The sequence below is a fragment of the Chelonoidis abingdonii genome, chromosome 5, assembly GCF_003597395.2.
Source record: "Chelonoidis abingdonii isolate Lonesome George chromosome 5, CheloAbing_2.0, whole genome shotgun sequence".
Taxonomy (NCBI): Eukaryota; Metazoa; Chordata; order Testudines; family Testudinidae; genus Chelonoidis; species Chelonoidis abingdonii.
In genome coordinates this window covers 117,065,935-117,138,023 of record NC_133773.1, presented here as the reverse complement: position 1 = coordinate 117,138,023, position 72,089 = coordinate 117,065,935, and the positions used below count along the sequence as shown (strand labels likewise).

At 42.1% G+C, this 72,089-nt stretch overlaps 2 protein-coding genes across 8 annotated transcripts in view; both read right to left on the bottom strand.

Annotated features, from left to right (window-relative positions):
• The window catches only part of RAB28 (RAB28, member RAS oncogene family), a 98,822-nt gene extending 82,643 nt beyond the window's left edge, over positions 1–16,179 (bottom strand). For 2 of the 7 annotated variants that reach the window (XM_075066590.1, XM_075066591.1), the window contains exons 1-2: positions 15,782–16,175; positions 4,706–4,802 (exon numbers count right to left, since the gene is read on the bottom strand). In XM_075066590.1, the coding sequence (XP_074922691.1) occupies positions 4,706–4,802; positions 15,782–15,856 (172 nt within the window). In that variant the 5' untranslated portion in view covers positions 15,857–16,175. Of the gene's footprint in view, positions 1–4,705; positions 4,803–15,781 lie in introns of all 7 variants that reach the window. The other 5 variants (XM_075066587.1, XM_075066592.1, XM_075066588.1 and 2 more) reach the window with 4 other exon arrangements.
• A 36,877-nt stretch (positions 16,180–53,056) lies between these two features.
• NKX3-2 (NK3 homeobox 2) lies at positions 53,057–56,025 on the bottom strand. Its single transcript, XM_032776202.1, has 2 exons — positions 55,575–56,025; positions 53,057–53,532 (listed from the first exon to the last, which is right to left on the bottom strand). Exons 1-2 carry the CDS (start codon positions 56,023–56,025, stop codon positions 53,057–53,059), a joined length of 927 nt encoding a protein of 308 aa, XP_032632093.1.
• Positions 56,026–72,089: the final 16,064 nt, after the last annotated feature.

The following is a 72,089-nucleotide window of genomic DNA, read 5'->3' as shown; positions in this document are numbered from 1 at the left end:
CATTGCATCTAAAGAACTCAATTATCCAGAGCCATTTTTAGATGTAACAAAACAGATGTATTCTATGAGCAAACAATCCAAATTAGCACACAAAATATATACACACATAGATCTATGCCAAACTGTAACACACACACACGCGCATAACTTGACTGTCATCTTTTATGATCAGATAACTTCTACAGTACAAAACTGATTGTCAGGAAGCATCAGACTCTAGTACAGTAAAGTTCAATACAAATTTTCACCGATCTAACTACAATGCATGCATTAATAATACTTTGTATGTATACAAAACTATAACTTCAATTAATTTTTATTTCTAGACAAAAATGCAATAAAGTGACAAATTTCACATAAGTCATAAAATTTAAGTCTGACATTTCTTAACTCATACCAATAGTGTGGTAGGTAATGGGGGAGGAAAGAGCAAAATATTACTGGTTACAGAGAGTTTTACCCTTAAATTGGATATTTATTATTATTTTACAAACTTTATGTTCTTGAGCAAAATGTTATCTATTCACCCATAAAGAAAGAGAGCATTTACATGTAGAACTTTTATTCGCATTAAATGAGTTACACAAGTGAAAACCCCTCTTCTTGATGAAAATTTATTCTACCGCTTTGTGACAGTACATAGTAAATTACAAACATATACATGGAGATACTGTGCTTGGGCTACGAAGTGTAACAATTACATTTTTATAACACATTTTGTTCTCTTTTGGTTAAGTGTTCTGACTTTTTAGCCAAATCTTTTTAAATTGATATGTATGTCTCAGATGTACACGAATATTTCATGTACTTACTAAAAGATTCAATCTATGCAGAATATTAAAAACAAGCCTTACTTATTAATCTGTTTTTAAATTTATGAAATCTCTTTCTTAAAAACAAAGAATATTTATGGAAACAGTGCATTTCTGTTCAATACTCAAAAATAACTTTTCACCTGTAATAAGAAACATATCTGTTTTCATAAGGCATTGACTAATTCTTAAGTGTTGCTTTTAAAACTTAGAGCATAAATCTATAGTGACTACAGATAACACAAGAATAAGTCTTTCATAAACATATATGTGGCATGAACAAACTGGTGAATCAGTACTAGGAAGCAACTATGCTTCTTCAGTGGCTAACCAAATTAAACATACCCAAAAGCCCACCAAACAATGCATTCTGCAGTGTCCTATATCTAACTTCACTGTATTTGTTCTATTGCTAATTTACCATTTCATTCATGCTAGGTATATGGAAAAATATATTAGAAATAGTATAACTTTTTAAAACAAGGAAATTTTAGAATCGTAAGTGTGTGTGTTAAAATGTTTCCAAATTGATTACTATCCAATGTTGGAGACAAACAGAAGTTATTGGGCTCATTGTAGGGGTAACTGGGTGACCTTCTCTGGCCTGTGTCACACAGGTCAGACTAGATGATCTAGGTCTCTTATAGTCTTAAAAAAATACTAATAATCTTCTATGAAGATTATAGAAAATAAAATCTTGTTTGTCTAAATAAAGCTTGATTGTTTCATTCATGTTAAGGGGACTCCTATCTTAAATTAAACTAGAGCAGTTTCTGAAATTCATACTGATTATCTAGAGTGATAAATTAGTATTAACCCTATACTGCTTCATATGTTTTTTGCAAGATTATTCCATGTTGTGTAGTATCTATTTTGTGGTCAACGTTTTAGGATAGCTATGACAGTAGAAAAAAATCTGAACAATATGACTATTTAAAATTCAAATATTAGATATGGTAACATTAAATTTTACTTTTGGCATAAAATGTATTCTATCTACTGACCAATTTAAGGGAAGTGTATATTAACTCTGAATGTCAATAGCAAAAAAGTTAACTACACATGAAGAAAAATGTCAACAGTTCACTTTTTACAGCTATAGTATCCTTTCTCTCAGCACTAAAATTAATGAACCAGTAAACAATTACAGTTGAAGAATTCCATAGAAATTGCAGTCAGTCCATTGATGACAAACAAGAAAATCTGAATAGAGTTTTTCTGTTTGTTTATTCATTTGGTTTACATACACTTAGTAGAAAATGGCATGCAATGGGATGCAAAAAATGAGTAAATGAGAACTTAGTACATAGGTTGCTTTTGGTCTGAACTGAAGCCACTAAGAGGATTCAACAGTGACGTTTATAAAAGTACGCTTGGTGCATTGGTTAATCTTACTTAAAGTGCTGCACAGTCAAGATAAAACTAAAAACACAAGTCTGCCCACTTCTTGTACTGAAGACTTAAAAAATCATTTTCACAGTAGAACCCTGTTCAGTGAACTGTACCCAACCTCCCTGAAAGTATTTTGACTATGGCTCTTAAGAGGCTCTATCAGCAGAACCTCTGGCTAGCAGATACACCATTTTAAGCCATAAAATCTGCAGAGTGATTGCATCGACTTTACAGCATATTGGATCATTAAATATACTGAAATGGATCGATATTTGGAAAATAATTACCTGGAAAAAATTTCATGGAGAGAATTTGAGTAGCTGAATACTAAAAATCATATTGTTCACAATTAAACTAGTCAAAAATACTAGCAATGTGTATCAAATTGCTATTTTATTGGAGTAATCAACTGGTAAAATGATATTCCACTTCTTACTGTAAAACTATACCAGTTACTAAAAAACTGAAAAGTATAAGACTATACTGGATATACAAACATTCCAAAACAACATTTCATTTTTATCTACTAATATTAAGTTACTATTTGTTTTATAAATAAATCCTAATATATTTTATGGGGATAGAAAAATACATATTTCTGTTTGGTTTTTAAACTATCATTTCAATTTTGAAAAATCTGCTTACATTTAAACTCAAAACATAAGTTAGCGCTATTCCAAAGTCAGTTATCTACCACTTGTTCTACTAAAGAATGCAAACTAGTGCATGATTTTCTACTGATATTTGCATACTTTTGTCTAGTTATATGAATTCACATTTAGAGAAATATTAGTAACTTTGAATAAGCAAAACTAATATTTGTAATCAATAAATTAAAAGAATACATTTACTGAGGAAGTGCATTCCATAGTTACTTTTTGAACTTTAAAACTTTCCCCCCCAAAAAATCTGACTTTTCCATACAAATTTATCCCTCTAGAGACAAAGGGACACAGTGAGAAACCCAGGGGGAAATGCATCTTTCTTGACAAAAAATTTATTTATATTTTACAAACACAGAAATAAGAAAATATACATAGGCAGTCACTATTCTATATGTTTGGGTGTGATTTACACCTACACTCTTATACTGAAATATAATTATGGAACATAACAATTATGAATGGGGACAAAAGTATGACACTTCTCGAAGTTTTCCACCCAAAAAGAATATTTAGAAACCCAATAATGTGCTAATAGCTTCTGTATGTTTAACAGCTGGAAAAAAACTTGCAAAAGTACAAGTTCTGAGCATACATGCTGCAGGATTTGTGTACACATTCCATTGACAAGTGCTGCTGTAAGTATTCTGCATACTTGTATTTCTAGAAGAGCAGGCAGGACAATAAAAAAATACTCTATCCATTTTATGCAAAAATAAGCACATGGACTTGGAATATGTGTCAAGTCATACACATAAGAGTACAGTGGACTAACTAAAAATAATCTTAAAGAACATAATCCTTTTATGTATTCCTGCATTCTATACAACTTGGGAGAAAAATAACATAATAATTAGAAATAATTGGCAATATAGTTTTAACAAAATAACACTCAGAACACTGCATGTTTTCATGAAAGATTGCAGATTTCATTTCTAGTTTGCTACTAGTATGTTACCAAAATAAAGATAGAACTTGCATCAACTTTATCATACCTGATTGCAACTTAATACTTAAAAGCACTTTTTCCAGCTTTCATTTATTAAGCTCACCATGGTAAATTGCTTTTAATGGAATACTTTCATGATTACAAATTGAACAGCCACAATGAATGAATGGTTCTTTTTATACCCCCAATTGTTCAGAAACAAACTTTAAGCACTAACCATTCTTTTTGATTATTTTTTGCATTTTCCATGCAGTGTGTGCAACTGGCATCTAAATAGTTTCTTTGCCGTCGTGAACTGAAACATCTTGAATGCTCAAACTGTATTTTTATGAGTGCCGAGGGACCTTAAATTTTAGTGGTCTATTAAATGCCAGCAATTTCATGCTGCCTTGCATAAAACAGCATTCACATATTAGAGCACAGTGATTCCATAGGTACATTATACTTCTCCCCCACAACCCAAAAATACAAGTTCAGTGTATTTTAGCTAAAAAATTAGATTTATTTCAAAATGCAAAGATATTTTCAGTTAATACATAATTATATTTTGTTTATGTTATGTATTGTACTACTATCCACTTGAGTAGGTTAATCTTAATAGGTATACCAAAAAGTAATATTTTTTTAAAATGTGGCTAATAATGGTTCTAGGAAAATAACAATGTTTTATCTTTAAAGAAATAAACAAAAAATACACAATCCTTTTTCACTTGGTGTCTACATAATAAAAAATCTGAGAGAAACTACCCTCATAGCCAAATTAATGGTTCTATTTAAAAACATCTGCATGAAAAGCACTAGCTTACCTTATGTATTTCATTCTCAAGACCTTGTCTCTGCAAGTTTTACTATTGCCACCACTTTCAATCCAAGACTCTTTATTCTCTTACCTGGTAATGTTATTCTTTTCAAAAAGAAGTCCAGTCCTACAGTCTGTTTGTACTGTTTCCCAAAAGCTTCTTGGGCAAAACGTGTGGCTAAAGATGTCTAAAAACAGAACCACATCAAATTATTGGTATTTTAAAGGCTGCACACCCAATTTAAACCAGTCCTAAATCTAATAAAACAAAGGTAAGCAATTTTTTAATCAATGCCAGCTAACAATATTCTCTGATGGCAGACAAGCTTTCTGGTCAGCTTAAAATATAATAGAAGTAGATGATAATGGCAAGTTATGTCGGCAAAAAACAAAGAGTAAAACATTCAGCATTCTTCCTCTATATTTTAAAAAATATTCTGATATTAAAAATGCAGAATTGTATTACATTTTTAATTGAGTGCCAATACCGTACTCCGCTCCATACAAACATAAGGTGATATGGTCCTTACCCCATAGGGCTTACAATTATTAAAAAGAAAGTCCTGATTTCTACAACATGGGAACATGTATACATCACTAATCACAAACCTTCAACAGTGGACGACTACTCTCACACAGATCCACACTGCAACTCTGTATGGTTGCAGGGATCCAATTCCAGCACAAGAACTGCAGGATAAGGGCCTACCTGGGGACTAAAATAGTGCCTGATCCTGCATTTATATGCCTATTGAGGCTACACACATGAAGTTTTGCATGCATTGTGTCAAATAGTATGTTGGAAATTGTTTTTCCAGTGTTAAATTTCACAAAGTTATGTCATCATGAATGTACACTGATACATTGGGCTGCCTTTTGAAATAACAGAGATCTCTCACTTTTTACTAGGAACCTCAAAAAGGGCATGCTTCTAATGACTTTAATATGCAGAAAGTAACAAAGTATGTATTTTCTGTTTCTTCATGACCAGTTGTAATTTATTTATCAAAGACAATAAAAATACATGATATAATGTAAAAAGGATACAAAAGAACAGAAAACACCAGCTATATGAATTCCTAGAACTGTTGAAAAAAATAATATGATGCCTTAAAAATTAGCGTGATGTTGCTAAAAGAATGTATCCTATATCAAATCATTGCCAAGCATTTATCAGTCTCTTGTTAACATGACATCTACAAACTGCAGAAATTAGCCATATTTCTGCCTCTATCAGTAAGGAAAAAAAATATTAGGTAACAGCTTCACAAAGCCCCTACACTGCCAGAGACTGACATCCAAAGTGAGCAAATAGGAATCTAACCAATCTTTAAATAAAACACTGAATGACATCAAGTGTTATTAAAAATGAGTAGTAGAGGATATCCAGTTAACATACAATACGTTACAATAATACAAATAGTCCTGTTACTGTAAACAGATATGTTACACTACTAATGTGAGGGGGGGGGCACTGTAATGCTTGCTCTTTTTCTACAACAGCTTGTACCCCTTTTCATGAGAAGTTATTTATACACTACCACCACCAAAGGACTCCACAATTAAAAATCAAGCATGAATAGGGAAATACTGATCCAGAAAGTTATTTGTGAAGGAAATAATACAAGACTTAACACTTGCTTGATTGTACCATTCATATTCCCATCACTATCAGGGATTAATAGGTGTCTTGACCTCAGAAGATATTTTTAAACCAGATCCAAAACCCAATTAAATTAATGAGAATTGTTTAATTTACTCTAGTGGACTCAGGCCCATACAGAATTAAGAAAATAAATGAAAACAAGCAAACTATAATTAAATAAGCATATTCATGCCGTTTGTACCACATTTGGCAGTGAAAAGGTTGAGGATCACAGAGGATGAGAATCCGCCACCACAAAGCTATCTGACAATTATTTTTAAGTACATGTTCAAAATAAATATTAGTAAAAATTTTGATTGGCGTACCACTAACTCATTCACATTATTTTTGTAATCTAACACTAAGGATTTGATCATTTTTAAAAAAATCTATCACCACCTCAGATATAGGCAAGTATAAACAAAGTGCAGAAGTGCACCGTATAGGTAGGCCTCTATTCCTGTAAACTGAATGTAGAATTACAAAATAGGAACTTTTCCCTTGTAATTTCCCCTTTCATTAGTGAAAAATAACTAACACCTGGGATGCAGAACAAACTATAAACCCTATAATATGGTCAGATTTGGAAAATATAAAATCCTAATTTAGATCCATGATAAATAAGCAAACTCTCCCATTTTAAGGATACAGTAAATACTAACTTTATCACTCTGTGACACTTGATATTCCCAAAAGGTTTCTAGGGGTGTTAATAAAAATAAACAACACATTCAATTAACAGCCAACCAATAAGAGCAACAAGTAATCAACAGCATGGCAAAGTTCTCTTAAATAGCTTTCCTCCACTCTCCTGAATGCAAAGGAATTTATTGCAGAAAATCATTGACTAACTCCCTTTTTTTAATTTTTTTTTAATGAACGTTAGCGCTCACGAAAGGTGTAAGATTGCCAGCCCTGAAGACTGGAGTTCTCTATTCATTCACAGAACAAGTATTTATCCACAAGAACACTGACAGCAGCAGTTCAAGTCCTCTACACATGGAAAAGTTGTCTCCATGCCCATTCAGGTCCATCCACAATGCAAAAGCTCCATACGATCCTAAAATTGCTCTCTAGAAGGGTTCTTGAGAAAAGTTTTAGGTAACAATTTTGGCATCAGCCATAGCCTGTGTGGTCAAGGTAAATTATTTTCCATTCCAATGGTTGATGAAAGCTATTCTAGCTCAAAAAAACATTTTCTGTGACAGTTTTAAACAAGATTTTCCCCATCCAAAAAGTTTCATGAATCTGGAGAACAATTTTGTAACATAGACTGGGTCTCATTACATGACCTCTCTACTATGACTGCCAACCATTGTGTTGATAGACTCTGTCTCTATTTAGGCCCCAATTCAGCAAAGCATTTAAGCACTTGCCTAAATATAAGCATATGCATAAGTGCTTTGCTGAATACGGATGGCTGACTGAATCTGGGTCTTAATGCATATGCCTGATAATATTTATTTAGCAGCCCAGTCCCTCCCCTTTCAGCTAAAGTTCTTGGGGTGCTGAATTAGCAATTAATCTAATGAAATCATAGAAGTATAAGAACCACAAAGAACTTAGGAGCAGTTTTAAGAATGAGTGATTTGGGGGGAGTTCCCTACAAACCAGGATACAGTTTCATGTAAGCGGTGAAGCAGAGGAGAAGACTGCTTGCTTATAATTTTAGATCAATCACCAACTAGTTGTATCAGCTGTGCTGGAAATTGTCCATAAATTGTCCTGAAAAAGAGCTCTCCAGTTCAAAAGCTTGTCTCTTTCAAAAGAACTTGGTCTAATAAAAGATATTACTTTGTCTCTCTCCTATCCTGGGACAAACAAGGCTACACCACCACTGCAAACATTCATTTACAGACTGACAAACAAAAAATCAGACTATGTCTGAAAAAAAAGTTTCCATCTGTCAAATGTTAGATGGCAAGTCATGATATATGCAAAGACATCCAGACAATGTCAGTCAAGCTTTCTTACTAGCCATTTTGTGGGTATTTGTAGAGCAGGAGTGGGAACTTCCCAAAGGCTGCCCTACTTGCCTACTTTCCTCCCTAGGAGGTAAATTTTTCAGAAGTGTCAATGGGATTTTGGCTGTTACCTCTGGATCCAACAATAAGGTCTTCCATCAAAGGTTTCCACTTTACTAAACCCATTGAGAATTCACTATAACCACCCAAAAATTAATCTGTATCCCCTCTCACCCCACCCCTTCCAATTTATCATGTCAACTCTCTATTTATAGTAACAAGCCACAGTGGACTACAATCTGCACTAGCACCCAATTGTAAGAATCTTAGGTGTACAAAATGACAAGAAACTGTAGGGCAGAAAATGCTTTAATTTTTATACTGGTTATGGAGTAACTCAAATATGGATAAATTTTCAAAGAAGAGAGTCTAGTTTATAAAAACACACTGATCTAAAATTTTGCTTATTCCTAGTTTACAAAGCAAATAATTTTATAATTTTGATTTTTTGGCCTTCCCACTCCACTGCAAACCAACAATGAAAAACTGTCCTTTAAAAGGAAAAGTGGCTGATAAATGTTTACAGACAACCTATTTATTTTTGACTATCTAGGTTTGCAAGCCTGAATATGGATCTCTGAATAGTTTCACCATCTGCAAAATGGAGACTACGATAGTAATCTACATGATAGTGGTGAAGTGAAATTTAATTAATGTTTATAAAGCACTTTGAGATCTTCAAATGAAAGGTGCTACAGAAGTACAAAGTATTAGGTGAGCAGCGAGGCTATAAATGCTAAATACTTTTTAGCCGGAGAAGGAAATTCCAGTTCATTAATGGCTGAAAATAGTTATGTGATGAGCAAGCCAATATTTACTTCCTCAGAGATCAACAACAATGAAGTCTGAAATTAGGTTGATCATTGAGGTTGTAGAATTTGAAAATAGCATCTCACTACCCACAGATCAATCCAAAATTTTAAAAAAAAAGGGAGGGGAGGGCAAAGATCCAGGAGCAATGCACATTTGAGAAGCCCATCTCAAAGCTGATGTAGGGGAAGAGGGTTTTAGGATTCCGACCGGGGGTAGGACACAGTTAAGTTCCATCTTTTGTATCAACCGCGAGAGTACATGTCCGATAAATTCAAGTCCCACACCCAACTGGAAGGGAGAGAAGGAATGTGCACTGCCCCTTATCTCCAGCTCTGAAGCCTCCTAACTTTTGGGGTGAATCCAGCTATTCTATTCTTCCTCCAACATCCCAGCAGGTAAGGGGATGGTACATTTCTGCTGCTCTACCCACCCCCATGACCTTTATTTTTCCAAGACCTCCTTGCCCATGAATAGCTCCAGAACCTAGTTCCACAGAGAGACAGCTTTCCCGAGCAGCAGCAGAGCAAAACTAGTGTGGTTTTTGTTAGTTTCACTACTGCCAAGTTTCTCAACATGCAAACCAATGAGTGTGTGGAAAGATGTAGAAGCAGCATCCAGAGACTGACACCATTTTTTCAATCTATATTAAAGTCACTAATTTAAAAAAAGTTTGGTTTAGTTTCTGGAGGGGAGGGATTTGACAAAAACTCTGGTTCCTGAAGTTTGTTCCCTTCTCTCTTTCCCTCCTCTTCCTTCCTATAAAAGAAAGTATTTTCTTTTATACTTCTGTTTATTTTCGCTTAACTCAATCCTCCTTTTCTGTTTCAGATTTCTTTTGATCACCTGGTTTAATCTGTCTTCTTTGTTTTTGTCTAACTCATTCCAACCCTTTTTTAATCATCATTTTTTTCCTCAGGTTGTGCACTGTTTTTCCTATTTTTTTTCCTTTTTAATATTTTCTTAGCATTTTTTTTAAATTTTAACCTTTTCTTTATTTTCTCCATTTTAGTATACTGTTTTTCTTCTGGTCTGTGTCTTTGTATTTCTATCAGTCGCTCCTCCCTTTCTATCATGCTGTTACCCTTACTCCTTTCCTCCAGGAGCAGCACTTCCACTCAGGTCAACCTGATTTAGACTCCACAGCTACCCTGAATCATTCCCATTTCTCTTGCCACTCTGCCACGTCACCAGTCAGGTTTAGCCCATCCATCCCTCCATCTCCATCTATGGAGGGGTTGATGGGCCTAACCTGAGTAGCACTGTGACACCATCTTACAGGTCTCAATGCCACTGCTGTGCACTGAGTGCTAGATGGGCTCACTCTCCAACCCTCCCCTCCAGGTCTCATCTTTCAGCACCCCCCACTCTACTCTTGTGGATGTTTATGTAGCAAAAAAGACTCTTAGTGACCTTTCCATGACTTCCATGAGTTTTTTCCCACACCTCTGTCATGAAATTTTCTAAAAAAGTGATTGGGAGTGAAGCACTGCTCCCTGCATCATGAATGGGGCCACTACTTAGGAAGAGAAATGGAAACACTGTCCTGGACTGGAAGTGCCATGAAGCTGTCTGAGCAGTTTTGTTTTTAAACTACTGAAAGCAGTTCCATGGAGTTTAAATCATTCCCCCTCTCTCCTAGGCATGACACCAGAAGACATGCAAGTTTGCTGCCTTCTTGTAAGCTGGCTGAACCATTGTTCCTCAAGAGGCAGGAGACCAGTGTTGCCATTGTTGGCCTGGAGGAAGAAAAGGAAAATATGAAACTCTGGATCTCAGAAGGGAATGAGAGAATATATCTTCTGCCACTATTCCTATTCCTCTCCATTGACTGAAGATAGAGCATAACTCCTGTAGAGAGAGGAATGTGTACAGTGAATGGGGGCTGAGTAAGTGCACAAAGGAAGCTGGATGAGAAGCATACACAAGAGGGAGGCTGGGCGGGGGAAAAGAAAAGTATGCTTATACACACACTGTTTTAAGAACTAGGGGGAACAGGTGACAACACAGGAGAGGGAACTCAAATGGTTTGATCTTAAGAGGTCTCCAAATGCACCTGAACTGGCCCCAAGGCTGTATCCTCCCCATCCATTCAGGTTGTCAGACCTCTTTTACTTTTGCAAGATTTTCCTGCAAGGCTCAAAGGTGCAACTGGGCCTTCTAGGCATCAACGTGGCTGGAAGAAGCCTCTCTAATAGCACTATCTAGGCTAGGAGGGAGGGCAGGGATTTAAAGCGATCAAATTTTTGATTTGCTCCACTCCAGCTCCAGGCAAAAACCTACTACTCTGCGCTCCAGCTCCGCTCCAAAGCCCTGAGTGTGAGGAAAGCAAAGCAGCCCCCAATCAATGTAACCTGCACTGAGGATTCAGAGATGCAACCAGGAAAAAACATCAAAATGCACCAATGCTTGTAATTCCAGATATGGTAAGAGGTCTTGCCATAAGGTACTTAACAGCAGTAGTGAAAAGGACTTCTTAGTTTGATTTGTATACTGGGAAAGCTAAGAGCAAAAGACTAGAGCTTTCTTGAGCATTTATAATACACTCCTTAGATTGTCACTTGGAATCATTTGTCCATTGATTAAAATATAACACCACTTTCATGGCATAAAAGGTTTTCTTTACAACTATTAGAGCTAGATCTCTTTAATTTAAAGAAAAGAGTTAAGTCTATATTTAGCCACATGCCTTTGTCAGCACAGAGAATCTTCCTACTTATCAATGGAAAGCAGATTTTCCAACACCTGCAAACTATATGAAGTCTTGGTTTTTCCCCTGAATCATATGTAAACCAGTTATTCTGTGACCAAATTTTTAAATTTCCTACTAAAAAGTAAGTAACAAAGGAGAAATTGTACTTTTGAGATTCACATTCATGATGGAGATTATCAGGTATGTCTCATTAACACATTCAAGATATGTGTAATAATACATACACTGAGGAGTCCTTGTGGCACCTTAGAGACTAACAGATGTATTTGGGCATAAGCTTTCGTGGGATATAATCCACTTCATCAGATGTATGGAGTGGAAAATACAGTAAGCAGGTATAAATATATTTAAATATACAGCACAAGATGGGAGTTGCCTTACCAAGTGTGGGAGGGGGTCAGTGCTAACAAGGCCAATTCAATTGGGGTGGGAGTGGCCCATTCTCAGCAGCTGACAAGAAGGAGTATCAACAGAGGGAAAAAAAAAATTTGTAGTGACTCAGCCACTCCCAGTCTTTATTAAGGCCTAATTTGATGGTGTCAAGTTTGCAAATTAATTACAGTTCTGCAGTTTTTCATTGAAGTCTGTTTCTGAAGTTTTTTTGTTAAAGAATGTTGTTATTGAGTATCTATGGAGACTGAACTGCTCTCCTACTGGTTTTTGAATGTTACAATTCTTGATGTCTGATTTGTGTCCATTTATTCTTTTGAGTAGAGACTGTCCAGTTTGGCCAACGTATACAGCAGAGGAGCACTGCTGGCACATGATGGCATACATCACATTGGTAGATGTGTAGGTGAACGAGCCCTTGATGGTGTGGCTGATGTGGTTGGGTCCTATGATGGTGTCCCTTGAATAGATATGCAGACAGAGATGAAACAGGGTTTGTTGCAGGGGTTGGTTCCTGGGTTAGTGTTTCTGTTCTGTAGTGTGTAGTTGCTGGTATTTGCTTCAGGTTGGGAGGCTGTCTATAAGCGAGGACTGGCCTGTCTCCCAAGGTCTGTGAGAGTGAGGGATCGTCCTTCAGGATAGACTGTAGAGCCTTGATGATGTGCTGGAGACGTTTTAGTTGGGGGCTGAAGGTGATGGCTAGTGGCGTTCTTTTACTTTCTTTGTTGGGCCTGTCCTGTAGTCTGGGTACCCTTCTGGCTCTGTCAATCAGTTTCTTCACTTCACTAGGTGGGTACTGTAGTTCTAAGAATGCTTGATAGAGATCCTATAGGTGTTTGTCCCTCTCTAGGGATTGGAACAAATGTGGTTATATCTGAGAGCTTGGCTGTAAACAATGGATCATGTGATGTGGTCTGGATGAAAGCTGGAGGCATGTAGGTAAGTATAGTGGTCAGTAGGTTTTTGGTATAGGGTGGTGTTTATATGACCATTGCTTATTTGTACTGTAGTGTTCAGAAGTGGATCTCTTGTGCGGACTGGTCCAGGCTGAGGTTGATGGTGGGGTGGAAATTGTTGAAATCCAGGTGGGATTCCTCAACAGCCTCCTCCCCATGGGTCAGACTTCCACGAGAAACTGCAGAACTGGAATTAATTAGCAAACTTGACACCATAAAATTAGGCCTTGTCATAAACAGATAGTTAAGGGTTAATGTCTCTTTCACCTGGAAAGGGGTAATGAACAACACCTGACCAGAGGACCAATCAGAAAACAAGATACTTTCAAATCTCAAGGCAGGGAAGTTTGGGTGTGGGTCCTTTGTTCTGTGTGCTCTCTAGGCTCTGAGGGTGATCACACTATCTCCAGGCTCTCTAATCTTCTGTTTCCAATTTGTAAGTACAAGTAGGAAGACAATATAGGCTTTTACATTGTTTTCTGTATTTGCACATGTGTAGTGTGCTGCAAATGTTTAAATTGTATTTTTTTTCTGAATAAGGCTGTTTATTCATTTTTTATAAGCAAATAACCATGTAATATTTCATCTTGATTACAGAGACCATTTTTATGTCTTTTCTTTCTTTTCTTTTTTTTTTTTTATTAAAAGCTTTTTCTTTTTAAGACCTGTTAGATTTTTCCCTAGGTAAGGCTCAAGGGGACTGAGCCTGTACTGCCTCTGGGGAAGAGGGAAGGGGGAGGAAAAAAACCTGCTCAGTGTGTTTCATGGAGTTTGAAGCACCCTGATCTCCTAGGGGAACCCAGGGAGGGGAAGCCTAGGAGTGGCATTAGTGAGGGAAAGAGTTTACTTTCCCTGTGTTAAGATCCAGGGGATCTGGGTCTTGGGGGTCCCCAGGGAAGGTTTTGGGGAGACCAGAGTTTTTCAAACACTCAGAGTTTGATTGGTGGCAGCCTATTAGATCTAAACTGGTAATTAAGCTTAGAGGTTTCATGCAGGTACCCAAATTTTGGACGCTAAGGTTCAGATTTGGGAAATATACCTTATGACAGGCCTGAGTAAAGACTGGGAGTGGCTGGGTCACTACAAAAGATAGTTTTCCCTCTGTTGATACTCACACCTTCTTGTCAACCGCTGGGAATGGGCCACTTCCACCCTAATTTAATTTGCCTCTTTAGCACTGACCCCTCCACTTGGTAAGGCAACTCCCATCTTTACATGTACTGTATATTTATACCTGCCTACTGTATTTTCCACTCTATGCATCTGATGAAGTGGGTTATATCCCATGAAAGCTTATGCCCAAATACATCTGTTAGTCTCTAAGGTGCCACAAGGACTACTCGTTATTTTTACTAATACAGACTAACATGGCTACTCCTTTTTGAAACCTGAATACGTACACTATAATTACTTTTTGTTGTCTTCTTTGGTACATAGTGACCGTTGCTTTGCCTTATTTAGCATTATGCTAGTCATGGACTTCATGTAGTTCACAATTCTATAATCAGGGTGTTTGTTAATTACATTCCTAACCTTCACAGAAAGAAAACCTTGAAAATGTGAACCAAAATTAAACCACCACACTGGTGACTTCCCATACCCTGAAATAATAGTTCTGACAGATATAAAGTTGCCTCATTCCTGTCAGTAGTCTAGTAGTTTTTGAAATCTTAAGAACACAAGTTGAATAGCAACATACGTCACTTTTGATTATATCGGCAGCAACATCCAGCTAGTATGTTTGTCCCTGAACTCTGCCTTACCAGAACCCCAAATCCCTTCCCAATGCCAGTCCAGATGCCAAAACCTGCCGCTTCCCCCTACAACTTCTATGCTGTTACTATGCCTTGCCAACACAAAGTGTGCAAAACACTGAAAATATGGGAACAACATAGGATAAATTGGCTTTAATGTCAAAATAAACACCACAAAGGCCTGTAGTGATTGTATTATTAGCTTTTAACTTTATTAAGGACTTTTATACTTGATGTTAAGCCAGTTCAGAATTCCTAGTTTGCTGCACCAGAGGGTGGCAGGACGCAAGGACCTTGCCAGAGTTTGGGTGCCAGTCCGGGCGGGCGGGAAGGAGGGTCTAGGAGGCTGCCCAGGGCCACTGCACCTTGCGCCCCACAAGACAGATGGGGTTGGCCACAGCAGCCTCCCCTCACTGTCCGTCGTGGGATGCTGCGCTGTCTGACAGCGGGGAACCATCATCTCTGCCGTTCGCTGCCCCCAGAGGTCTCTGGAGACCCGACGGAGAGGCGGCTCATGGTGCGATTGTTCCACTCCCGAGCACCACCGCGCTGTGGGCCTCGAGTCCGAGGTCGCTGGTCTCCCAGGGACGTGGCTAGGGACAACTGCCGGTCCGGCAGCCACCGAGAATCGCCTGTCAGTCACTGGCCAGATGTGGCGACAACGACAGGCGCGACAGCCACTAGTGACGGGGGAAGGGGCTTGGCTGTTTGAGCTGCATGCGCCGCTAGTCGGGGCTGGGGGCCACCTGGCGGGCGAAGCAGGCGGGCCCGGTGCGGGGACGTTCCGCAGCGGGAGGGGACAGAGAACATCCCGGGGAGGGTTGAGGTGCAGCCCCGGCAGCGAGGAGCGGAGGCAGACGGGCCCCGGCACTGACCTTGCCGGAGGTGCCGTCCCCCAACACCACTAGCTTGAGCTGCCGGTCCGGACTCTCCTCCTCCGAGTCCGACATGGTGCCTGCGCCCGGCGAGGCGGGGAGCGAGTGCCGCTCTCACGACGCCTAGACCGGCACAGAGGCCGGAGCCGCCATCTTCCCTTGATGCGGCCGCTGTCGCTAAGGCCGAGTCTGGGCAAGACCACCGCGAGGCCGAACCGGAGGAGGGCGAGAGAGACGGGGCTGCGGACCCAGCGACCGCTCCCCGTCGGGACCGTCAGCTCGCTGGGCCCTCCGCGTCCCTGCACCCTCACAGCCTCTCTCCCCCTTCCCGCGTGATAGTGGCCTGGCCCGGAATTCTGAGAGCTTCAATGGTTTAATCCCTTAGTGACGCCCGGCGTGGTAACTAAGGACCGTGGGGTGAAAGGTCACAGGGCGGGGAGCGCCACAACTAGCTCCTCCTTCTCCCATTCCCGGGGGGCGGGCTTCAGGGGATTTCCCGCCCTCTGCTCTGCTTGCCCAGCGGAGCGCGCTGATTCTTTGCCCTGTTCTGGAGGTGGGACGGCGGCGCATGCGAATTCTTCGCCCCCCCCACCGCTCAGGGGCGTGGTGGCATCTACTCCCTTGTGCGAGCCGAGCGCTGGGCAAAGAGAGGGAGCAGGGGGTCCTTTGCCCAGACCGTGCAGAGGCCCCTAGGAAGCGGTGGGAGGAACCGTGCCCCCAGGCTACTGCCGTTGGTGGAGTCCAAACGAGAGTGGGGCTGGAGCCGCCCCGGGGGAAATCAAGCAGCACCACCCTCTCCCCTTTCTTTGCTGCTGCCCAGGCTGAAAAGCGGGGGCTGTAAGATCACTTGTCCCCTTTGTCTCAGTGATTCAGAGGCGCGGCCCCCTGCGCTGAAGCTCTGCCAGGGGGGCAGGCAGCGTCCTCCCCCCCCCCCCCCCCCCCCAAGGAAGAAGCCCTTCCAGGGCCTGCTCTCAGGCCCTATGTTTCTGGCTCCAGCCATCAAGGGCTAACCTGCTTGTGAGGCACCGCTCCCCTATAACGCAGTTGAGAGCCTGGGAGGGCCCTTACTGCGACTTGTGCACAGGAAGGGTTAAGGGCTCCACCTGGGGGAAGCCATTAAACGGCCAAATTCGAATGGCATGGTGACCCTGTGTGCCATTTCCCAATGCCTCTCTCTTGGGTTTGGCCCAGCCACCCCCCTCTGTGATGCCAGCAGGGAATAGGCTTTGCAAGTACTCAACCAGCTCTGGTCAGAGGCCACTATACTCTTGCAGAGTAGGTTCTCAGATGTGGGAGGCATGGCATGGCTGGCTCTGTTTTAAAAAAGGGAGCGATGCCAAAGGTCCTTTGCTCGCACACAGTGCCCCCCCCCCATTTCCAGCAGATATGTGCATTGCTCATTGAGTTCAGACTGGACAATCTTTGATGATGATGTGAGGGGTTGGATCACAGAAACCCCCTTGGGAACTGCCAACTGATGTGTCAAGACTACTTCTGCCCCTGCTTTCCCTGCCAGCTTGGGACTCCAGGACCCTGTCTCGTTGAGCCAGACACATCAGTCTGCTCCAACCCAGACCCAGGGTCTGAACTAAGTGCCCCAAAGCTGCAGACTTAACTGAAAGCAACTTTAAGAAGTGTTCCTGTCTTTAACACTCAGATACCCAACTCCCAATGGGGTCCAAACTCAATAAATCCGTTTTACCCTGTATAAAGTTTATACAGGGTAAAGTCATAAATTGTTCGCCCTCTATAACACTGAAAGAGTTATGCATAGCTGTCCCCCCCATTAATAGACACTCTGAGTTAATTAATTAATAAAAAGTGATTTTATTAAATACAGAAAGGATTTAAGTGGTTCCAAGTAGTAACAGACAGAACAAAGTGAATTACCAAGCAAAATAAAATAAAATATGCAAATCTAAGTCTAGTACAGCAATAAAACTGAATACAGATAAAATCTCACCCTCAATAAGTTTCTTTCACAGACTGGACGGCCTCCTAGTCTGGACACAATCCTTTCCCCTGATACAACCCTTGTTCTAGCTCAGGTGGTAGCTAGGGGATTTCTCATGATGGCTGCCTAATTTGTTCTGTTCCACCCACTTATATATCTTTTGCATAAGGTGGGAATCCTTTGTCCCCCCGGGTTCCCACTCTTCCTTCTCAACGGAAATGCGTCAGGTTAAAGATGGATTCCAGTTCAGGTGACATGATCACATGCCACTGTAAGACTTCATTACCCACTTGCCATCACACACGTATACAGGAAGACTTACAAGTAAAACAGAGCCATCTACAGTTAATTGTCCTGGTCAATGGGAGCCATTAAGATTCCAAACCACCATTAATGGTCCACACTTTGCATAACTACAATAGGACCTCAGAGTTATATTTCATATTTCTAGTTTCAGATACAAGAGTGATACATTTATACAAATAGGATGACCACACTCAATAGACTATAAACTTTGTAATGATACCTTTCAAGAGACCTTTTGCATGAAGCATATTTTAGTTACATTGTATTCACATTCAGCATATTTTCATAAAATCATACAGAGTGCAACATCACAGATGATACATACACAACATGGATGAGAAAAATACTCAAAACTTCTATCTTGATTCTTTTCTTTATGGAGCTAGGTGAAAACAACTGTGCTGTCATATAAGTGTAAGTCAAAAAGGGCTGAGAACTGACAAATTGGATGCTAACAGACTGTGAATCCTAGTGATTATTTAACATGGTGATACTCTAAACAAAAAGAGCTCTCAGCCCTGCGTGTAGGTAATTCCATTGCTTCACGCTGACGCAACAGACATTCTAGGCTTCAGTTACAATCTTGGAATCTTTTTATATAGACTGTGGTAGTGCCTATTTTCGGCACTATACAAACAAAATAAAGGATGTTTCCTGTCTCTAGACCTCTGTGTGAGTTTGCATAGCAAGCGGCTAGCTTGCATATATGGAGTTCAAAGAGGAGGTATTCCCATTGTGTGCATTGTAAGAAGCACATTTGTGCACTTCTTTAAAGCATTCCTTTCTGAAAACTGCTGGTTAAAATGGCATCTAAGGGTCCCATTTTCCATCTCACAATGATTTCCAGTAAGAATTTGCTCAGTTTACATAAGGTTTTTTTCTTACTGCCGCTCCTGCAGACTCAGCCTAGGATCTGAGAGCTAATCTGGATTCTTGTATGTTGCTATGAATAATGAAGATTCAGTTGCAAGTATGTATTGGCCCAGAATATCATGGGATGCTGCCTTGCTGGCAATTCTCCATGGCCTGGCCTGTATTTTTGCCTAGTTTACATGACCACTTCATGGTACAATACCCTGCAAACCACCAGAGAGATAAACTAATGCTAAACCCCACAGGAAGACTGGGAATCTGAGTTTCCTGGAAGTTCTGGAACAGCCTTCCCAGGGGAGTAGTGGGGGCAAAAGACATATCTGGCTTCAAGACTAAGCCTGAGAAGTTTATGGAGGGGATGGTATAATGGGATAGCCTAATTTTGGCAATTAATTCGTCTTTGACTGCTAGCGGTAAATATGCCCAATGGCTTGTGATGGGATGTTATATGGGGTGGGATCTGAGTTACTACAGAGAATTCTTTCCTGGGTATCTGGCTGGTGAGTCTTGCCCACATGCTTAGGGTTTAGCTGATCGCCATATTTGGGATTGGGAAGGAATTTTCCTCCAGGACAAATTGGCAGAAGCCCTGGGGGGGGGGTCGTCTTCCTCTGCAGCATGGGGCATGGGTCACTTGCTGGAAGATTCTCTGCACCTTGAAGTCTTTAAATCATGATTAGAGGACTTCAGTGGCTCAGACACAGGTTTGATACATGAGTGGGTGGATGAGATTCTGTGGCCTGCATTGTGCAGGAGGTCAGACTATATGATCATAATGGTCCCTTCTGACCTTAAAGGCTATGATTCTGTAATACCGAGGTCTTATGTAGTGCTTTTCACCAATAGATCACAAAAAGTGATTCATAATCTTCCATGTGTTTATCCTTATAATGCCATATGAAGTAATGATATGTCAGTCTTTTCAACTTTGCAATTTACAACATACCACACCTTAAGATCTCATTATTCCAATTACATTCTTGCTTTTCTCTCTCAACTGCATTTCCAGCCTGATTTCTACAGCCACTATCTTGAAAACTGTTAGAAATAGACCTAATGCTGTATACCATTTGAAATTTATAATCCCATATTTCAAATGGAGTTATGCATTACTCTAACACTGGGCTTGTGAGAATAGTGGTTGGTGAAATCATATTTGAATAACAAATTTTGGTTAGAAAAAAATCAGTAATCAAAATTGTCTGATTTTTAAGTATAGGCACCATCTAATTAATTCCGCCCCCCCTAGCCGTTTTCTTGTCAGTGAATGTTATATAACATTTGTTTATATCAATATTTGTATCTGGAAGATGATTCTTTCTGTTATGGTATCAACATAAACACTTCTTGTTTGCCTCTTCAAGAGGAGTTACAGCTGCCCAATTAGCTAACTGGCAAAAATGTAGCCACACCAATGTTGCTGTACTAGCTATTGTCAGTGTGGTGTACTGATGTAAGCAGCATCAGAACATGTCGATGCTTACACCATTGCACCATGTATGTTAGGGGTTTGCACTGATGCAGTTACATTTATGTAGCCACTTGGTGGCTAACAAAAAAAAACAACAACATTAGACAAGGCCTTAAGATGGGGGAGGTAACCTGTAGAGTTTAAAATAATATCTGGAATATCATCTAGTCTTTCCTGTTTTATTGGATGGATTCCTTTCAAGGACTCAGGGATGTGGACTGGGGCATATCTCAACCCTTAATTTAAAGTATTCAGTCTTTGACAAAAAAGCTTTATCTCTAACTAAGAATCAGGAACCCAACTAAATAGATGCTAAAGGGACACAGTCAACTTAAAAATAACATTTTGTCTGGTGTTTTGTTTTACTTCCTATTATAAGTAACATCTAAAATTATTGTATCTGGAAGATTAGAGAAAATGTATGTTTATTTTATTTTATGCACTGAGTAGCACATTTTGTACAGTTTCACCATGTCTCCTGGATAGTCAGGCCCCAGTCCTGCAATCACACAGACTGCAGGAATCTGCCTCAGTGATTTCAGTGTCATAGCTAGTTTCCCTTGTTTGTTTGGGTCTTTCACACAGCAACAGAGACGATAAACATTTTTTTTTAAATTGGAAAATATAATTGTAAAACAAAAATTGGCAGAGGAACTCAAGGGCAGGTATAGTAACTGAAACTAAACAGTTATATTTTTTAACCGATGAGATGACAGGTTGACAATGTCCTTTTTATAACCAAAATTTAAAAAATCTGAATAAAAAATCATTTCTTCTTTCCTTGGTAACTGTGGGGTCATAAAAGCTTCAATCCTCTATATATACACATTATAACCCCAATGAGTTCAAGGGGACTACTCATGCTGATAAAGTTATTAATATACTCCAGTGTTTGCAGAATCAGAGCTAATAGTTACTAGTTCTCCAATAATCCAGAGTTTACATGGGAAAAAAAAAAAAGGATAGGCAAGACCTGAATTTTTGGTGTAAAAAGACAAGCAGAGAAAAATCTGAAAATTTTCTCATACATCAGAAAGAAGTAAAACATCACATACCCCTTCTATTTTCCTGTGCAGGTCGCCTTTAACTTAATTGGGCTGTGGTGACTCTGACTGACCTATCCAACTTCCGAGAGGTCAGTATCTGAATAGGACTCAAACAGGGAAAGGAAAGGAACTGAGACAAACATGAACTTTCTTTTATGCTTTGTGACTTTATTGAAGTTTTGTATGATTAACACTAAATAACATTGAAAATGAATGTACTAAGGTAGTTGACACTCACACTATAAGGCAAGTGTTTCATGACTCACCAGGACTGAGAAACAGTCTGGCAGACCAGTACAAATGTTCTTGGGACCAGTAAACTTTTCTGAACGCTGGTTCTGGATTAGTGATCAGAAGAAGAAAAATATACTTCCCAGAATACGCTTACATAACCATATTTTAATATTTTTTTCTTATAGTAGAACTGTTAATAAAGAATAGTATGGGCCTAACGTAGCATAGCTGCTATACTGTTCATGCACAACACAGATTTCCAAACCTTTATTACTTTTGAAATGTTTTTCCACAAAATGATTAGTTTAATGTTTTTTCCTCCTTGAGGATTACGGTCCTACCAAGTGTGAACTTCACATGGACAGTTATCTTGTGTTCAACACACATGTGCACAGCGATTTAACTAGACAGGTGCTTCTTTCCCCATCTTCTTAATAACTGAAAAACAGTTGCTCAACATTTCTCAAAAACTTCACCTTTGGAGAACAGAAGGTTTGAGCCCCTGGAGAACAGATTTCAGGGGGCTGGAGTGGAAATACTTCTGAGCCTTAACCATAATGTTTACTACCACAAGTATAATAGAGAACCATTATATGGAAGACTTTCATGGAACGTGGTATGACTGTCTTCTCTGCACACTGCACCTCCTTTTGCCTGCTCCTGTGCAGACCAGAGCAACTAATTTAAGATAAGCAGCAGTGAATTTGGTGGAAGCCCACCTCAGCTGGTTAATTTCAATCCTTGGTCTGTTCCTGCACTATGAGATAGGGGGAGTTAAATTAGACAACACTGAAGTGCTCCCACTACCCGCTAACAGCTGGTTATTTTCATTTAGATGCTTTGCTTAAATCAGGAGTAGGGGAAAAGCAGTGGAGCAGCAAGGGGAGGGGAGAGCAGGTTAGGAAAGGAATGGACCAGTTGGGAAGGGAGAAGATATTCTACCATGCATGAGAGAAGGGTAACGGAAAGGGGAAACAAGGAGAGGGGTGAGAGATAGGAAGAGTAAAAGCAGGGTGTGGGAGGCAACCAAAGACAGTGTTTGTGTGACAGTAAGAGAGAATGAGTGGGAGCCGGTGAATATGTAGATCTGGGATGGAGGAACAGACAGGGGAAAAAAGGGTCAATACCAGTATTGAAAACACACACCAAGAAATGACATAACTCTTAATACCACAATAGATAGATCTGACATGCACAATTTTCCTTTGTAGATCATTCCTTTTCTTTCCATTTTCTTTATGAGTTCTTTTAGCTTGAGTATATTTAAGGTATGAATACTCTTGCTCTGAGAAAGTGAACAACAGAGTGAGAAAAACCATGTAGCCCCAACTCTTACCATCTTCATTAATTTAACAGTGCCTTGAGTATATATTTCTGATTTGCTTAATAGCTGTAATTAAAATAAGAATAAAAATCAATATTATGCAAATATTGGGAAAACAATATATTAGTCTGTATGTTAAAAGGCAAACCCATTCATTAGTAACCTCTAAAGACCTGTGGAAACTGGCAGCAGGAGGCATACAATATGGATACAACTAGACAACTCACATCTCAATAGACCTGTTATGATTACTAGCTATGTGAAAGTCAGTGACATGCTCAATTCCTCATTTCGCATTTTAAAATATGCCCGTAAAATTAAAAAAAAACAAATCAACAAACAAAGAAAATGTGGCTCAGCGAGAGAGTATGTCATACACATGTCCAAGTTACATTATGATGTTAAAGTGGTAACAAGTTTTAATAAAATCAAAAACGGCTTCTTCACTCTGTTACACTCCTTTTACATTTTACTTTAGTGCAATGGAGTGGAGAAGCAAGCTCCAAATCCTTATGCAACTTAGTTGTTCATGTTAAGCAAACTAATTAAGTTTTGTACTGTGTCATTTATTGTTATTAGTGTGTCCCTTCCAGGGTAACTTTGGAACTGAAATGTTTTCATCATTTTTCATCCTTTTATCCTGTTTATTATTTGCTATGCATCAAGAATGCTGCATAAGACACAAAGTAAAGTCAGTGACTGCCCCAAAGAACTTGCTATTTAAACGGTGAAAAGGAAAATCTAGGGCATACTGAGAAACACTGAAATTAACAAACTTGAGTATATTTTGTAGAAGTGTCTTTTCTCATGTCTGGTAGGTACACCTAATCCTCACAGTCAAACTCATTTTATGCATCTTTGCGAACACTAGGGAAGAATCTCAGAAGAGAGAGCTTGAATGGAACTTTTACTTACAAGTGTTTTGTTTATTGTAAAATCCAGTCTTAATTGTGATACTTGTTCCATTTTTGTTTTACTCTCTGTTTAAATTTTATTTGAATTTCCTTGTAAAAAGGCTTCATTGATAGTCTGAAAAACCTCTATTTATGCACAGAAAAGACAGAAGTGTAAACTCCATGAATGTGCCTTAGCCTTAACTTGGAGTGACCAGCTCTCCATGTGAGAAGGTAATTTAGTCTCCATTCTCATTCAGTCTTTGGCCTGTACCTTTGTTTTCCCCTATGATCGTTGATTTTGCCATGTGTACATTTTCTGCTACCAGTTGAATTAAGACTATCTTATTTCACACAGGCCACCAAATAGCCTTTAAATGGTAATGACTGCCAGTGACTATTGACTTGTCTGGATTTTAACTGAGGGGCCAGAGGAGGAATAGCAAATATCAATCTTCTAAAATATCTAGTCTCCCATTTCTGCATGCTAAATAAGCTACACTAAATGATTGCGGCTTCCTCAATTTAGGGCTCATTTTCAATCCTTGTTATCTATTTAGACATGTATTTCTTCATAAGTAAGTGCATACACTTTGCATGTGAAAACACATGACTAGGTGGTCACAAGCAAATCAGGGTTTGTGTGTGAACATGCAGTGTACAAAGTAAGCATTTTCAGTGTGAAAATACATATATAAACAGGGTATGAGCACATCCTTCATGTGGAGTGGTTGTAACAAGAATGAGTCACTTGTGTCCCCATTCCACCTGGCTCTACTTTAGATGTCCTTCCACAAACCTCACCACAACAAGATGGTCATCAAAGCAGAATGATACATACTCCATGTGTGGGATAAGTTAACCACTATTAAAGAAAGTGCAAAGTAGTTATGATCTGGCTCATCATTCAAAGTGAACAAAGAGGGATTGAGTCAGGGGATCAGTATTTCAGTCCTGAGCTATTTTCCCTAGTTTCTTCTGTAGAGCTAGTACACTCACCATTTCAACCAGAATCCCGCTGCTCCCTAATGATCTCTTTTGCTCTGCAGCTAGACACTGATTTAAAGCCCATAGAAGACACTGAGACCACAGGTAGACATTCAATGCAGTGTTGACAAGTTCCATTGGGAACCATATCCATTCTTCCTCCGGCAGATAGAACATTCACTACATGTGTTTCACCAACGGTATTCTCACCTTTGGAAAAAAATCAAAGCCCAAACAGAAAAATTGGGATGGAGCTCCATTACAAAACTTCCTTAATCCACCGATCCATTTATGGTTTTGTGTGGGTCTAACCCCTTTTCTCCCTTAACTCTCACTACGTTAGAGGCTTGCATATATAAAAAATCTGTTTCCACTTCATCAGTTACCATCTCTAATGTCTCTACTGAATCAGTTTTACATCTGTGTGCATTTTGGGGGGGCAATTTGATTCTTTTGATGTTAAATTAAATACTATAAACAATAAAATTGACCAGATTGACAGCTGAGTGGAAATGGTAGAGAATTACTTGTTACAGATGTAAAGACAGGAGGTGGCTTTTTTCTGTACAAGACACTGAAATCTTCCATGCACTGCGCAAAACACAGGGCCAATAGTTAGGACTGAAACAGCAATTCTAATCTGAGATACCATAAAGAACCCACTCTGGACACCTGTTCTACAGTTGTGTAGATAGACAAACAAGCTGAATATCTCCTATCAATAATAAATCAATCTGAGAAAATAGTGATCTGTTTGTGAACATTTCACTAGAAGGAAAAGCAGCAAAAGCAAAAGCATATTATTTGCCCAGCTGTCATGATAATGGGTCATAGGTTAGTCATTTTTTCTATGATCACCTTTTGTAGCTGTCAGAGTTCAGGGCAACTGCACCTGTGTTCCCCTTCCATGGTCTACCAAGGACACCCACTTTTAGGCCTCTGGCTCCCAGCCATTGCCTCTTTTGGACATAGACCCACATCTCTCTCCCTCATGACTTTTTTTTTCCCCCAGGCTGCATAGTTGCCTGCCTACATTGTGATATCCCCAGCATGCCAGATCACCTAAAAGGCCAGCATCTATACTTGGATTTTTCTTCAGAAATTATGAACAGAGAATTGCCCACAGCTCTTTATAAGCAAGCACATTTATTCTTAAGGTGAAAGCATTATAGAAAACACATTAAAAACAATAAAAGAAACTTCTCACAAGCTAAAAAGCTTAGCAGAGGTCACCCAAACTCCTATCTTGGTCTCTGGTACGTGTCACTGCTTCAAAATCCATAACTGGGTTTTCCCAATGGTTACAAGTTCATAACTGTCTCAGATTCAGAACCAGAACACCGATGGATAGTTCAGTCTTTCCTTTATACAATTTGGGCCTTTGATCTTGGCCTCATGTAACAGGTGATCAGCAGACAATGACCCACTCCTCAGGGCATAGCTTCAAAAGGCTAGATTTGCATTCACCTCCCATTAGATATCCCTCAGAAAAACCACTTAAGACTTCTTGTTCCAGAAGTACATTCTTGCCTGGCACATTTGTTCACAATAGCACTTGAACTCCTAGGTCTCACATTTGTCACACACAGACCCTTGAGGGGTTACATGCAATCCTGACTCACAAAAATACATAGAATCATAGGGTTAGAAGGGACCACAAAGGTCATCTAGTATAACCCCATGCCAAGATGCATAAACCATTAATTTAATACAATGGACCCCAAAAATACTTATATTAATTTAATAACTCTTCTAAGGATATGGCAGGAAATTGCTATATCTGTCACAGCAACAACAGTAATTCTTTATAATTTCCATACCCAAAACACTGTACAAGTATGAGCTAACTGACTCACCTAGCAGAAAGAAATCATAGTACTGTCATTCTTCTTTTACAAAGACAAAGGGCCAGATTCACAAAGGTACCTTAGGCACCTAAGTCCCAGTATTGGGAGCCATTATAATCCACAAACCACTTCTCAGCTGCCACCTAACCCTGTAGCTGCTTGAACTCACTTGGTGCCTAAATCTCCACTGTAAAAGTTCCCTCAGCCCCTAAATTTCTGCCTCTGAACATGCATGCTGCTGCCTCACTCTAGGCATCCAAAGACCTGTCTCCCACCTAAGCCCCAATGCCATCCACAAATTGGGGAAGGATAAAGCAGTACCTATTTCACTTGTGGGGTCTGAGCTGGTAGGTGTGCTCTGAAGCTTCCTACCAGACTAGTTCCCATTCAAAATCTGGATGGAGGAGGAGGTGCCACTACCCACCTTATAATTTTTAGCCCAATGAGCAGAGCACTCACTTGGCATGTGGGAGACCCAGATTCAGTTCCTCCTTCTGCCTGATGGTCAAAAGGATTTGAACAGTGGTCTCAGGAAAGTGCTCTAGCCATTGAGCACTGAATTATTCTGATGTGGGCATCCATTAATCTCTTCTGTTGAAACTTTTTCACTGTGGATATATAATTAAAGAGACATAGTAGTAGGGGAACTAGACCCTGCATCTCCCAGGTGGGAGCCCTCACTACCAGCCTACAGAGTCACACACTATCTTACAGTCTTTTTATTTCTGGCCCAATATATAGCTAATCCATCTCTGCTGTAGTACATGCTACCATGCTGTTGAGTTCAGTCCTGACTTGAGCCCAGTAAATCATGTATTTGCTGACAGTTGTTAAAGTCAAGACTGAAGGGCCATTCCTTCCTAATTAGCTCCCCAGGCACCTCACTTTTGTTTAAAAAGCCTATAGATGGGATAGGAAAATGTTCTGAGTCATGATCCACTGGATAAATGAACCTTTGACCAAGCAGCTGCTTTTCTGAAGCAAATCCATGTAGTGTTGTGTGCTGAGGTTGAACCCCATAGCTTATGGAAAATATCTGCTACGAGGGTCACAGCTCCTTAAATCTCAATCCTCACATACCCAAAGTTGAGACAGTAATGCCCCTCTCCTCCCAAGCACTGTTGAGGCTTCATTGCTCCATCTGTTTGTCTAACTGATGCACATCAAGCTGAAACCACTCCACTGGATGCAGTATTTCCTGTCACTCAGTAAGAGGAAAAACTGCATTGAGTATGAACACCATGGGTCTGATTCTCTTGTGTGGTCATTTACCCTACTGCAAGGTAAATATGAAATGAATATGAAATCCATTCTGATTTAGTATCCTTCACTACACACTGTGCACTGGTGTAGGGGAATGGAGGATCAGGCCCAATGTTTCTTCCACCATCCCAAGAAGCTCCATATCAGCTGGCCCGCTTCACCTCGAAATGCCAGAGCATAAGGCAGAGATGACAGAAGTACCAGAGAAGTCAGTTTGCATTGTCAGGAGATGATCAGTGATAGGAGAGACATTCAATAACTAGATGCAGGTGTGTAACTTGCCATATTTGGTTTTGAAGTGTTATGTTGGATGATTATTTTTGTCACTGCCCAGTGTTACGAACAAGCACATTGCATTTGAAAGCATTTACAGAACAATTCTTACTAATATTGTTAAAGCTCACCATGCAATGGATATTGTTTCTTGGCTTGGATAGTAAAGGGCTAGAATTTAAGGCACATTTCCCATTCTTTCCCTGCTATATAAAAGAAACTAAAATAGGGATTATGTGTAGTTACTTCCTAAGCAAATATGATTTGCAAAATTAGATGTCTGAGTCAAAAGTGTTATGAACTTTCATTGTCAAAACTTGCATTCAATCTGTTTGGGTGTGTTATCAAAAGATGTAATAGCATAACTCCTACTAAGCATTTTATTTTGGTGCTATTTTGTGTATAAAAAAACTGATCTTTCCAGGGAAGTTTTGGATCTATTTGGGGGTAATTTAGAAAAGTCAAAATTTCAGGCATTTTTGACAGAGATTAGGTTGTCTTCAGTGGGCTGTACATGTAGACCTAATGTGCATCTAACCTGTAGAGGAGAGTTAGCAGTCTGATGGATGTACAGAATAAAGAGAGAGAAGAAAGAAAATATTGTTAGGAACAACACATCTTAAAATTTTAGAACAGCCTCTGTTACTTTAAAAATGCATCTATATAACTTTGATAATCATACACTTCTGTAAACTTTGATAATCATACACTTCTGTGATTACCTCCACTGAAATCAGTGAAATTACACCAGGGAAAGTGAAGGGAGAATCAGGCCATTGTTACTAACACCCTTGATTTTACAAGTGAAAATGGAGTTGACAATTGCAATTTTAAAGTTACGTTAAAAAAATGTTGTCACTAAACAGATTATTTATTTTAATGAAATATCTAATAAATCAAAGCCCTCATCACATACTACATGGGCGTTGAATAATGGGCCAAATCCCTGAAGTTTTTACTCAGTCCAAATTCAGGCAAAGGTCCCATTGACCTAGGTACGGACTTAATAAAAACTATTGGAGGAGTTCAGATTTGGTCCAGTCATATATTAAAAATAAATAGCTTTCATAACCAGTGTCAATACTAAAGTACCTTCATCTGCCATTAAACTGGTGGAATACCACTAAAAATACACCTCTGTCGGGTAAAGCATGAAAACGGAGTTGCAAGCATAGAACTAGCTATGCGGACTCTGGAGTCTCCCCCGCTGCAGCCCATGGTGCATGGGCTGGAGTGCACTGCTATAGTTACTTGTATTCACTGAGAGTACACATTTTTGCAAATGTAAATATAATTTTCAAGTTGACAGTGTCCTTTTAAATACATATATGTGCAGCATAGTTAGGCTTGGAAGGGTTCGATTTTTATCATAAATGTCAGTAAAAATCAGCTTCGTTATACGCACACAAACCAACAAAAAAAGTATTTCCAGCTACAATCAAAGTTTAGAGGTAGGCAAAGTAAGAAAAATACTGATTAAGAATAAATTGGAGTCCAAATCCACTTATTTAGAATTTTGAATGAGGCTTGTTGCAAGGGGACTAGCAAATGAGTAGTAAAAGAAGGTATGATTTGTTGATTAAAGGATATTTACTTTGTATATTTTGACATGAGATGCTAACAATTTGTGTTTTAACAGTTTATAAAGCTCTAACTTTTAGAATCTCGATGTCTACTGTCATTAAATAATTGTCTGGTTCCCCCATAATTTCACACAACTGTAAAAATTTAAGATCAATAAAAATATTTTAACTGCTTTAAAATAAAATTTGATATTATCCATCAAAATTATTTTTTTTAAATTTGCCAAGGATAAGCAAAGTACATGATGGGATTAAGGCCAGTATTCTGAAGCCTACTGACATCATCACACTTCCAGAGGCTGGAGTGCTTCTATTCCACCCGCCTCTGAAATGTAGCAACTTTTCAATAGAAAAAACTCTTGAAATGCTACATAATAGTTTAAGACAGAAACTGACAAAGAATTCAACATTCAATTAGAACTACAAAGAGAATTTAAGACAGAAATGTAGCTACCAAATTGGAATGGATTCAGAGCACAAGGGTAACACCACTGTTCTGGCAAAAACGTGTTAGGGATACGCATAGGCATGACCTAAGTTTACATCACAGCTAAATGACTGATTTTTTTTTTCAGTAAGTTAAAATAATGGTATGTGTGTTTGTATGCATGCATATAAATACTATATAGTTAACAGCATTTTTGGAGAAAAAAATTCTCATGTCCAAAAGATCAGCCCCTTTGCATTTTTACAAACATATTTATTACATGGTAGAGAAATTATATGTATTCAGTGGTTTATAGGTTAAAAGCACAGAGAGTCACTACAGTCATATCTGAATTTAGTATCTAAGGGCCAGATTTTCAAAAGATCACAGATTTCATTTAGGCACCTAAATGAAGTGGCTAGATTTTCATTTATCCTCAGTGCCCAGCAGCGCCTACTGACAATAGTGGGATGTATTGGATGCTGTGCAGTTTTGAAAATCTGGTCACTTCTTAGGTTCCAAAGTGGGAACTAAACTCTGATTTAAAACATCTGTCAAAAAAAAATGTATGTACCCTTCGAGCCATTTCCTGCAATCCTCACTCAGGCAAATCTGCCATTGCATCAGGCCCAACAATGCCATTCAAATGTGAGCAGACACCTGTTGTCAATTCATTCCACAAGAACTTTTCCAAAACATTTCCTTCTGTATTGTGATATTAACTGCCATGTGCCAAAATTTTCGCTCAGCCTGCAACTTTCAACATCAATATCAAGCTCAGTCAGCTGGCCCTTGGGCCAAATCCTGTTCACCTTACTCAAGAAAGGAGTTCCACTGAGATCAACAGAGCTGCATTTGGCTCCAGAGCAGAGTAGGCTGGACTGTGTGACATCACTGCTTGCTTTATTCTATTTTTTGACTTTCTAGAACTTTGTAAGAAAAAATATGTATAGTCTACAATATAAAAGCAACTGAAAACACAAGCCAGTCAGCCTATCAGTGACATGAGACATGCTTACCTGGGTTCTGACAAGGATATTATGTGAGCAAATGTAAATAATGGAGCTTTAAAAAGCAGCAGTTTAAGAATGGTGAATGGTTCTGAGCTGTGCTTGTACAAACTACAACTTAAAAGGCTAGAGGCCTCATTTTGAGCCACTAAAATTCAAAGTGACAGAAACCTACAAATTTTTATTGCTGTGCATTTAATAAAATGTACATTTACAAGCTGTCAGTTTGAAATGTTGAATAACTGGTAGTTTAGAAGGGTGAACAGCAGTTTGGGTTGTGTCTGAGGTTCATTACTACCTACTTGTAATGTTTCTCAGATACTCAAAATAATCCTTCAGCTCAAGCACTTTTGTTATCTCTATTAATTCAACACTGGCACACAAAAATCCATTGACTTTGCAGTAAGGTCAGCAAAAGGAATTTATCATGTTCCCATAAAGTAAGGTGTAATTAAGAGTTCCCCTTTTGCTTGTTTAATGTGCTAATACGAGAACATTAGGACCAATGTCCCATCTATTGCTTCATTTTGGCAGCTGTCTGGGTTTTTGTTAATTTATAGACTCAATTATGTAGACTCTCTTAAATCCACAGCATTGGTGGGTGGTAAGGTACATGGTTAATGAAGAAACATAGGGTAGGAAACCCCTTTAATGCCTGTTTTATGTGCATCCTGGGTAATGTTTTTTAGAGAACAAGGATCAAAGATTGTAACTTTAGGAAACTCTCAAGCCAGGAATAAACGTACATGGTTTTAAGACACCCCTAAAAATTACGAGAGGGCTAATATCCCTATGATTTGTGGTCTTTTCTAAAATAAAATATCAAACCAAATGTTTGGCTCTGTATAATAAAAGCAGGTTATTTAATGGTTTCCAGGATGAAATGTGAGAAATACCTTTCATAAAGGCTTCCTAATAGTTATGTATTACAAGGACTCATGAAAATTCCTCATTTTCAGCATAAATGGAGACTCCTATAGAAACTTTATTAGATATTATTTATTCACATGCCCTCGAAGGGACTACACATGGACTTTTTTAATTAACACTATTTGCAACACTTCCCTCGTGTTTTCACTAACAATCTCATATGTTTTGGAATCCCTACCAGAAATTTGTCATCACTTACTCTAATTACAAAGTCTTCTACTACTCTAAAAGGAATACAATGAATTACAGTCTATACTTTGTTTAATTAAAAACAAAACATTGTTTAAGTAACCTTGAGGTTGTAACAGCCTCACCTCAACCACCCCCCAAAAAACCCAACAAGAAATGTAAAATAAACATTGGTTCACCATTCTTTACACACCACTGAGCCTGGCATTTGAGAGAAAGTGAAATTATTTAAAGATAAAGTAATGGTTTTGTAGACATTCTGCAGTTCCCCACACATTGAGGCTCAACAGTAAAGAAGCTCCTGTGTTTGATACTGGATATCAAACACTGCTGCTCCCTCACTTCCCCCATTGTGGGTGTTGAAAATGGTTGTCATTATAGTGTAGACAGGAGTCTAGCTTTGTTATATGTGTTGTCTAGTGTAAACAGGACTGTTTTTCTTAACATGTCTCATTGGTACAACTTGGCTGGCAGGAGCAATGTTGGGGGCCACAAATGTGGACAGGCCACAGATGGCTGCTGGCATTTTAACCTGTGTTGTCTGAATTGCTCGAGTTTGGCTAAATGGCATTTCACCCTGACGAAACTAGCACTACCACTTTGATATGGACAAGGGAGTCCCATTGATAGGAGCAAGGGTGGGAATTTTTTTAAACCTTGAACACGGTCTTGTCCCTATCTACAAGTTTTCAAACCATGTTAGCTTCTTCATGAAGAACTCAATTTGTGAAAAAAGTGCTTCTCAGAAAGCTTCAGAAATCAGTGGAGAGTGGATCCAACCAGGTCATAAAGTGTTCTACAAAACCTTGTTGTAACCTGTCAAACCAACTGATCACACAATTAGGTCCAAAACCACAGAACTCTCAAAACTGTGTTAGTATCTCCAGTATCACAGGGACAGTGTTTCAATGCAATTCTCCAGAAAAATACTCGCACTGTTTGAAAGATCTTTGTATTCAGAGGTTCCGAGTTCTTTCTTTTTCTGAAGGCATAACTCACTACATATTGTATGAACTGCAGCAGCTGTCTATGCAAGGACACGATGTGTTCTCTAAAGTTCCTCAGTGGTAAATATTGCATCTCCAAATTCAGCATAGACTTAATGGCAAAGGGGACAGAGCTGTGCAATAGATTAGTATGAACCATTTTAAAATTCATTACACAAAGGAGACTAGATATTACATATGATTGGCTCATGAGTCATGAATGATGGTTACAGCATATAAATATGCCTGTTCTACCTGGATGTGTTGTGTCTTCATGCTTCAGACTCCTTAGGAATACATTAGTGAATCCTTCACAATAACCTGGAGTCTCTTACTGCTATTATACTATGCTCTTTAATTTTTTCTTCCAACCAAAAGTCTAATTCCATTTTACTGTGTTGCTGGCCCATTAGACAGGTTTCCTAATGCTAAAGACTTAGCTTGGCTGTATCTGTATCAGAGGTTCCAATAAGTTGTATAGAGGACATTGAATAGGCCGTTTGAGCCAGGATGAATGTCTCCATACCATATGTTGCAACAAGACAGTTAAAGTTGGCATTTAAGTTGTCATTATGCTTCAAAATAAACACCCCTTGAAATGAACAACTTAATACCTTTCTCACGTGTATTGTTTTGGGCTATCTGCAGACTCAGGCATCAGTTACACATTTAGAAATTTTTCTCTGTAACACAAAGGGCTGGAGATTTTCAGTTTCTAAATAGCAGCTTAAATTCAAGCGCACAAGATGGCAAGCACAGAAGAACAGTGCCAACTTGACAAGGTACCAGAAGTTGGTTCAGTTCAACATTTGAGGAACAGGATTGGGAGCAGGCAGCACAGGCGCAGAGGTACTTTTCATGACACTATCCATGCAAATCTAGGTAGGAGGTAGTCCAATTCTGTGGTCCCTTGCTTCCCTCTGAGCAGCTGCAGGGGCTCGCAGTCATTTGCAGAATGGATCCTGCAGAAGAAGGGTAGGTTAACAGAGAAGCAGTATTCCCTACAGGACATCTCTTGTTTCTGTGCAGGGCTAGAGAGGGTACGCGTCTTCCAAAGTCATTTGCCCCACAGTCTCCTCCCACCAAGAGAGGAAGTGTAGGAAAATTCTGTGGCAGAATCCTCACCCTACTCTTCCATAATTGTTTGAAGGAGGCGCTTTTACTCATGCTTTCTTGATCTGTAAATCACCTATCTTCATGAGCAGAATAGGGGAGCAATAAGTTTACTAACTGAGGGCCAAATCCCCTTAAAAGACATAGAAAATATGTTTACAATTTCTTAAACACCATGTTTTATTTTATTACTTGTTTCATGAAGTTCAGTACAAGGAGAAGAAATTAACTAGTGCCATTCCAGTGAGCACTTGGTGCACTTATCTTTCTAGCCCTTTAATGGGCCTGAGGTTTCATCTGTCTCCAATTGAAATCAATGGCAATATGCCAGTTGATGTCAGTGGGTGCAGGACTGGGCCTTTAATCCTGCAATTCTCACCCAAGTATGATTTCCATTGAATTCCATTTCTTGACTACAGGCAGTTTAAAGGGAATAATCCTTACACTCCTGAATATAGTCCCATTGATTTGACCCAAATGTGTAAGTAACAGAAAAAGAAACCCCACCAGATACTAATTTTACACAGCAAAAGCTGCTTCCCAATATTTTAGACATAGGAATCTGGCGTATTTTTGTGCATGTCTATGTAATATATATAATACACACACTATATATAGATATATATAAGCTTTACAATAATAAAGAACAGTTAAACTAAATAGAAATTGGTTATTAGAAAATACTGTATCTCACCATGCTTTTCAGAATGCTAAGTGCAAAGGTTTTTGTTGTAGTTTGTTCCAAGGATCTATCTCTCTGCCTAGACATTCCTAGTACTCCTCCACCAACACCACACGCACACTCATTATAGCCTTCAGTACAAGAGTTTTTTTTTAAACTCCAGAGCCCATACTGCAAACCATTCTTTGGTGAGTAGACCAGTTCTCCCATTGAAGTCAGTAGACTAGCAGTTGTGAGTATAAAGGGTTCACTGGGCAAGGGTTTGCTGAATCAGACAATAGGTGTGCAGCTAAACCTCACTCATCAGGCTACATCTACACTACAGGCTAAATTCGAATTAGCTTAAATCGATTTTATAAAACAGATATTATAAAGTCGATTGTGTGCGTCCACACTAGGCACATTAATTCGGTGGTGTGCATCCATGGTCCAAGGCTAGCATCGATTTCTGGAGCGGTGCACTGTGGGTAGCTACTGTAAAATAATGAGGCCAATAATGTCTATTTCCGTCCACACTAACACTATTCCGATATAGTAATATCGATTTTAGCATTACTCCTCTCGTTTTGTAGGAGTACAGAAATCGATTTAAAGAGCCCTTTAAATCGATATAAAGAGCAGTGTAGTGTGGACGGGTGCAGCGTTAAATTGATTTAACGCTGTTAAAATCGGTTTAACAGCATAGTGTAGACGAGGCCTCAGACGAACAGAGACATTGAGTTAAGTTAGACTGCTCCTAAACCTAGGAAGAGTGAGATTTAATCCTTTTAAAATAACTTTGTAGCTGGTTATTGGTTGAGGGCCAAACTTTGCTGGGACTATTCCCACTGATGTACCTTTTGGCCCTGTATATGTCTAACTGCAAATCATATCCATTTCAATTGCCTGTCGTACAAGTCTGTCAGACATCTGCCAAGACATCATTTAATTCAGGCATTGGCATATGCCTAGAGTTTAAATATGAAGAGGATACAAGACAAATACATGAAAGCCATATCTTGCCATGTCCAAAAGCACCTATATGTCAGCTGACCAGGATGAGGGTGATCTAGTCTAGAGGTCAGAGCTGGCATCACGCTTAGTAGCTAGGATTAGAGCCATAGTCAGTAGTGAGGATCCAGAGCTAAAGGCCAAATTGGAAGGCAGGAACTGGATACCAGAGCCAAGGGTTGAGCAAGAGTCCATCATCAGGAGCCTGAGCCAAGGGTCTAGAGGACATGAACTGGAGCAACCAGGGTATCAGGCAGGGAGAGGTTCAAGGCAGTATGCAACACTGGATGCAAGGCAGGAACAACCGGAACAAGGTAACATAGGAGCAGGTACAGTGAAGGGCATGAACACTGACAGACCAGTGAGGAGCTGCTGCTGCTGGTGGTGGTATAAGAGCTGGCCTGCTGGCCTCTGCAGCCAGGCAGGCAGGCAGTTGCAGACTGCCTGCAACTGTACTGCCCACTGTACTAATGAAGCTGCCTGGAGACTATTCTGCTGTAGGTCCTGATTGCTAACACTATAGTCATTTCTTACTCAGTCCAACCTCAGTCCACGAAGGCTTCAGGATCTGGGCTATGATTTCCCAATATTATGGGACCTCTTTGAAGGAGGACAAATCCCAGGAGGTGCAGTTGCAGATCATTCTTGTGGGTGCAAGGGAAAAATTGATGTTTCCAATGAAGGAGAACTTGGCAGACTTTGCTCATGTGAATACACACATTCCATTATCTTAATAACTGGTAGCTCCATTTGGAGTAAACATTGAGACTGGGCTTTTCAGAAGTGCCAAAGAGCTTTAGGGGCATGTCACATTGAAAGTAAATGGGATTTGCGTGCGTAAGTCATTAGGTGCTTTAGAAAACACCTAGGTTGTTGCATCTCATCCAGTGCTATGAAGAAGGCTCGATTATTGGCTTCTCAGCATGCACAGAAATGAGAGACCCAGTTAGATCACCAGCTGTGTGAAGTTTTCTGCATGCATAGTTAATTTGCTGAATTAAATATACATGGATCAGGAAGTGAGAATGACTCTATAGTCTGGTGTTTGGGGACTCACCTGGATCCCAGTCACTGCCCCAGCAAATACTTAATGATGTAGTCACCCTCAGGGGGTCACAAGGTTATTACATGGGGGGGGGGTCATGAGCTGTCAGCCTCCACCCCCAAACCCTGCTTTACCTCCAGCATTTATAATGGTGTTAAATATAAAAAAGTGGTTTTAACTTATAAGGGGGAACTTTCATAGGTTTGCTGTAGGGGTCACCAATACAAAAGTTTGAGACCCACTGATGTAGTGGAACAGCTCCAACAGGAGAGATTTAGCGGTACTCCCCTACAATGTGGAAGATCCAAGCTCAAATCCCTGCTCCAGATGAGATGGCCTGAGGACTTGGCCCAGGGTCTCCTACAGGCCCCCTGAATGCCCAAACCACAGGGAGGCACTTCAGCCTCAACCTGTTTTAGCAATGGTGTTGCAGCAAGCCCTTGGCTTTTAATAACCTAAATAAAAGTTGTTATAGGTGCCTGAAAGGAAATGCAGTGTTTTGTCCTGGGTTGAAAACGCTATTTCATTCCTCTCATAATATCCCTCCCCTCCCTCCCGCGGGAGAAAACTGATTGATTTGTTTTTGTTTCTGATCAGTCCAAACCTACCACCTTTCCCTCCCTTTTTCAGTTTGGCCAGCAAACCAATCCAGTATTATTGGCACAGTTCTAGCCCTGGGGCTTTCTGTCCCGGCGGATTGACTCCCCCTCTTCCTTGCTGTATACCGGCTGTTGGGGGATCACCTTGAGCTGTCTTTTGGCGTTTCGGAGCAACAAACTTTCTGAGACGGGAAGCCAGAGCTTCTAGTAGCCAGTTAGCAGTAATTGCCTTGAAGTGCCATAATTTTTTAACACGTAGCGGGACTGATTTTCCGTGGCATTTATATCGAACTCTAAGGCTAAGAAAGTGTTTTGTTTAGTTCTCGGGGCAATTGCAGTAACGCCTCAGACACGCCGTGAAAGTTTAACTAGAAATAAACTTTCTAACCAAAAATATCTCTGCGGGAATCGAGAACCTTTACTCAAGCAATTCCCGTAATCCTTAAGTATATAAATGGACATGCTCATTACCATAGTTATGCACCTAATTCCCCCATAGTAACGAGTCTGATATAAAGTTTGGTTTGTCTGATCTTTGCATAATCATTTTGCAATAATCACCTGGGAAATATTAATTCTTTTTCTGATCTTATAGGAAGTTAATGAGAAATGTCCTTCACATGAGCTATGGAACTGGGCCAGCTGAAGGTTAGGTTGTACAGACACTGCAAGACAAAGCACCTGCATGTAGATTTTAATTTCTTTCTAATACTTAAATCGGTTATATAATGACTACAAATATTTGTTCTGTATTTTCCACAGTGGCTTTGCCCTTCGCGGACAATAATCACTTACTGTTTTGTTAGCGCGTTTCTGTCTATAGAAGACAGCCGCTGCCAGTGGTTCTTGACTGAATGATTAGACCGCTTCTGAACCAAGCATAATATAATGCAGAATAACTGAAGCGAACTCCATATGCGAAGACAACTTGAGATTCTTCCAGTTCTCTTTATCTTTGGACAGGGCGCCCTTTGGTGCTTCGGGACACTAGAACGTGAATTTCTTGCTGATGTATTAACTTTAAAACAGTCTCAACTCCAGGATGTTTTTTTGTTTGTTTTGTTTGTTTCTGACAAACTACATTAGGCGAGGAAGTACTCTGCCCACAGCAGCTTTGAAGGGTTCAGGATCCCTGAAATCTCCCAGCTCTGTGCAATACAGTACCAGTTTTCTGCATTCGCATTCCGAAGCTGTGGCGTTTATGTTCAAGGGGAACTTGACAAAGCCCCATCATTCTGCTTCATTTCTGAAAGGAATTGCAGCGATTCTAAGACACAGAGCAGCCAGGCGGGTGTAGTTGTTTAGCCCCTGCTGTTCTACAACAGAATGTCGCGTAATGAACTGTAATATATGTGATCTCTATTATGTTTAAGAGGCTTTTAGTTTGTGCAGCTCTATTAGACCCTTGATACCTCTAAAAGTAGGAATTCGCATCACGTGACCGAAAAGAATGTGAAAACAGAGTGAATGAGCTGGAGAAACAAACTATAAATCTAGGCGCTTGCACTCTGGGCTGCTGAATTGCACAGACTGATTTCAGGCGGCGGTAGATCGTGCTTTGGAGCAAGTAACTTATTTTTGGATATCTTTGAGTATCTCTGTTGTCCCTACAGGGGAGCAGGAGGATTCTAATCCATCGCTGCTGTTACAGTCAATGGACGTAGTCTCTTTTCCTCACTGTCTTTTCTCCCCCGCTTTCTGTAACGCCCTCTGTTACTTTCCATGTAACCTGAAAATATTTGGGTTGTTTAACAAGTTTCTAGCTTTTGAAGGAGGTTGCAAGGAGGAGAGACCGCAAGGAGCAAACGTCAAAGTCGATCCCGAGTAAACACTTGCAAAACGGTTGTAGCAGCAACTGAAACTTCCCTTTCTGTGCCTCCACCAATAGCTCCAAAAAGATCCCATTCATTAAGAGCTACGGCCCCGGAAGCAACTGCAATGAGCTGAGATCCTCTAATTAACCCCCCCGAGCAGTGCTGTGGCCACGCGAGGCTCCCTGTCGAAATGCCGCTGTGTATATAGAAATGCACTCACGCATATGTCTGTTTTGGCCCTTGTCCTCACTCGTTCTGGACAGGTAGGCCTGGTGCTATTTTTTTTATATAGGATTGACATGAATCGAAAAATTTGCCAGAGACTGCAGGATTTGGCCTCGTGGCAGTGTTACATCCCTACCTGATTGCTGTCTAAACAGTTTTAACAGGAAGGACTGAGACGTACACCTTCAAATTATTCCTGTCAGTGGAAAGGGCCCACACAATTGCTTAAACGTTAATGTTTTCTAGGCCACTAAACTTGAGAGACACTTTTTAAAATATAAATATATTGGGGAGATTTAGGTACTGCGCAGCTTTTGAAGTGGAGATCTAGGCATTTTGGAGATCTTCGCACTTACTGACATTAACAGCTTGGAGAACAAATGCAGTATATCCACATGGACATTTGGGGGTTTAGAAACTGCACAATGATATCCGATACTATAGGAAAATACATTAAAAATAGCCAAATAGTAATCTTGGACAAAACCCTACGCTCTTCATTCAGACAGAACTCACATTGACTTCACTGGAAGCAGGATCGGGTCCTATTTATATTTTACACTCTCTAGGAAGGTGTCTAGGAGCTATAACCTTTCACTGAGTGAGTGATCTGTGTAATTATAGCTTACGATATTGGTGTGGTTTTCAGTTTACTAATCTGTATAGGCTGATCCATAAATCCTAAAGCAGGGACCTGATCCTGCTCTCATTAACTTCGGTGCCTGGTCTCACTGGGAACAGGGCCAGTGTTCTGTTCATATCTGTGGGGTGGTTTTATTTGTTTGTTCGCCGTTTCCTTTGTTACCTGCCAGAGCAATGACCATGTTTTTGTTCTGTTTATACAGGGCCTAGTCCAATGGGGATCCTGCTCCATGGCTGGAGAAGCTAGGCCTACTGCAATACAAATAAATCTAATACAATAATAAATAACAAATCACAGAAGCCTGTTTAATAACTAGTGGAAACGACAGAAAATCGATTGTGAATCGTGTCCTTCATTTCGCTATTGTGCTGTTTCACACAGTAAATGACAATGCACACCCCTAATCCTTATTGCTAAGCAGCAGAAAGACAAGGTGTTTGACTCTGGTTTTGGAATCTCTCTTCTTCACGTTGCGTAACTACGCGGGCATGGCGTGTTCTCTAGAGCAGAACGGTGTAGTTGGCAAACAAGGATCCGAATGAATTTCGGATCGAGCTGCCTCCCTAGTCTGGGCTTTCGCCAAGATTATCATAAAGGCAGAAGTAAATGGAGCCCTGTCCATCAGGCAGAGACTAGAGCAGAGCCTCCACCCCGGGTCTGTCGCTTCTGGGATCTGCCGGGAGCCGTAAAGGGAGGCGCGTGCGATCATTCCGAAGCTTGCTCTCCAGACGCCTTTATCCTTGGTGGTGGTGGCTATACAATAAAGGGGAATTGCTCTGCTCCCAGAGGCTCTTTGCTACACACAGGGCACCATCAGTCTTCACTTATCGCTGCGACTTGAATGGGACCCAAGCAAAACAAAGCAGCGCCGAGAATTCTGCCGAGAGCTAATTATCTTGGGTCGACTCCACTTAAGTGTGAACAGCCGCAGAATGGCAGGGGACAATGTGCTCGCCAATAATGCGTTTCCAAAGGCATTTAGCACGTTTGCGCGGGGAGGGGGGGGGGGCTTGCTAGCTCGTCTCTCTCACACAGACACGCGTGCATGAGGCACAGGCTGAAAGCAGCTGTGTGAGCGCATCTCAGCGCCACGCTAACAGTGCGCTCAGACCTAGCTGCTGGGCAGCTGATCAATCTGGGGGTGTAAACGCTGATTTCCCAGATGCAGGGAAGGGGGCTTGGTCTGGCATCTCCCTTCCCCCTAGGAGTACTCTTGCAGCTGAGCGGACTGCTGAAATGGCCCCATTATCCCGCCGTGTTTCAACCACATATGGTGGGTGGATTTAGGTGTCAAAAGGAGGAGAATTAGAAATGGTAATTGTCCGTCATTAGAGGCGAAACGTGATCTGTCACAACAACTGGAACATGTCTGGGCGCTAGCGAAAATAATTTGAATGATTAGCGCTCATTATGGATGTCAAGCCGCGTCCATTAAGTTGTATAAAGAAATTATCCTTGACGTGCGAAATCAGACTGCAAATATACAGGCCTGGCATTCCGCAGGCCCAGAGCGGGGAGGGAGAGGGCCGCCTTGGCTTCCTAGCGAGCTGCAGAGGGGCGATCAGCCCAGCCTAGCCCCCAAAGCCCGTCCAGCCCCAACCCCGCAGCCGAGGGGCAGCCGGCCGGTGGCCTGGCTCGTCCAGGATTCCCACGCGTCCCGTTAGCTGTTCACTATCCAGCCCCTGCCCTGTCATCCCAGCCGCAGAAATCAGCAGCGATGGGTGCTCTGCCCTTCTGGTGCAGGACAAAGTCCCATCCCGCAGCCTCCACTTGCTGGGTGTAATTCATCTGGAGAGGTGAGCTGGGCTGGTCCTGCTAAAGCGAGAGGACCTTGTACACCGCAGAGCAACTAGTACTGGAAGGGGAAAGAAGGACGGAGAAACTGAGCTGCATCCGGGAAACAATTCGCGTTGTATACTCAGTGTAGCTAATGGGGCTGGCTTTCACCTCCCAGTGGTTTTCCACAGAGAGGAAAGGATGGAGACAGATAAGGTCTTGTATCCTGAATGGCTGAAGGATATTCTGGAAGCTGTCACCTTCAGGGACACATCTCCATCACCTGTTGTTGCTGGAGTCTTTGACAGAACCAGTCTCTTGATTCTTCCCCCAATCGCCTGAGCTCATATCCGCTCTCCTTCCTGTGACTAATAGCAATATCAGTGCATTTAGAATGCCAGTTCTGTCTCTGCATTGCAGCCCGACACACGCCTCTCTCTCTCACACAGACATCTCATTACCTCTGCGCGAGAGTACTGAAAAATGTTTGAAACTCAACAGGATCTCCCGTCTATCAGAAAATATGCCTAAAATAGCGACAACTATTAGTGCCTCTTTTAGAAAGAGAACTAAACTATTATTTTTAAAGTAGAGTGATGTGCCCTTACCATGGGATGCATTTATTTATTTTAATCCTGCTATTATTTGGGTAAGATTGCAGTATTTTTTTCTCTCCCTCTCCCCTGGAATTCCAGACATACCTTCACTTGATCACACTACAATTAACCTGATGTTTAAGTATGTTTTGGAAGCATTAAAGATATAGACATATTTTTGAATTTATAGGCCATCCGTACTCTACCGAGGATTTTTAAGCAGAAGTCCAGGTTGAAATCAGATCAATGGCACGATCTTCAGTCTGCACAATGGAAATCGGTCGCTATTTTTTTTATTTTACTTTTTTTTTATGGCGAGAACAAACAAGTAGACAAAGAACACTTGCTGTTCGTTGTATGCACAAATAGCGTGACTGAGAGAGTCCAGATGCTAATCTAAGTGAATGATGTAAATACACCCTCCAAAGGGTATGACACACACAAATATTAGTATGTTTAGAATAGGAAAATCAGGGCAAGTTTTCTTCATCTCGAGTTATTGGGAAAATTTTCAATGTCTATATAAAGTTCCAGCTGTTTCCATTTTGTTGTTCTTAGTTTAATTTGGGACTATAAATCATCCTTGATTCTATGAAATTTTGTAATAGCTAAAATGTATCTTTGTCTCTTCCACTGCAACCCCAGAAAAAAGAAGGGCCAGTTAGTTCGAAAACGAGCGCTTAGTACATCTGCACAGAAGGTAAAGTGACATACTGATTCTTTCCCTAAACATTGCGAAATCGAAATAAGACGATCTTCTGAACTGCTCCATATCTGAATTTGCTAAAAAAAAACAACCCACAACAACTTGCAGTCACGATCAATACCCCCAGGAATCCATCGAAAGGTTAATCCACTATTTTGTCTGTCTCTAGCTCCTTTACAACAGTTATTTTTGCGAGTTATTTTGTGCAGCCACTAATTAAGGGGACCTAGTTCAACATTAGAATTAGGAAACCAAGTAGCTGCTCCATTTAAAATATGAGCTTCCAGGCAGTGACCATCCAACAGACAAATATTTACTTTTTCGTTTTTTATTCTTTCAGTTTTCAAATCTGGGTTCTTGTCAAAGCATTTCGTCCCTAGTTATTAATGGAGTCCTTTGCGGCGCACATCGGTTCCCTCCCGTAGTTAAAACGTGCGGCAAGGTACAGTGAAGGTACAAACGTTTAGTATGATCTAAGCCAAGAGAAAGGATGGGAACAGCCACTGGACGTTTGTGTAGCAGGGACGCTCATTCTTTGGGGGATCGCGAATATGCTTGATGGGCCGGTCCAACGTCTATGATTCACTATTACAACAAAAACACCAGACAAACAAAACTCAGTTGTGAACACGGAACTAGAGACACGATTTGGCTGAGGTTCTACTACAAACGTGCAACTATTCCCAAACTGAAGTTCGCCTAGAAATAGATTAACCCTTATTTCCTTTGCAGCACGGATGGTTTATTTCCCCTACAGATCAATTTTTAAAAAGCAATGATCCGTGCCCTCAGAAAAACCCCACCCAGCTTAAAATATAGCTTCCCCACCCATTAGTTAGTGCTCATCATCAGTGCCTTTGTCACGTCTCGAAATATGGAAGCAGGTCGTGTTTTTATCCTGAGATTTCCTAGCATCCAGTGTAGGTATCTTCATGCTGCACATATGTGTGCTATGATTTATATTGCAGTTACCACCCTGAATTTCTCTTCGTCAAATCTGCATTGGGTTTTTCCAGCTTCTAGGACTAATCTACCGGGCCACAGGGATCTGAACGTCAGACTTCTATTCTCTTCTTCAGCCTCCTTACCAGTCCCTAGCTCAGATTTCGTGTCCGAAGAGACCCCCGTTATTAGTGTTATTACCATTAATTATTAATATGAGTCCTAAATTATAAATCGCCATTTTGTTTTGCCACCAGCCGTCCATGAAAAGGCTTCAGTGTAATGATTTCAGCTTCAAACCCCTTGTTTCTAAAACAGGACTGGAGTTCCGAGCGTGCTTTCATTTCCTGGTTGGGCTCTGCAAACCTTGCCCCGATTACACGTTTTCATTAATAATGTATGCTTTGTCTGACCAGAGGGGCATCCGGCAAGAGCTTGCCATAGGACGTGTGTCCACACGCAGTATGTGACAGCCGCTTACAGCCCTTACAATCTGTAAATACAAGGGTGCTCTACAACCGCAGGTAGCAGCGAATTGATCAGCGTCAGCCTGGTGTTTATTATTTTAGCAGCAGGCACACACAGACGACAGGAGAAATCTGCTGGGGATCCCTTCCCTCCTCCCAAATCTGAACTCTTGCTGCCGAAAAGGCGAAGATGTTTTCCCAGGCCCTACACGTGTGCCTATATTTAATAACAGACCTCATGGTAGGAGATAAGGAGAGTCATGCAAGAACCTCAACAAGAACTGGCCTCACTGCCACAATCCGCGGGTGGGAGTCCAGTAATCTGTAACCTACACCTTTGGAAATATCACTTCGCCCTCGTTTTTAAGGACAGTAGCCAGGGGCTAGATGGTTTAAATCATCATAAAACTATCGCGTGGCCGAGCAGGGGACGTTGTGATTAACACATTGCACAGCCGTACGAGAGACCCCAGATAGTCCCAGGCCAAGTAAAGTAAGAGTGGAATCCTGCTCATCCCGCGGGAAGGAGGCAGGGCTACACCTACACCATTCTGCAGCTGTCCTCTGTTGAAGGAGCAAGAGGCATTATTGGTGGGCTCTCAAGGAAAATACATCCAGTCTGCCACCCAGAGGAGGAAGGGGCTTGTATCTTCATGGAAGCTGTGATGAAGTGGGACTGTTCTTAATGTTTCTGCTGAATATTGTGGGGGGGTGGGGGGGCTCAGTTTCTGGACGATACTCTGTCTCCTGGCAACTAATGGCCCTGGCCCTTCCTCCCTGCAGGGGGATGCTAAAGGTGTGGGAGAACAAAGAGGTCAGGTGACCTCCTGGCCCAGGAAAGGAACTCAGCAGAAAAGGAGGGGCTGGAGGGGGTTTCACTTTTGGGCTGGCTGGAAAGAGGCAGGGAACCTCAAGTCTGAGGTCTAAGATCCTTGCCCCCCAGAGGGACCTGGCTGAGGGGTCCTTGTTGTACCTACAAGCCCTGCTTGGGACTGTGTTCCTGTCCGCTAATAAAGCTTATGTTTCACTGGCTGGCTGAGAGTCATGGATGAATTGCAGAAAGGGGGGTGGGGAGGGTGCAGGGCCCTGACTCCCTCACACTCCCTGACAGAAGCCCACTGTGGATAAAAAGTAATAATAACGCTATCTAACTGTGTTAAGATAATTGATCACATACAGAGTCCTATCCCTGTGAGACATCACTGCATGGAGGAAATACTAGGAAGAGATCTTGAAAATTACTGCGGGTCTCTAGCCTTCTTTTGGTCGGGGAAGTGAGAGGGGAGGTTCTAGGTAAGCAGCCCCGATTCCGGCTGGACAGTTGGGGTTCCTTGCGCCCCCTTCAATCGGACTTCGGGGGTGGGAGGAGTAGTAGAGAATGCTGGTCACTAATTTCCTCCAGGATGTGGGCTAAGTGTAGGTGCCCAGGGTAATCTGTTTAGATCTGAAATCACTAGACCGCCTGGCACCACCGACCATACAGGACTACCCCGTGAACTCCGATAGGCCTGATGAGAATTACCAGCCACTAGCTTGATTCGTTCCTCGCAGAGATCCCAAATGGTACCTGGTCTATACTCCGCCTCACTGTGGACAACCGGGCCTCTGCCAGACGGCACTCTCTGTCAGATCTAGAGCCAGCTTCATGCGCAGCTGAGGCTGCTGTGCTAGGGGGAGATACTGAAGCATTGTGAGCTGCAATCTCTCTCGCTCTCTCTTCCAAAAATCGAACTTTAAAGGTTTCTTTGCTTTCCTGTTACCTAGCCAAGCCGGAAATATGGATGAAAGCAAAGCGATGGAAGTTAAATTCAGACCGGATGCACCAGGTGCTGATGCATAGGCGTGGATGCATCTGCCTACCCCTACTGCTACCTCACCCAGATCGTGCATTTGCGTTTCCTTTTGGATCTTAACCACACCTAAGTTCAGTGACAGCAACAGTAAACAGAAGTGATTGTTTTCACTTCCGTGCTTAGCTAGCAGATTGCCCCCTTTCCTTGCTGAGCCTCACAAGAGTAACTTGCGTCTTTCTGGTGAGCCTATTACTATTGGTCTTACTTGAGCGCCTCTAATCGTACCCTTGCAAATCGAGTGAAAGCCTCAGCTAGTGAAGAATGCAGCGACCCATCTACTTCGTGGCGATTGCTGTGGAAAATATCACACCTGTGCTTCACAGGCTACTCATTTACCTCCAAGTGCCAATCAAGGTCCTGGCGATGTTGATCTTGGAGACCAATTCTCCTCCCATGTTTCATCTCCACAACTGAGTTCGGTGGGACCCTGTGGCTGACAGTCTCCAGTTTGAATTATGAAGGCTGGCCGCACCATGAGGTGGAGAGCCCTTGCCTCGGAATTAGCTGCCCCCCCACCGGTCCAACCCTGCATACTTTTTGGTGAGCGTCAGAGCACAAGGCGCAGTTCATCTCTACTTACTCAGGCTTCCGGGTGCCAGAGGGTGATGAGCCGCAGCTAGAATTGGCATACGGTTTTTTTTAAGTGATGTTTTAAAAATATGTATACATGCTCCCAGCTAGTACAATAGATACACTTGTAGAAGATGTTTCCCTCAATGAATATAATTTAATAAACACAATAAGGCGAGGTGAACCTGATAACTATATCTGGTGGCTATTTCTGATATGCAAATCAGCAGTGAAATGGTTAATAGTGTACATAATAAGACTTGGTATTTATCTATTGCCTTACCTCTTCCAGGGTCTAACATCCCACGTCCCTTCGGGCTGTTACTGCAGGCTGGCTCCGTACTCAAGACTACCCTGTATCCGGAGGACTATCACTGATAACGGAGTGTCCTATTGCTCTTAAGCTGCTTTAAAGCCACAAATGATTCTTACGTCCACAATCATTAACAACTGCACCCTTTGCAATTAAAAAAATCCCCCTAACATGACATTTTAGCTTGTCTACGCCAAATCCCGCAGATCTCCCAGCATCTGTGGATTGCTGTGCTCAAATACGCCTCTTTTGCGCCTGTTCAACACTTTGTTACATTGTTTATCTACAATTTTATGCAAAGGCTGCAAATAAATGGCGTTTCCTTCGGAAGACGCTGCAAATTGCCAGCCCCTTATGGGATGGTGTGTTTCTGGAATCCTAGGAAGCTAGCGGTCCTACAGTCCTCAGGCAACTTTCTCATTCAAGTGAACATGAGACAAGATTAAGACAGACTTGTATTCTGCAGGTACAGCCACTGAAGCAGCTCTATTTCGTTAACCGAGCTTCGAAATGCAGATGTTTACTGCAGCGAGCCTTTGTGCTTGCGGGGCAATAGTGGTGAAATACCCTGACTTTACACAGTGTGCGTTTGAATGAGAAATATAACGGTGATTTCCACTCTGCAGGCTTCTTCAAGGAAGTGAAATCGAAGTCCCCTTTTTACCGTCCCTTGCTAACAAACATGCACGTGTGTCTCCCTCGTCCCCTTTGAGCTGAAACGAAACCCTGACCCAAGTACGTTGGCTGTTTCTTGCCTGCAAAAGCATTTCCCAGCCCACAAAAATCCCCTCCTTGTATTTAGCCGTTCGCCTGTCAACAGAGTGGCAGAGGCCACGTTACTGTCATTAACCTTTTCATCACCTTTGCTCCCAACAAATTCCTTATCACAGTTCACGTGGATTCCCTTGGAATAAGGGCAGGTGCGATCTCTTATCCACGGGGTTTTCAACGCTCTATTAAGCACAGGCCCAGTGGCGTTGAGATGGGTGAGGCCCAAGTCAGAGTACCGGACACAATGTGGTTGAAACAGTGTCATTTAGAAAGAGAGATTTAATTGTCAGTATTTTTTTCTTGTGACATTTTAGGCTGGAAGATTAGACTGACTTCTGTTTTGATTGCTTCTGCCTCTCTCTCTACGGGCACAGGGAAACATGTCCATTTATGCATGTGGACGTATATATAGAAAGATACACAAAGATAAATAAAATATTAGATTATACAACGATTTGGTTTCTCTTCTCTTTAATTGTAGCTTTTTGTTTACTGATTACGACTTTTTTTATATTTAAAACTCGTTTTCTGCCAACGCGTGGGTGGATATTTATTCACACTAATTATTGCACTGATTTGCAAGGTTTCCTGCTTTTGATATGAAAAATCTCACCCAGGACACGTATTTCGGATTTAATCACTGAAATGTTGATGACAACAAGAAATGCATATTTTGAGATAAAGGGCTGATTTTTAGTGTCAAAATCCTACTCTGTCTCAGCTGTGTAAATCCACAGTAATTCTATTTACTTCAGTGAAGTTACGCTGGATTTATAGCGGATTTTTCCCTTTAAGGGAAAATAAAAAACAATAATTGTTTCTACATAAAGTGTAAATCATTTCTTTAAAAAGCGGGGGGGGGCATTTTAAGAATGATCAGTTTCAGTTTCTTTGGGTTTAAAACACGTGTACTATTTCTTAAACATCAAGTTTTATCACAGACAAGAGAAGGAAATTTTAGTGTTTTAATATTCTATAGCTGGATGTAAAAAATAAAAATAAATGCCAAAACGTCAGAATAATTTCATATAGATTATCCTCGATATTTTTTACCTTTAGTACACACAATCACCACTTTCCTTTCATTTTACATTTTCCTGCAGCACTATATGGATTAAAAATTACTCAATAAAAACCACATTTAATTATAATCAAAAGAAAGCTTCAACATAACCCTTTTCCTTCGCAACAACTACAAAAAACCCTAGAAACCCAAACATCCTTCAGATCTCTACCCAAAAGCTGAGGTCAGATCCTCCTTTGGTGTAAATGATCATCACTCCTTTGAAGTCAATGGCGCTCTGACAATTTACACCAGTTGAGACGGCCTAAATCAGCGTTAGTAAGCAAAGGTGGCTGCAGGAAGAGAAGATCCTGCGCCTTCATGCGTGCGAAAGCTGCAGCAGTGAAAAGAAAATCGGAAACAAATGTTAAAAAGTGTGTTGAGAGGAACGATGGGTTATCGGGAACTTTAAAGGGGCAGAAAGGGGCCCCGAACTTGCAACCCCAATGTCCCATTTATTTTCATGAGTTTCGCCTGAGAAAATACTTTAGGTCTAAGGAATTACGTTCCATTTCCCTCCCCCCCGCAACATAATCGAAATAAAACATCCCCCACCTCCTCGTTTCAAAATCGCAACCCCACCAGATCCTGCTGGAGTTTCTGAACGTTTTCCTTGTCAGGAGCAATATTTGAACATTGACCACGAAAAATCTACAAACTAGATTTCGCGAAAACTGATATTTACAAGGAAGAACAAAACTCCCTAACTCCACTTGCCAAGGCAAACAACTCCCTGGGCTTAGGAAAGATATCTCAGCGCTGGGGTGGGCGGTGGATTTCCAGGTCTCTCCTCCCACCGAGGAAATCGCTGCTAGAGAATTCCAGCTTTTCACTGCCATGCAGAGGGAAAGGAGAGGTTGGCCTCCCCTGAATAATTTAAAGAAGGAAGATGAATCTCTGAGTATGTAGATCTATGTATATTCCGTGGGTGGGGCATATTCCATAGATGGATGCACATAAACCCAATCCTTAGACGCTTAATTTTGGAGCCTTTGTGGAGTATAATAACCACCAAGGAAAAAAGGTTCATTGGCAAAGTAGCTTTAGGGATTCAGGGGGAGGAGAAAGCATTGGGAAATGGCCCAAGTCACGCACACCTCCAGAAACAAATATATTAGGTTGCGTTTAGGTCTGCTTGCAAAATCGGTTTCACTACTTCGGTTCTTTTGAACGATTCTTTTTTGTGCGAATCATACGAAAGTCCCTCCAATCAGCCCAGAAAGGAAAGTAGTGTAACAAAGGAGGGCAGGGAAACGTGATGAATTTTTGGCAAATATCGCCCATTGTCATGTGCCCGTGTCCAAGTGTCTCTCCACCATGAAAAGGACTTCACTGCACGAAACAATAAAACGCAGCTCTCTTGAATTCGGTCCCGGACACTACTAGGAATTTGGACGGAATTATTGGACGTAAAGACGCTTAATTTACGCGTGATACTCTAAAAAGCCATGAGCCTTAGCTGGAAAGTACAGAGTCATCGGCACACACACAACTCACGCAGCCACAAATTCTCCCCCCAGTGTTTTTCCCTGGTGTACAATTCCAGAGGAAATAAAACACTAGGAGGATCATGCTGCCACAGCATTTTGTAGTCTTTATAGATTTGTTTCAGGAACTTTTAGGAGATCAGTTCAAAGGAGGGAGGCTGCCCCAAGTGGCTATTTCATTTTTATATGGATTTCGTAGTTTAATTAAGAACTGGAAGTTTGGAAGGCGATTCTCCGCCTACCCGATCCAGTTTTGCAGCTTTAAGCGTCGTGTGAAGTAGGACCCCTGGCTATGCACAGCGTGCTAGGGTTATTAGGTAAGCACTGCGCACAGGAATGAGAGAGTGGAAAATACATACACTTGGAATAACGATTTTGCCATTCCGTGGTTTGAAATTATAAAACAGGCTGCCGACGACTTGCTCCATACAATCCCCACAAGAGCCAGCACCAACAAATATGGCCTCGACGTCCGAGGGATTCACTATTGCTAGCAATGACAAAAAAAAGTTAAAAATAATAAAACAAAAATAAAAGAAAGCTAATCTGCCCACCCACACACATTCCTCCAGAGCAGATTGTGGATTGTTAATTAATCCAGTGCACAAAACCCTTACTCCTCAAGTCCTTTCTAAAGCAAAGTGCACGCTCTGGATAAAGTGCACTTTAAATTGTACTCGTCCAATCAAATACTTCGGAATTTATCTTTTTAGCCTATAATTATAGCGAATATTCTGACTTCACTGCATCCAAAATGTAATTTAACTAGACATAAAATATTCAACCTCTCTCTCAGACGGAAAAGAGACCTAGTATTGTTCTGAATATATTTGATCAAATATATGTCAATACCTCTAACATCAATGGTCCGCAGATTCACCCAAAATGTATTAATCTAAACTGTCTTCCGCTAGGGAAATGAAACAATAAGTACTGCCAGTGGAGGGGAGGAGAGGAGATACTTTCTAAACGAAAAATATCTGTGCGTATTTAGAATTCTACGCAAAACATAGAAAGTACACAATGGACATAACTATGTGTTAAACTAAAGTTTATAAATTAAAAAAGTACAGCGGATAGCTTACAAACATTCACAATTCATTTAAAGTAAATAATCTAGTTGAGTGCACAGTGCCATTAAAAGAGGAAAAAGTCACGAATTACCTTGCAAGAAAAAGACTTGTTATATAACTGAAATAGATCACAAACCCACATGATAGGTTTGCTGACGAATTTCAAGAAGGAAAAAGAAGAGGCACTGAATGGTACTGATTTTCTCCATTACGTCCATTTTTTAAAAGCCTGACTAGAAATATTCACATTGAATATAAAAATAACAACAACAACTTTAGTACAACTGGAAAGTGCTAAAAACTCGTTACTTCTCCGCCCCCAACCCCCACCAAGGAAAGCTACGAGGGAGAAAAGAGGTCTGGGCTTTTTGATGCAGGGCTCACCCTTTTGTGACACATCTGTCCTTTGCCATGGACCATGAAGAACAGGAATAACATGGGCAACAAAGAGCACGGGGGATTTGAAAGAGGTTCCTTACATTCAGCACCATAAAAGGCACACACGGTTTGCAATAATTTGGAAGACCAAGGACTCCAACAAATAGAGAAAAATAATCTTCCTTTCAGTCCATGGGGGAGTCCTTGATCTCCTGCTCTGATCTGGGTTTCTTTTTCCTTTCTCTCACACCAGATTCGGGTCTGTATCAATCCGGAGCAACAACATTAGCAGAACAAAAACAAACAAGCAAGTTTACACGGAATAGAGTGACAACATGGATACCATGAACTAGTCGTGCCGAATTACAAAAGTTCTCGGCTTGGGGTTGGGGGGGGGGGAGTTTGCAAAAGTTACAACTTGGACAGGAGGAGGAGGGGAAATTACCCAAATAACAATAATAAAAATAATCAAATAAAATAATAATAATAATAATAAATACTGTCCGGTGCATACAGTCCTGCAGCTGGAGCTCGGGGCTGCTTTGGGTCTGAGAGGGCTGGGGCTGGTCAGTGTCATTGAGTCCCCGCGGCTGCGGTGCAGGTGGACAGGGCCCACCCGGGCAGGCAGTAGTAGGGGTAGTAGTAGGAAGGCTGCAGGGAAAGCAGCGAGGGCGGCCTCAGCATCTCCCCTGGGTGATACTGTCTCTGATCGTCCCGCACCAGCACTTTCACCGCCACTTTCTTGGCGGCCGGGGCCGAGGCCAGCAGGTCCGCGGCCATCTGGCGCCGCTTGGTCTTGTAGCGGCGGTTCTGGAACCAGATCTTCACCTGGGTCTCGGTGAGCTTGAGCGAGGCGGCCAGGTCGGCTCGCTCCGGGCCCGAGAGGTAGCGCTGGTGGTTGAAGCGCCGCTCCAGCTCGAAGACCTGCGCGTGGGAAAAGGCCGCCCGCGAGCGCTTCTTCCGCGGCTTGGGGGCCGCCTGCTCCTCCTCCCCGGCCAGCAGCTTCTCGCACTTGCTGCCGCCGTCCTCCTCCTCCGGCGGGCTGCGATCTGCGGGGGAGAACAACGGCCGCGAGATCAGAGACAGGCCAGGCTGCGCCGGAGCAGGTCACGGACCCAAACCCAGGGACAATGGGGCTAGGGGAGATCGTCATCCCCCCGCAATGCGGCCTCCTAGGCACAGCTCAGAGGGCAGGCCTAGGCCCGCAGCAGGCCTGGTTCACGGGGAAGGTCACACAAATCCAGCCAGGCACAGCTCAGGGGTAAGGCTGCACCGCACCCCCAAACCCAGCCAGGCACAGCTCAGGGGTAAGGCCGCACTGCACCCCCAAAACCCAGCCAGGCACAGCTCAGGGGCAAGACCGCACTGCACCCCCAAAACCCAGCCAGGCACAGCTCAGAGGTAGGCCGCACTGCACACCCCCCACCAGGCACAGCTCAGGGGCAAGGCCGCACTGCACCCCCAAAACCCAGCCAGGTACAGATCAGGGGCAAGGCCGCACTGCATCCCCTCCTTATGCAGGCACAGTTCAAGACTTTTGACTGCTTGCTTTACAGGTCTCATTTCATCCCCGCAAGGGGGGTGGCAGGAGACGCAGACAAGAACAGGATCACGCTGCGTTCCCCAGCCCAGGGATGTCTTCGGGGACTACAACTCGCTCCAGCCGGGCGCAGCTCAGGGGAGCTGTTACACTGCACCCCCCAGCCGGGGAACATGTTAGGATATGTCCCTGTCCCACTCAGACAGCCCTCGGGGGTCACGGGCTGGCCCAGCTCCTCCCACCATCACTGAGGCAGAGCTCCGGGGGCTCCTAGGACATTTCAGACACTCGGCTTTACACACGTCTCATTCATAAGGAAGGAGCGATTGCAGGGAAGTTAGTGATCGGTAACTAGGGATTATTAGTGGGATGGCTTTTATCTTTTGGGAGCACATCAGAGAGCGCAGCAAACGCTCTGAATCGCTGGGCAAGAGACGTGACTGCTTGTGCTGAGCTTGCTTTCCTCTGTGGTTTTGCATTTCTCTCCTTTCATTGCACTGTTCTGCCTGCGTCATCTGGACTTGTCTGGCACCCAGGGGCGAGGGGATGGCTCCCTCCTTTGCCATCATTATTCTTTGTTGTCAATTGCCTCGCCTATCCCTTTTAAAAATAAATAAATCCCCGGTGGAAAAGGCGCCTCTGAACCAAGGCTTGTGGGAGTAAAAAGGCAGCTAGAAAATATTTCACTTCTCACAAGCCGCAGGGAGGCCGCCTGCCGCCAGCAGCGAGTGTGACCCCAAATGCAAGGGCCGGGGGGTTCTATTTCCTTTAGCGCAAAGTAAAATTGTGAGCCCCACATCGTTGCTGTTAGCCCAGACCATAAGGACCCAAGGCTTAGGCAGGGGAATACACCTCACCAAGAGCCCGCGAGATGTGTTCACTGCTCTTCTGCCCCCACACTAGTTCTTTTCTTAGCAAAGTTATGGTCTTGGTAAACTTCTCACCATACCCAGTCAGGTGAATCTTTGTAACAACTTGTTGTCTGAAGAGCACTTCCAGAACACAGAGCTGGTGGCCGGTTATTGTGACTGATCTATTTAGCTGTGCCATTCACACACAGGGTCTGTACCTCTCTACCGCGAGCTTTCTATGAGTCCTTCTGCCCCCCATCTCTATTCTGATTCTCCTTCCTTGTGAGATGCCCCAGCTACAACCACTAGCCAGCGCCCACCCCGGGAGAGCTCCCGAGAGACCGATTCTCCTTCGCCCTTAGGGACGGGAGGCATAAGGCACAAGAGAGCCCGGCAGCGATCGCACACCATGCCACACCAGGGCAGGGCACGCTGAGCTCGGCCACCATCAGGAGCTGGGGGCTGGAGGGCTCTGGACCAGGCATCGCCAGTGTCCGGGGCACTTGGGCACACAGGGAAACGGGTGTCCAAACTCTCAGAGGGCTGATCGCAAATCCCAGGGGACCGGGAGTCCCAGCTCTCTAAGGCACATGGAGCTCAGCTGCTGGCACTGGGGAGGGGGGGTGGCACCAGGGCTCCCCCCACCCAGGGCCATCCTCGGCCCATGCCCTCTCCACCGACTCTCCCCCCACAAGCGTACCTGAAACGCTGGCCGACATCTCGCTGTCACTGAGGCCCTGGGGCTCTTCCTCCTGATCCCCAGGCTGAGCCTCCCGCGCAGGCCGCCCCCGACCAGGGGCCTCTCTGGAGCGAGCGGTGCTGCCGGGCGGCCCCTGCTGCACCCCGGCGCCCTCCTCCTCCGAGCGCCTCTCGCCCTCGTGGTCATCGCTGAGCGCCGAGTCCGAATCCCAGCCCGCCGGGGCTCCCATCGTCCTCCCCGCAGCCGCCGGCGCAGCCCGGGCGCAGGCCGGGGACTGCAGCAAAGTCTCGCCCGCCTCCGCCTTCTCGCCGAACAGCCTCCAGCAGCAAGCGGGCGCGGTGGGGGTGGTTGGCGGCGGCCGCCCCGCCAAGTGCTGGGCGCGCTCCTCCTTCTTGTTGAGGATGGCCTGAATGGAGAAAGGCGTCAAGGCGCTACCGCTGCGGACAGCCATCGGCCCCGGGGCCGCTGCGGGGAGAGCGGGCACAGAGACACCCAAGCGAGAGTTGCCGCCGAAGCGCCCCGGTGCACCAGCGCCTGCCCTGGCACCGGCGCCAGATCCAGTCTCCGCCCAGATCCTGCTCCTTCAGCTGGGAGACTTCATCGCCGCCCCCGGCTGCAGCCCCTGCTCCCCGGCTCGGAGAGGGCTAGCGGCGGTGGGGAGCTGGGGAGGCTTTAATACGCCGTTCCCATGCAGCCCTCCCATAAGAGCCTGGGTGGCTGCCTGGCCTGGGGGCTGCTTCTGAGCCTCCCTCGCTCCCTGTCCCCTGCAGCAGCGGGGTCCCTCGCGGCGCTGGACTTTTTCCTGCCTCTAGCTGTTCCTTTGCTCTTTCCTTCTCCTTTTTCTCCCAGCCCCGGTGTCATGCCTCACCTATGAGTGACAGCCCCGACCCCGAGCTTTCCCATTGGGCAGCGCTCCACGCAGGGTGGGAGTTGATTGGCGCGCCACAGCTGGAAGCTGTTGATCTTCGGTCAGGACTGGGCGAGTAGAAGGGAGTCGGACGTGGGCTAGTTAACCCCTTCCTCCCTGGGGTGGGGGGCTGCATGTCCATGTCACGGACGCCCTTCAAGCCTGGAGCGATCTATCCGCCACGAATAGATCTTCTGTACCCTAACCCAAGGGGTTCACAGAAATGTATTAGCCCTTTAACTTTTCATTCTAAACGCGTGCTGGTTCAAAGGATCGCCACGAGTTTCCATTTATAATGTACAAGATCCTCTCACTTTCTATATTATGGTTTAACCCACCCCAAACAAATGCTTCCGTTCCTTGTGAAAAACCATGTACTTAATCCGAATCATTAGCTCTCAGAATTTCGGGGTGCTTTCCCCTCCTTCTCTCTGTTGGTTAAGTTGGGAAATCGATGTAGTGACCCACTTTTAAAATATGGTTTAATTAAAGTTGAAACAGTCAATGGAAACATAAACAGTGTTCCAAATTAGGAAACTTTTTGAAATACGGCTCTCTAGGAAGAGTCTTTAACATTATTTATTTCATAGTCTGTTAGGGACTGTAAAACTGCGCCTGAATTAAAGCTGCGTATGCTATTTACCTTTATATTGTGGAGAAAAACGTTCAGACTTTGGGTTGCTTGCTTTATAGGGACCATTCAAAATTTCTTCAACAATTTTCTAAAACGGGGTGTTATTTTTTCTATTATTGTAGTTATCTACAATTTGATGCTTTTGTGTCAATGATTATTTTAATCTAATGGGACTTTTAAAGTCATTTTTTTGTTACTGCGATAAAAAACGTTCTTACTTCTAAATCGCTATATGACGGAAAGAAAATAAATCGAAATAACAGGAACATTTTGGAAACTATGGACTCAACACGTATCTTATAAATGTTACTTATTTAAACATATACAACAAATGTGTCTCAAGTATCATGTTTTATTTTCCCCATTTAAAATATTGTCACTCTAATAAAATATCGAAAAATCCCGACTGGAGTATTAATAAGGCAAATGGAAAATATAATCTCAGTGCTCCAGTTCTGAGTTTTGGGTTTGATGATGAGGGCCAATACAATGAAAAATATAATCTAAAGATTCTTCGTTACGGAACTGGCGGTTTTTATCGTGTAATAAATACACACGATTTTACTGCCTGGAACAGAACCTCGCCTCTTTTATAAACCTATCGAAACCTCCAGCGTTTTTTATTTTGTTGCCTGCAGCAGCGTCGTTTTACACTCGACCAAGAAACCGATTGATTGTGAACGATTCTCGTTCAAAATATTTCCTAAAACTTCAGTATTTCCGCCAAAAAATACCTGCTTTGCCCTGCGCAGTGAAGAAACCAAAAAGCCTCTTTGATATGACGAATGAGGGTCTGATTAAAGCTTGGGAACAAATAAAGCCACTTTAAATATGATCTGGGCTCCCTCTTCTCGTGTTCCCATGACCTCCTGGGTAGTTATCAGTTCTGGCACGTCGTGTCTAGGTTCATAGGTTCGGGCAATAGACATGCGAAGGAAACTGGGGGTGGGGGAGATGGAGAGGGTAACAGACATATGGGACATATATGAGGGAGTATGTGTGAAATATGCAGCCCACGACCCTGACTATCAGTAACTATGCACGGAGCTTCTGGGTGCTGTGCCGTGTGTTTATAGTAGCCACGCCGGGAGCTGTACGGGTACCAGGACCGATTAACAGCGGCTGGGAGTGTGGGGTATGCGCGTGGCTGTAGGAGAGAGACACACACACGCTGGGAGTTTTGAGGCACAGCCTGAGTAACAGATGCAGGCACTTGGCATAGGTGACCCGGGTGGGGGTGACAGAAACACGCAAAGCGCTTTCGAGGCGCAGAGCGGCGCGATGGGGGCAGGGTCCCCGCGTGCCCAGGCGCGTGCGGGGAGCCCGCGTGGGGACTGGGAGCGGAGCGAGGCAGGACTGCGGCGCTCCCAGGCCAGGCTCCGGGCGCCGCTAGAGCCGCCGCTCGGATTTACACATAAGCTGCTGGACGCCCCCCGGGGGCTAGCTCGCTAGGGCTGGGCTGCTTCTTTGCTAGGCTGCCCCCACGGAGTCCCGGATGCGCTTGCGGTGCCCTCTCCCAGCCTCGGGCGAGAAGGCCGGGCAGCGAGCGCCGGAGAACAGGGGTAAGCAAGCCGGAGTGTACGCGGAGCCTGAGGCCGGGCCAGGCTGGTTGCTCCAGGCGCGGCGGCTGCTCGCAGCTGCCTGGGACCTACTGGGTGGTCCGCGCTCCTCGCTGGGCTGAGCAGCAGGCGCAGCTCCGCAACCATCAGGCAGCAGGACGCCCAGCGCCGCGGAGCCGCTCAGTTTGTTTGCTCTGCCATCCACAGACTGATAATTTATGACCTGTACGCGCAGTTGCCACCGGGGCTCAAACTCCAGCCTGCCGGCTTCAGCTCTGCCCGAACTCAGCTCCGAGCATTCAGAGGGTGAGAGTCTGTATTGGGGTGTCTCCCAGGCAGCCCTGCGTATCCCTGCCCTGCACCAGACATCCCACTGGAGCAAAGTTAGGGAGACGCACAGTCAATCCGGCTGGTGAGGGAAGGAGAGAGAGGATCGCTTGTCCGCAACACACATTCACTGCAGCTGACTGGAAAGTCTGTGCCAGAAATCGCTTTTATTCTGACTTGCAAAAAGTTCATTTTTTCCCCACTAATTTGTCATGATTCGTTACAAATAATCTCTTCTAATTATCATCAGCCAGGAGCCTTCTAATCAGATGCAATGCTCACTTATTAGTTTGCTAAAATCGTTTTTTAAAAAGTCATTTTTTTCAATGGTCCAGTGAAATGCCTCTGTATACCGAGAAATAACGTTTTTTCTTCCTGGAGCCATCCATTCTGCACTGAAACAGTCTTGCAGATCTAACCATATTTACTGCTTTCCTTTACACATCGTCGTATTGTTTTGCAGAGATAAATTGCTTCACACAGTAAACTTGAAGTCACTATTTACAACCGTACGTTCGAATTATTCACCAAAAGACCCAGGACACTTACAAATAATTACTCCCTGATAATATCTGAGAGAGAAAGAGGAAAATATATAAATCTCCTCTGCAGAAGAAAGTTAAGCAATAAAGAAAGATTTACAATGTTGTTTAATTGATAGGTCAGAGTGTAACATACGAATGTCCCGGAAGTGGCAATTTCCACATCTCCCTCAATCCATCAGTAAGTGTTTTATAGGACTCGATTTCGCCTTAAAAATAGAAAACAAGTATTTTGTCTGAGTTGCCATTTTATATAGCTGACATGCAGATAGCAAATCTTTGTGTATATTATATATCTGTTTTAAAAGTGTGATGCTTTAGATCTACCTGTTAGTTCTTCACAGGAAATTATTTTGCATCTATCTAGTTGGGCTTAATTTATACAGCTCCATCTCTTTATCTCCTGTATCAGAAACTTTGACATATTAATTTCAGCGAATAGATCATCTATTTTTCCTTGCAGTTTTTGTTCTCTGTCTTTTCAGATCATGTCAAGAAATATGAGGAAAAATAGCGGTCGGATAGTAGATCTTAAATATTATGAACCGTAAAAACACTCAGTTGTAAACAGCTCTACAACTACAAATAGACAGGCTGCGCCACCTAGAGGCAGTTCTGCATCAGTACTCACTCTCATGGCTGTCTTGCTGCTCTGTTAAGTAACTCGGCTGAAAACAATCTTGATCCTGATTATTGATTAAACAGAGAAGTAGTTCATGAACACAGCAGTAATCTAGCATTCGGCAACACAGTCTATGCTCTGAAGGACATGCCTGTTAGTTGGTGCAGTGCTGATATATTTTTAATGTAAGTGTTTAAACCAAGTTTTGGACAATTTAGATATTGAATCAGTAGAAAGTGATGTGAGCGAGTAAGGATGACCAGTGTGAGTAAAGGTAACAGGATAGGGCCCAAAATGGCCCAAATTTGAGTTATATCAGAGGCCTGGGAGAAACCAGATATTTTTCCTTTAAACTGCCTACGGAGTAGTTAGAAGTGTCCTTATTTCAGATGAATTACTCCTTTCTTAAGCTGTGAGTCTTTCCTCTAGGACTGAAGAGAAAGTAGGCTCAGACTCAGAATGATGGCCCACAAGTTCCTCTCAATATTGTGGTATGTCGAAGAGACAAAATGGTATGAATTGGAGAAGGTCAAAGTGCATACTTCCTGAAATGTGACATGAGTAAGGCATAAAACTATCTGGTCAACCTTCATCACTTAAGCATTCCCTAACTTCGATGGGGATAAAGTGAGCAGGATTTATCCAACATGCCTGGATTTGGGGAGCACTAACTAGCCCTCAGTTAAAGAGGGTCACATGAAAGAACCCATAGTGGAATGGGGAAAATAATGATACTCATAATTATTACACAGTATGGGAAGCAGTCTGGAATCCACTGAGTAGCTAAAAGTCTTTACCCACTGATCAGAAACCTGTGCATGGGTTCATGTCCAGGCCCCTAGCCCATTCTGAGCTGCAGCCTTAAATGTCTTTTACTAAATACTTGCACAGGGCCTACTTCTTTTAGCCTGGGGTCCTTCATATTAATACAGTTGTGTAAATGCTTTAAAAATGTAAACAAATTTTTTTTCTTCTTTTTAAACAAATAATCCCCTGAGGTGTTGGAAACCCAAATGGAAATGACCTGCTTGTTTTCACTGTCCAAGGTAAGTGAAATGCAAAGGAAATACATACATACATACATACACACACAAATAAAGAGATTGCATAAATGGAGGAAAAGCAAATTAGATGTTTAACATTCTCCTATTTAAAAATGGTAAGGTGCTATGAGTCTCATAGATAATGTTTCACAATGGAGCTACATCATCCTTTACATGGGAGTAAACTGCATAAGGACAGAAAACCTTGTAAGTTTCCCTGACATTGTTCCCTTAGGGAGGTAGGGTTTGGCCACCTGGGGAACCAGCTGGGGATTTGTTCCTCCCACATCCAGTGGTTCTCCCAAGACCCATGCAGATCTCAGGAATTCCAGAGGCTAGAAACATCCTCAGTGAACGCTTGTGCTTCTACACTGGCTTCCTATCCCTTATAGCCCTTTCCTAGTCCATATAGAAGCACAGTTGCAACTGAGATGTGCTGCCAAGTGCTCTTCCTCCATCCGTGGTGGTTCCAAAGCATGGAGAGGGACAGTTCCTAAGTAATTCTGCCCAGGGATCATTAATTTAAGGTGAGATTTCCCCTGAAGAGCAGCTGTCTCCCAAACCGTACTCTCAGTTTACCTCCTTCTGATTGTACATGCATGGATCCCAACAGAGCCTCGTGGAAGGTCTTTCATGGGGTGTGGGGAAGACAGGGCCACTTCTGACTCTGAGTGGAGGGAATGATCTAGTACAGTGGTTCTCATCAAGGGGTGAACAAACCCCTAGGGGTACGCAGAGGTCCTCCAGGAGGTACATTAACTCATCTAGAGATTTGCCTAGTTTTACAACAGGCTACGTAAAAAGCACCAGAGAAGTCAATAGAAACTAAAATTTCATACAGACAATGACTTGTTTATACTGCTCTATATACTATATCCTGAAATGTAAGTACAATATTTATATTCCAATTGATTTATTTTTACAATTAATGGTAAAAATGAAAATGTAAGCGATTTTTCAGTAATGGCGTGCTATGACACTTATATTTTTATGTCTGATTTTGTAGGCAAGTGTTTTTAAGTGAGGTGAAACTTGGGGGTACACAGGACAAATCAGACTCCTGAAAGGGGTACAGGAGCCTGGAAAGGTTGAGAACCGCTGACCTATTAGTACATTACTTTTATCATGACTGTGCTCCTTTAAAGTTCTGCAATATATGCAATGTAAAGGGTTCTGGACAGAACACCAATTTCACAAGAAACCATCAGGTCAGCCTCTTCTAAATAGGATAGGATTACATTTGATGATAAATCATGTTTCCAGGTGAATCATTCCAGATGAAATGCATGGTGATTGTAGTATGTATATTGTTTAAGTAAGTTACAACAAAGATTTCTTACTTATTTATTAGTGGGTCTTCTTGCATGATTAACGGTTGCAGTACCAACATGCTCAAATTGCTTTTACAAAAGCAAGAACCTTATGCTCCTGCCATTGTTGTCAGTGGTATGTTTTATTTACTTTAGTGGCTGCAGGAAAGGCTCCTTAATATTAATAGAAAGATTATCATGATTTTTAGAATTGCATTTGAACTAAGCAAGTATTTTCCTCTTAATATTAAACTTTAAACACACATTTAATATTAAAAATTAGAAATTTTAAATTTATCAACCCCTGAGATATACTTACCAAATTAGCGTTGGTAGGTTTTAATCCAGATTGTAATCTGCTTCTTTTAGCTTTTTCCCCATATAAGGAAAATGAGATGTTCCTTTAAGACTGGGAGACACAAATGCAAACATTCCTATAGAGGTTTATAACTAAACTGAAAGTAATGTCTGAATCTTGCTGGTTGTTGCAGGGTGACGCTATTTGGCCCCGTTTAAATGCTCATAGCCACTGCTCCTGGAAACAAACTAAAACTCCTATTGTAACCTCATTTTTGGAGTAAAAAGTGGAATCCTGGCATGCAAAATACTGAAAAAACAACAATGTCAGCACTTTGCAAATGGCTTCACAGTTAATCTCCCTTAACGTACCCCTCCCCCTGCCCACGAAAAGGAGACAAAGAAAATACTTAGTTAAAATTATCTGAATAACTCCTAGGAAAAAATTAGAGATGCACATTTACTTCCACCACTTATACAGTGTCACCGAAAGGCAAAATGGGATATTGACTCACTAAGGGCCCAATTCTCCTTTACATGTTCAGGCAAAACTCTCATTCTAGTCAGCCTTTTCCCTCACTTATTGCCCCTAGTGCTGGAATGAATTGATGTATCTTCTTTATCTTCTGATATATTTGTCTGTTACACTCTGTACATCTTTCAGAAGTTTGGCTAGAATTGTTAATAATAATGACATAGCATGCTAATCCAAAGATCTGGGAGCATCTTGTAAATAGTAATTAAGCTTTATAACCCTTTTATGAAATACATATATTACAATACTTTGCTTCTGGACTTAACTTTCCATGTGTAGTCTCGATGCTTTAAAGGAGGGTTAGCATAATTATTCCCATTTTAACAGTAGAGCAACTGAAGCACTGAGATTAAAGTCCAACATCATATATCAAGTATGTGACAGAGTCAAGAATAGAATGGCTTCCAGAATCTACTGTACCTATTGGGAAACACCCCCTCTTATATGATTTATTAAGACATTCAAATTTTAATGTATCCCCACTCATTAAAGGAAAGTCATTTGTCCTATGCAAGGTTCTTATGCTATCAAATGTTCTTGTTGTCTGATGCTACAATCTTTAATTAGGCAAAACTCACACTGAAGTCAGTCGTCTTTCCTCTTTGTTTCTATTGCTACAATCAATTAATGCCTCACCTTCATCTTATATTTGTCTTCTATATTCTGAAGGAGAATTCATCTTTCTCCTCTGACAAATAGTTATGTAATTAAAGCCAGTGGGAGTTTTCCCCATGGCATAATCACTTACAAGTAAAATAAGGTAAAGACCAGTTAAGTAAAACAAGTAAAATAATACTGGACTTGCCTACTTCACAAGGTGTTATGAAGTTTAATTAATGGGATTTCATATTTTTGTATGAAAGATGTTAAGTACTATGGTCAGTTTTGTAATCACCTCAGATTCAGTTTTGCATCATTTTTAATATTCAAATTCAGTAATAAATACATAGACAATAACAACAGAAGAATCCAAAATCCACCAGTGGCTACCCCTTGTAAGCGCATTCTGATCGCAAGAAATTATCCAAAAGATCCAGGATCTGGTTACAGTGTGTGACACATTCTTCACCTCTGGGTTTTTCTTTGTTGTGTAGACATACTTTGAAATCTTACTAACAAGGCTCTAGCCTGTTATCGTTTGATCCCCAAAACCTTAAGGATGTCTTGACAAGGGAACAAGACTAACTCAGGGAAAATAGGGTTTTAAAAACCCAGCTCCTAGACCGGAGGAGATAGCAAACAGGAGCAGCAAACAGGGGAGTTTTGCAAGGCAGTTTAAAAAGGGAGTATGAGAGGCAGATACACATAACAAACATACTCTTTAAAAAAAAACGTAGGCCAATAACACCCCTTCCCCCCAAAACAAGCAAACGGACACAAAAAGAACCCTTCAAGAGTAAAAATAATGCAGGCAGTAGTCCAGCCGCAGAGTAGGGGTTAGCCAGTTTATTGCACTGACTGCAGCACTTACATCACCTGCCCACCAGGCAGGTAATTGTATGTGTGCATTCGATGTGAACAACTCATGGCCCTCAGAGAGAGAGACTGTATGGGCTCTTGACACCAAAGTTGCTGAACTGGCAGAGCTAAGGGAGACAGAGATACACAGAGGAGACTTTCAGGGACACAATAGAGCAATTCCACCTCCAGTCTGACAGCCTTTATGTTGTTGAGAAGGGTGAAAGTCTCTGGGAAGGAGAAGATCAAGCTGGAGTAAAGGTAAACAATCCTGTAGTTGGGACCCTCTCCTTCCAGGTGATGTCATGGTATCCTCTCACACTGAGAATACTGCTCCTGGGGCATGAATCCTAGTTTCTAGGAAGAGCCAAATAATAGTAATGGGGGATTTAATTATTAGAAATCTAGGTAGTTGGGTTTTTTAAGACTGTGAGAACTGCCTGGTGCAAATGTTGTGGATCATTACAAGACATCTAGACAGATGTACGTGCGGTACTGGGGAGGAGCCAGTGGTTGTGGCACACGTAGGTACCAATGACATAGGAAAGGATAGAAGAGAAGTTCTGGAGGCCAAATTTAGTCTGCTAGGAAAGAGATTAAAGTCCAAGACCTCCATGGTAGCATTTTCTGAAATGCTCCCAGTTCTGCGTGCAGGGCCAGAAAGACAGGCAGAACTGCAGGGTCTCAATGCATGGATCAACCGATGGTGTAGGAAGGAGGGTTTTAGGTTGATTAGGAGCTGGGGAAACTTTTGGGAAAAGAGGAGTCTATAGAGGAAGGCTGGACTCCACTTAAATTAAAATGGAACCAGATTGCTGGCATGTAAAATTTAAAAAGATTGTAGAAGCATTTTAAGACTAAGGGCTGGGGAAAAGCTGACAAGTGCAGAAGCACATATGGATCAGACAGAGACAACCCTTGGAGACTGTCATAAAGTATATTTCCCAAATCTGAACCTTAGCGTCCAAAATTTGGATACCTGCATGAAACCTCTAAGCTTAATTACCAGCTTAGATCTGATAGCCTGCCACCACCCAAAAATATAGTGTATTTGGGGCACATCTGAACCTCCCAACCTTCCCTGGGGACCCCAAGAACCAAGCCCTGGATTCTTAAAACACAGGAAAATAACATTCCCCTCCCCCCGGACTTTCCAAAAGTGAGAGAGACGTAATCCTGACACAGAGAGAATTAGCCTCTCTCAATATCCCCCTGTCCTCCTCCCCACCCGTCCGGTGTTTATACCACATCTCCTGGATAAAACGAAGGGAAACAAGTGAAAGATCATCAGGTTCTCTAAAAGAAATCTTTTAATAAAAGAAAGGAAAAAGTAAACGATTATCTCTGTAACTCAAGATGTAAATATTACAGGGTCCTATAGTTTACAGACAAAGGAAGAACCCTTCCTCCAGTACCAATACAAATCAAAATATTCTCAGCAACTACACATATAAAAGTTAACCAGGCCAGATCCACATGTGCAAATAGAGTAAACACAAACCAATTAAAAAGGCGCTAAATCGCCTGTTCTACTTACTATTTGAACAGAACTTTAGAGAGCCTGTAGTAAATGTTCTGGTCCTCTCATACCCCCGAGAAAAGACCCAGCGTACACACAGAACAAAGGAACCCACACCAAAAACTTCCCTCCACACAGGTTGAAATAAATCTTGTCTCCGATTGGTCCTCTGGTCAGGTGTTTAGTTCCCTGTTTGTTAACCCTTTACAGGTGAAAGAGACATTAACCCTTAGCTATCTGTTTATGACAGAGACGTATTCATTAAAAGGGGAACTCTATATCCTAGCAAAGAGTATAGGAAAGAAGTTACTAAAGTACAGATAGAAGCTAATGAAGAACAGTCAAATGTAAAATAGTCCCATTTAAATATACACATAAAGGTAAGCAAGTGAATATTGGCAAAATGTAAAAGTGCTTATATATAAATGCTAGAAATCTAAATACTATGATGGGTAAACTGGAGTGCCTGCTATTAAATGTGGATATTGATATAATTGGCATTGTAGAAACTTGGTAAAATGAGGTTAATCAATGGGGGACAGTAATTCCAGGGTGGTGGAGTGGCATTATGTGAAAGAAAGCATAGAGTGAAATAAAACAAAAATCTTAAATGAATCAAATTGTGTCAGAATATACCCAAGAATAGAAATTACAGGCTTGAACAATAAGAGTATAGCCGTAGGAATGTACTACCAACCACCTGACCAGGATGGTGACAGTGATTGTGAAATGCTCTGGGAAACTAGAGAGGCGACAAAGGCAGAAAACACAGAGATGGGAGATTTCAACTATTCTTATATTGACTGGATACATATCACCTCAAGACAGGATGCAGAGATGACATTTCTAGACATCATAAATGACTGCTTCTTAGAGCAACTTGCCCTGGAACCCACAAGGGGAGAGGCACTTCTTGATTTAGTCCTAAGTGGAGCATAGGATCTGGTCCAAGATAGAAGGTGAATATAGCTGAACTCAGTAACAGCAACCGTAATGTAATTCAGTTTAACATTCCGTAGAGTGAAACATGCCAAAGAAACCCACCACAGTAGCATTAACTTCAAAAAGGGGAACTACACAAAAATGAGGAGGGTAGTTAAATGGAAATGAAAAGGAACAGTAACAAGGGTGAAACGCCTGCAAAATGCATGGATATAATTTAAAAACACTATAATAAAGGCTTAGACTAAATGTATACCCAAAATACCGGGGAAAAAAACAAACAAACAAACAGTAAGAGGGCCAAAAATGCCACCCTGCCTAAAGAATACAGTGAAAGAGGTGGTAAGAGGCATCCTTCAAAAAATTGGAAGTTAAATCCTAGCTAGGAAAATAAAAAGTATAAACTTTGGCAAGTCAATTATAAAAGTATAATAAGGCAGGCCAAAATAAATAAATAAATGAAAAAAAATGAAAGAGCAGCTAGCTAAGGACACAAGCTAACAGCATATTTTAAAAAAGTACATCAGAAGCAGGAAGCCTGCTAAAGAGTCAGTGGTACCACTAAATGAATGAGGTGCTACAGGAGCACTCAAGGAAGACAAGGCTGTTGCGGAAAAGCTAAATGAACTATTTACATTTGTCAAGGCTGAATCCCCACTCTGGCACTTTGACTGCAGAAGGTGTGGGCCTGCAAGGATTCTAAAAATTAATACTGGCCACCCCAGGCTGGTATTAAACTCCCAAGGTTACAGTTTTTCTCTGAGCTTGGATGGATAGATGCTGCCACCACCCACGTGCAACCCCCCCCACCCCCTTTTTAGAGAACCCAGAAAGGCACACTTGAGAATTTCTTCCTGTGGGGTCCCTTCAAGCCCTTTCAATCCCCTTCCAGGGAGAAGCTGAGAGAGAAAAACAAAGGAAATCAGCTGTTGCCATCAGCTAATTAAACATATGCACAAAACCCAATCCTGTTCTTAAAAAAAGGTAAATGTTATTAAAAACAAAAAGAGAAAATACATCTGGAACATAGGTTTCAGAGTGGTAGCCGTGTTAGTCTGTATCAGCAAAAACAACAAGGAGTCCTTGTGGCACCTTAGCGATGAACAAATTTATTTGGGCATAAGCTTTCGTGGGCTAAAACACACTTCATCAGATTCATGGAGTGAAAAGTATAGTAAGCAGAATATATATTATAGCACATGAAAAATATGCGCTATAATATAGATTCCGCTTACTGTATTTTTCACTCCATGCATCTGATGAATTGGGTTTTAGCCCACAAAAGCTTATGCCCAAATAAATTTGTTCATCTGGAATTTAGGCTTTTTGCTAGATCTTACTTTTTGTATTTTTTTTTAAAGCATCAAGATAGCTCTCTTGACATTCAGCTTAAAGGTTACAAGCAAAACAAAAGCATCTGGGGTTAGCACAGAGGAGTCAACAAGCCAATAAGAAATAACCCTAATCGTGTCTTGCTAGACATTCCCTGATTTACTTACATATCTGGGGTTTCAGATAAGTAGGTTTGAGGTGTGATTTGATGCTTTTTCATACCTTGTTTTAAAGCCTTTTACAGCATAGCTCCAACCCTGTTCTGCTCTGTCCCCTGTCTCCAGAGAACAACAACGAACAGAAAAAGGGATTTTTTTTCACTCAATTTTAAAAATTTCTAGCCCTCCCATTGGCTCTTTCTTTTGGTCAGGTGCCAACTCCCTTTCTTTTACCTGTGCGATTTTTTAAATCCTTTACAGGTGAAGCAAGTAGAGAATAGTTTCTAACAGGGATTTTGTAACTAACTGGCTGGCTGGGTGTCCATAAAAGGGAGCTACCCCACCTCCCTTCATCTATCACAATTGTCATTGATCTTCAGTGCAGAGAATCTGAGGGAGATTCCCACACCTAAGCCATTCCTTTTAGGTGACAAATCTGAGGAATTGTCCCAGATCGAAGTATCAGTAAGAGGGCAGAAGTGTGCTTTGGAAAAAAATAGATACATTAAACTAGATAGTATTCATCCAAGAGTTCTTAAGGAATTCAAATGCGAAACTGAAAACTACTAGAAGCTGGGAGTGGGTGACAGGGGATGGATGACTTGATAATAACCTGTTCTGTTCATTCCCTCTGGGGCACCTGGCATGGCCACTGTTGGAAGACAAGAAAGTGGGCTAGATGGACCTTTGGTCTGACCCCAGTATGGCTGTTCTTATGTTACTAACTGAGGTATGTAACCCCTTGCTTAAATCAACCTGTACCAGAGACTGGAGGATACCGAATGTGACGTCAACTTTAAAAAATGGTTTCAGAGGTAATCCTGGCATTTTCAGGCTAGTAAGACTAACTTCAGTACCAGGCAAGTTGATTGAAACTGTAGTAAAGAATAAAATTATCAGATACATGGATGAACATGATATATTGGGGAAAGAGTCAGCATAGCTTTTGTAAAGGGAAATTGTACCTCACCAATCTATTGGAATTATCAGAGGGTGTCAACAAGCATGTGGACAAGGATGATCCAGTGGATATAGTGTACTTGGACATTCAGAAAGCTTTTGATAAGGTCTCCCACCAAAGGCTCTTAAGTAAAGTGGGAAGCTTCTCTCATGGATGAGTAACAGTAATGCCCATTGGTCTAGAGGACAGCCTAAAGCAGTAGTCAAGTGTGCCTGGGTGGTTGGGTTGCTGACAAGTCAATCTGTCTCAATGTTCTTGCAGGGGTCAGTAGCTGGAAGATCCAATCCAAAGGGCTGGGTCAGTGGGTTGGGGAGGGCGAAGTCAGACATGGCAGCAGGGTAATAAGACAGGGTCAGGGGAGGCAGTGTGGTATCAATGTAGGGTCAGGCAAGGTGGTCTAGGCAGCAGCCAATGGTTTGTTGCTCATAATTTCCTCTTTCAGTTGGGGCCCTTTTTATAGTCTAGGTACCCAATGCCATGATGCCTGTCCACCCAGCCAGGGGGCTGGAGTGTAGCTGCTGTTGGCTCTGTAGACCTTTAGCGTTAGGGCAGCAGTGTACAACTGTGGCACAGCATCTAAGGATGCTGCCAGTGGGCCTGGGTTCAGTAATGGGGTCTTTACAGCAACTGGTGAAAAGACAGGAAACAAAGGGCCAAAATAAATGGTCAGTTTTCCCAAAGGACAGAGGTAAATAGTAGGATTCCCCAAGCCTCTGTCCTGGGACCTGTTCTGTTCAACATATTCATAAATGATCTGAACAATGAGGTGGCAATATTTAAAGATAGTTAATTCCAAAATTGACTGTGAAGAGTTACAAATGGATCTCACAAAATGGGGTGACTAAACAACACAATGGCTAATGAAATTCAGCTTTGATAAGTACAAAGTAATGCACCTTGGAAAATATAATCCTAATTGTACATATAAAATGATAGGACCTAAATTAGCTAAAGCAAGAGATCTCAGAGTCATCATGGATATTTCTCTGAAAACATCCACTCAATGTACAGTAGCAGTCAAAAAAGCTTACAGAATAGTAGGAACCATTAGGAAAAAGATAAGACAGAACATATAATGCCACTATATAAATCGAAGGTCTACCCATGCCTTGAATACAGCATGCAGTTCTGGTCACCTCATCTCAAAAAAGATATTAGAATTGAAAACATGCAGAGAAGGGCAACAAAAATAATGAGGGGTGTGGAACAACTTCCATAGAAGGAGAGATTAAAAAAATTGGGACTGTTCATCTTAGAAAAGAGACAACTAAGAGGGGGAACATGGTAGAGGTCTATAAAATCATGACTGGTGCGGAGAAAGTGAACAGGGAAGTGTTATTTTTTACACAACACAAGAACCAGGGGTCATCTGATGAAATTACTAGGCAGTAGGTTTAAACCAAACATAAGGAAGTAGTTTTTCCACACAATGCACAGTCAACCTATGGAACTCATTGTTAAGGGATGTTAAGTCCAAAAGATAACTGGGTTCAGAACAGAATTCGACAAGTTTATGGAGGATAGGTTCATCAATGGCCATTAGTTAAGATGATCATAAATGCAACCCCCAAGCTCTGGGTCTCCCTAAACCTCTAATTGCCAGAAGCTGGGACTGGACAACAGGGGATGGATCACTTGAAATTGCCCTGTTCTGTTCATTTTCTGTGAAGCATCTGGCACTGGCCGCTGTCTAGGACAGGATACTGGGCTAGCTGGACCATTGGTCCATTCCAGCATGACCATTCTTGTGTAATGTTCTTATGCATGTATTCCTAAAACGGTGAGTTCCCTGGATAGACGTGTTTGCTACCAATGTGAACATGAAATGTCGTGTTCTGTTCCCAATGAGGAGTTAATGCAGAGTATAGGCAAACAAATTCTCAAAGAAGAAAGTGAGGCTACTTACCTCATAGTAACTGGAGGCCTGCAAAATGCCTTTGTCCACTTGGCTCCCAGACCAGCCTTCCTTCCCCGCCTATATGGAGTTCTTCTCTGGATTTTCTGTACTAGTGAAGGAATTGAGTGGTGATTAGGGTTGCTCAGTGCTTTGTACTCTTGCTGTAGGGGATACAAGGAGGTGCAGGGCACAGATGCAGTCCCACTGGACATTTGTGGTTAAAGAATCCAGGCTTGTGCACATGAGAAACACACACACATACAGTTGGATCAGTTTGAACAAAGGAACCTTCATAAACTCATCCTGTGACGTAAGTAACACCAGTCTCTTTTCAAATAATGGTGTTCCTTCACTTCACCATAAGAACAAGCATTAAAGAATACTGCTTAAAGCATCCAGCCTGTAGCTTTCCATTTAATTGCTCTAGATTGGAATGTAAATTTTCTCACTTGACTATTTGCCTGGGAAGATT

Bases quoted from the DNA above. Each gene is read 5' to 3' on its own strand.
- NKX3-2 (XM_032776202.1), bottom strand. From the start codon at position 56,025: ATGGCTGTCCGCAGCGGTAGCGCCTTGACGCCTTTCTCCATTCAGGCC. The intron at 53,533-55,574 runs GTACGCTTGTGG...TCTCCCCCGCAG, and splicing joins GATGTCGGCCAGCGTTTCAG to ATCGCAGCCCGCCGGAGGAG.